The sequence below is a fragment of the Rutidosis leptorrhynchoides genome, chromosome 1 (genome assembly GCF_046630445.1).
Source record: "Rutidosis leptorrhynchoides isolate AG116_Rl617_1_P2 chromosome 1, CSIRO_AGI_Rlap_v1, whole genome shotgun sequence".
Taxonomy (NCBI): domain Eukaryota; kingdom Viridiplantae; phylum Streptophyta; class Magnoliopsida; order Asterales; family Asteraceae; genus Rutidosis; species Rutidosis leptorrhynchoides.
In genome coordinates, this window is record NC_092333.1 from 658,622,204 (window position 1) to 658,694,292 (window position 72,089).

The window sequence follows — 72,089 nt, forward strand, 5'->3', positions numbered from 1 at the left end:
CGTGCATACTTGTGGAAAAACAGAAACAGACCTGCACAGATGGTGGCGCGGCGCGCCCCATCCCCGCGCGGCGCGCAGATGTGCCTGGTCAGATTCTGACCTCCTCGTCCCATTTCACGTGAAATGTTTGATGACCTACGGACCTCCGATTCACATGAAACTTGTTTTAATACACTTGTATATGAATAATTAGCATAGAAAAATAGTCCGGGACCTGACCCGAACATGTTGACTTTTTCGTTGACTTTGACCCGACCAAGTTTGACTTTTTGTCAAACTTAACCAATTAATTATGCAATCTTCCTAACATGATTCTATACTTGTATCTTGCATGAAACTTGACAATTTGCCTCACATGCTACATAATCGAGTCGTGTCGAGCCATAGGACTAATTGAACAACTTTGACCCTTCGTGACTATCGTTATTGATACAACCTACTTGTTTAGGTCGAGATTAGCTTTGTCTTTGCACGCGTTTACTCGTTGAAGTACTTTATTAACTCTTGCGCTCAAGGTGAGATCATAGTCCCACCTTTTCAACAACTTTTATACTTTTAAATCGTGGGCTGAGAAAACATATACTTTGTTACATCTTGTACTACTTACTTTTATGTTTTGAACACAAGTGTGAAAACAAACATTCCACGTGCGAGTTAGAACAAAAATGCCTCAATTCGATTATCATTAGTTACACTTGCAGGGTGTAAGCGAGAACTTATATTGTGTGGCCATACGGGTTTAACAAACCCTCATTCGGACGGTTCGCTACCGTTATGCGGATGAAATATATTTTTGTGTTTTAGTGTGGGTTCTAGCACTGTGTGATGGGGTAACGTTGGTTAAGTTTTGATAATTGAGTGCTCGCGTATAACAACACTTTTGGAATGCAAATGATTTGGATAATCTACGTTATGGAAATACAAAATCTTGTGGTTCAAAAACAACGTTTAATACTTACTAAACCTATGATTTCACCAACGTTTTCGTTGACAGATTCTTCTATGTTTTCTCAGGTTTTGAATGCTTAGTGATACATGCTTCCGCACTCTTTTGATACTTGCTTGGATGTCGAGTATACATGCATTTTGGAGCATCTTTTGAACTTATTTAAACTGTGTCGCATAGTTTTCATTTGTACTTATAACGTTGTAACTTAACTTGTGGTCAATTATCTTTGTAAACTTTGAAACAATCTTTACACTTGAATGGATGCGACATATTTTGGGTCAAACGTCTGTTTTAAAGACTTATGACCAGGTAATGGGACATACGTAGTCGACGCCGTCACTTGACGATTTGTCGGGGTCGCTACATTATAGCATTCCCTTTTTACTTTAACTATTTTGGGAACTGAGAATACATGCGGATTTTATGTTTTACATACTAGGCACGAGTACTTAAACTTATATATGTGTGGGTTATACAACGGCATAAACATTCTCTTTAGCTCGGTAACGTTTAATCATTGGTTTTTGAACCGTGAACGCGAATCTTAGATATGGATCCATAGGGTTTGACATCCCCACTCGGGCTAGTCGCGCTAGCATTTAATGAGTGTTTAATACTTCGTAAATATACGCACTTGCCAAGTGTACTTTCAGGGGGTATAAACGTTAAGTTAGTTACCAAGTGCCCACGGTTAACATGTACTTTATCATACTGTTTTGAAACGCTCTTTGTAGCACTAAAATCTCGTAGCCTACCTTACATACTGTTATACTTAAACTATAGCTCACCAACCTTTGTGTTGACGTTTTAAGCATGTTTTTCTCAGGTGCTTAAGGTTAGCTGCTTCCGCTGTGTACTAGTCTTGCCGTAGACACCCGCTGCTCTAGTGTTATCACCGCATGAACTGTTTATCTTGCATTCAAACTTTAATACATTTGAAACTATGTTTTGTAACGACCTAAGGGTCACATACATTTATTCATGCTTGCTATTCGTAGAAGCATACTGTTGGTGTAAAACATTTGATGTCGATTATGACGTCACCTTTTTATCGTGAATGCAACTTCTTTTATTACAGCATATAGTACTTAACCTTGTAATGATCCTGTTGTTGATGATTCGTACACGATGGTTTTGTACGGGGCATCACAGGTATCAAGTGTAAAATCAATATTTTAATAAAAAATCTTAATTAAATTTCACCCATATTTTCAACGGGACACACCTTTTCGCTCGACTCGCGTTAAATTTTTTCGAACCCACCGTTCAACTCAAAAAAATCTAACGAACACAACGGGACTAACTATACGCGAAACGGACACTTCTAAAAAAACGCTAAATACCTCGGACTATATTCAATACTCAACGGGACATATCTTCCCACTCGGCTCGCGTTAATTTTTTTCGAACCGACCGTTCAACTCAAAAAAATCTAATGAACACAACGAGACTAGCTATACGCGACATGGACACTTCTAAAAAAAAAATGCTAATTACGTGTATTTAGATCTGTGTTCCATAACCTATAATAAACTCCCCAAACTAACTACATCATATTGATAATTCTTTTTCCCTTTTTTTTTTACACGATCTTCATGCCGTTAAAAAGCCATTAGGTACATTAGATACTAACTACATGTATTTAAAAATACCCGTAGCAAAACATTTTTACTTCTGTAAATACATAACGCTCCATTAACTATGAATATACAACCCGAAAGGTCCCGCGGCATCGCGCGGGCCCATTTTACTAGTTATTATTTTTTTTATTATTAAATTAAATATTAGTTATTATTACTATTATTATAATTAATTATTAATTATTATTATTATTATTATTATTATTATTATTATTATTATTATTGGATTGGAGTATAACGAATTTTTTAAACATAAGATTTTTAGAATTAAATTAATAATTACGAAATGTATTTTTGAGTGTTAACGACAACCATAAGCATTAGATTCAACAGATGATTTCAACCAGGAAAATTGATAATAAATTAACTATACTTATTGTACAATTAGTAATAGTAATGTTTATCAAATCCATTTTAATTTATTTAAAGGAATTGCTCATCTTTATAAATGGTTTTCATGAGATCATATTGTGGAAAATTCGATTTGAATTTGTTATAAAAAGAAAAATGGTGATTTTTTTATTAACTCGAATATTCAACTCGCTCGAATATTCAACTCACTCGAGTTATTCAACTCGCTTTGTAAGACTAACCATTTTACGAATAGTCCGAAGTCATCGAAAATGACGAGAAAGATTAGATAGTTGTTTAGACATTTTGATTAATGTGACAGTGTGACACTTCAGTTAAATCTTAAGATGTTGTCCATTTTAGCATTAGATGCGGTTTTGGGGTTGCTTCTGGGTTTTCAATCCAGCAACTGAAAATGTATGATATATATGTATGTATATATATATATATATATATATATATATATATATATATATAGTTATAATAATAATGAGAAAGATTTAAAGTGGTAAATGAGTGATAGCGGATAACAGTTAAGAGCGAAAAACAATAGAAAAGTGTGGTGGCGTTGATATGTCAAAAGTCATTGAAAGTGGTGGTGTTCGTGTATAGTATATTCTTACAAATTTTTGGTGGTAAGAGACCCTCACCCGTTACAAACCGAGTTAACGTATCATTCGCGCATTTCTTTACATATGCATTGCGTTTAGGCCACCATTGGATAGAATGAGTGATAGGATTTAAAGTTACTCGTCTCTCTAATATATTTTCACATGTACAAAGTTATTCAGAGTCACCGCGAGCATAAAAAACCTTGTGATTAAGCTAGTCATTGGGGGTTCTAAATGGGTACTAATACATAATAAATGCATTGAGTTAGACCACTACCTATGGTAGTGTCATTTGGAGCGTCAATTTTCAATCCAAAAAGACGTCGTAGGGAGGAGCATGTCATTTACGGTCGTTCTAGTGAAGTTTTTGATTTTGTCATTTTGAAGCAGTCCAAGGACGCTTCCAAGTGGGCCTAAGTGGTTTGATAATTAATTTATTTGTACCAAAAGGCACCGAACATATAATTTTATATTATTTATTTGATTAATATTGTTGTTAAATAATTGGTACTCCAATATAATTTAAGTGGGTCCGGTCTATTTTAAGAAGTATGTCATGGTTGGTAGCATTTAGTCTTTTTCAGTATTTTTGAGAAAGTGTTGAGGTGGCGCTAATGTGACAGTCAGTCTTTTTAAAGAAGCATGTCATGGTTGGGAGTGGTCTTAACAATATGATGCATTCTGTATCACATGTAAAGAATGACATTTAACAAAAAATTTATGGTATCTAACCCTAAAGGTAGCTTGGTGGCTGGGATTTATGAATCTCTTCAATCCTCGTAGTATACAACTTTAGAGGCTTTTGTCGTTTAAATAATAAAAATTAAAATTTTATGGTATCTACTTCAAAGATTGACAATTTCTAATTTAACATTTATCTATAGAATGATAGAATGATTATAAATCCGTACTATTGTTTCAAAGGCAATGTCCCAAAGTGTAGTGAGTGGGGTTTGAATTTGAGTCTCTGTTGAAGATTCCCAAGTATGTCTGGCAAATCAAACCCATAGTCTAAAAAATGAGTCAATTGGCTCTTAATATTAGGGTCCAATAGGGTCTCAATTTATAAAGGATAAGATATTTTGTGGTTCCAAAATTGAACTACTTATATCACAAGGAAAAAGTAACGGGTCCAACGGGTCCTATGTTCGGGTCTAATGGGTCCTACGTTTTTTTATGCCCGTTTTCATCACAAGATTTCGGCGCGCGTTTTCATTGCTCGTTTTTGGCGCTAGTTTTTCGTAGCACGTTTTTCGAAGGAGGTTTTCAGCGCGCGTTTTCGGCGCAGTTTTTGCAGGGCGTTTTCGGCGCGAGTTTTTCGCATTGCGTTTTTGGCAGGCGTTTTTCGGCGCGCGTTTTTAGCGCGGTTTTTGCATGGCGTTTTCGTCGAATGTTTTCAACGCGCGTTTTCTAAAAAAAATATTCATTTGAATCCATAAATTAAGTTGAGATCCAAGGAATCAATGAAAGCGCGACATGTGGCGTGAAAATCACATGTGATTGGAAAAAAAAAATTCAAAATTTTTTTTTTCGAAATTTTTTTAAAATTTTTTTTTTTCGCATTGCGAATCCGAAAACTTCAATTGGGAACGCGAGTCTGAAAATGAAAACGGAAATCGGAAACATAAAAAAAAAAATTCAAAATTTTTTTTTCGAAAAAAAGTTTCAAAATTTTTTTTTCGAAAAAAGTTCAAAATTTTTTTTTTCGAAAAAAATTGACATAACTACAAATTTAGTCACTGTGGTTTGTTCAAACTTGCAGATTTGGTCACTGTGATTTTTTTTTTGCATATTTGGTCACTGTGGTTTGAAAATGTTACACTTTTCGTCACTATGGCTGACAGACGTTAGTTTGTGCCGTTTAACAGGGTCATGTGCTTAGCACGTGATGGGTATTATTGTCTTTTCATTTACAACTCATTTTATTTATTCCATTAATACTAATAATACGCACTTATACTACATGCAATACAACTTGTACAGTCATTAAAAAACTAAAATATCACCATTTCCTCCATTACATCAATATCTTCAAGATTTCTGCCACCAACAAATTTTAATAAGGTTGATATCTTATTCTCAAAACCTCACAACCATCTGCAAACACTAACAATACACAAAAACAAGATCCAAATTAAAAAAATTTCATAATTAACAAAACCAAAATTTAAAGGGTTGATTTTGATTTTGATTTTGATTTCTTTCAATATCTTGAATGCTTGGGTTTATGAAATGGAAAAACCACCGTTACCAGCGGCATTGATAGTGGCGTAGGCATGTGTGACCGTCGACGGAGTCACTATGTCTCTCTGCCGGAGTCATTACCGTGGAAATCAAACTAATAATCGAACGATGGTGGTGGCTTACCGTAAACCCACTTTAGTAACAATCGATTACTTACCGAAACGGATTTGCTTCGTCAAGTCTCAGATCTAGAAAAGCGCGCCCGACGAGGATGGTGAGTTTCAGATGCAGAAGACAGTGAGTTCGATATTGAGTGCATCGATCTGGGTTTTCATTTCGATCGATGTAGCTGATAATGATAATCATATATGTTTTAACAAGATTGAAGGTGAGAACATGTATAAAGGTTCAAAATATATTTTATTTAGATTTCAGTTTTAATTTCATAATCTTGGTAAAATTTATTGTAAACATATTGTTAGGTGGTAAAAGAGAGTTTAATTTAGATCTGGTGATATAGATTGAAAGAAAGAAGCGATAGAGTTTAATTTGGATTTGGTTCATTGTTAAAAGTCTGATTTTAATTTGTTACAGGTGATTAGAAGAAGAAAAAGTTCCCAGATCTGGGTTTTGTAAAAGAAGAAGAAAAGGGAAACGAGAGAGGAAGAGAATGTTAAAAGGACCAAAATACCCATCACGTGACCTGCACATGTTGTGCTCTAACGAGTCAATTTAACACCATTTAGCTCCAGTGACTAAATTTGAAAGATTTTGAAACCACAGTGACTAAATATGCAAAAAAAAAACCACAGTGATCAAATCTGCAAGTTTGGACAAACCACAGTGACTAAATTTATTTTTTGAAATTCTTTTTTTTCGAAATTTATTTATTTTTTTAATTTTTTTTAAGAAAAAGGGTCTTGACCCGACCCAACCCGGGGGGAAATGGGTCTCGACCCAACCCGACCCGTTGGACCCGTTCAAAATTTCTGACCCGTTTAGACCAGGACTCGTTCAAACCCAAACCCGTTTCGACCCGACCCGACCCAAACCCAACCCGACCCGACCCGATTGCCAGGTGTATTCCCAAGCATCCAACCACTACACCATCCCTTCGAGGTTAGATAGATTATTACTCCGTATTACTATTAAATACACTAGAACAGCCATACAAAGTGCCAAGGTACTGTTTTGATCATTGCACAAGCATGCTTGAGCTTGATGTTGTGCATGCTACATTGCTTTCATTGACTGATAACCCCATTCACTTCATGGCCATAGCCTATGATCTTTCACGGTTCCCTCACAGGCTCGCACTTATCCCGGTAGCAATTAGCATTCCAGAACTCGAACAACACAAATATAGAACTTGCATCCAGTGTTTGTGCATATCTCCTGTTGGCTAAACTGATAAGAAGAGTATCATCAGATTATGAACCTGGTGAATGTTAACAAAATAATAAGGTTAACACAATATATACCTGTGTGACCCATGCGTTTGACCGTGCTCGTATCCTTTTAAATAAATTCCTCTTATATTATCAGAATATAAATAAAATCAAGAGCAACGTACGAGACGTGCAGCAAAGGCACCATCAAGAGAATGTTTCACAGGGCTAGAGAAATAGTAACCCTCTTCTGTCAAAAATTCACCCGATGTGTATCTCTTTGCAGATTCTACGCTGTATTCCTTCAGAATCAATGGGTGATCGATTCGCCAATCACATACATTTGAGAAAAACCACATTAAATTTGACATAAGAACACAATAATTTATTATATAGTATAGGTTTTGCTTCTACGTATAAGGTTTATTAATTTCATATGATTGAACGAATTATGCAATCAGTTATAAAGGTTAGTAGTACCTGATGCCTAAGAAGAAATGCAGCCACCCTGTCTTCATTTTCTTCAGGATCAATTGAACAAGTGCTGTATACTAGCACCCCACCAGGCCTTACCAACCTACAAGGTGATGAAATTAATAGAAAATTCAAGGACGGCGTGTCGAAAATGGGTCAAAACGGGTTGAGTTGACCTAACAAGTTTTTTGTTCATTTCATTTATTACAAGAGCATAACTTCGTATTGTATTTGTATTATATAACATTACAAAAGCTATTTACTAAAATATAATGATTAGTATTATTTTGAATAACAATTTAGTATATTGAAATAACTTGAATATACTATTTTCTGAATTTTAAACCTTCTATTAACTAACTTTCAAGATTTACCCATTTGACCAGTTATCCCTAAAAGATTAAAGTTTTTTTCTAATTTTGAAATAAAGTTTGCCTCACTTGGAAGCTGCATCGAGAAGCTCATCTTGCAAGCTTTTAAGTTCTTCCATATCTTCTGACTTTCTATTCCACCGTAAGTCGGCTCTCTACACGATACACAAATTTATATAACATTACAAATTATGTACACGAACAAATCAATCAGAATAACTTAAAAACCGTTTATCTAGATATAGATACCTTGGAAAGAACACCAAGTCCAGAACAAGGAGCATCCAGCAACACTTTATCATAGGCCACGTGATTATTTTCCTGCTATAAAAGAAAAAAAAAAATTGTCACATTTGAAAAGGATAAGGTAGAAAGATTAAAACTTTATAACAGATATGCTGAAAACCGTCTACATGAAATTCACGAACATCGGCGTGAACGGTAGTGATGACATTATGAAGTTTTTGCAGTTTGGCCGTCTCTTTAAGGATCCTCAGGCGACCTTTATTTATGTCAATTGCAGTTACCATGCCTAGACACCATTAATAAAGTACATGCAACATTATTTGAAGGGCAAATAATTTGGTTAATTTGGTCCAAATGGCATAAACCACATTAGTATACATTTGTCTGTTGATAGTTTGGTTACCTTGGCCGTTCAAGCAGGCCGCCATGAAGAGCGTTTTTCCTCCAGGAGCAGCACAACAGTCAATTATGGTATCCCCGGGTTGTGGGTCAACAATGGAGACCACCAAACCTAACCAACAAGTTTGTAGACATCAGCAATGTACAGGTTAACCCGAGTGAACGAACACAACATGGTCAAGAATTATTGATTATTATTGATTTAAATAAAAGGCTGGATGAAATAATGAATGAAAACCATAACCTGCACTTTCATCTTGGACAGAACATAAGCCTTCTTTTAGTATTCCATCTTGTATAACACTCTGTTATAATTATCACAAAGAGTTAGATAAATTATAGAGTAATATCTCATGAATGACCATTATTATCACCAAATGACCTTTTCATGAAAAACAAAGAATGGGGATTGTAAATCAATCCACGTGGTTTTTCTTTAAAGAAAATAAATTTCATAACTAAATATAAAAAAATCCATAATAGCCTTCATTGAACAAAAAATTTGACAAATGAAATACCTGCAGTCCCGTGCTAATACGAACAAAATCATCCAGATGAGGAGAGAGCTCATAGGGTACCTGAAATTAGACATAACGAACGTACAATTTAGTTATAGCTTGAAGTTGGCTCTAACATTATGTTTTGGCATCTACAGCTGATGTAATTTTTTTTAGCAAGCATTTGGGGTTGAAACAAGAAGTTGCAAAATAGGCAAGTTGTTAGGTACAGGATCAGGACTCAAAGCAGGCAACTTTTTGGGTGGGTCAAAACAGGTTACTGGGTGTGGGTCAAAATGGGTCAGACAGATAAGGTTCGGCTGACAAACTTTATTTCTAAATTTATATAAAAACAAGATAACTAGTGTGTGAGTTTGATAACAAAATTTTATTTGAATAATGATATCTTTATTTAAAGACATGGATTTAGAAGGTGTTATGCATAAAAAGTACACATTTTGGCCAGCATTTGACCTGAATGTCCCATTTCCTTACAAGGTTTGGTTTTTTATAACTCATTTGAGATAAAACATAACCTGATACAACTCATTAATGAGTAAATGTGTTGAAACTGTCATCTCTATTTACTATAAATGAAGGAAGATAAGAAAAATAACCTCACACCTTTAATGTTTCAAGTCGTAACACAAGCTCTGATCGAGTAAAACCTTTTCCTTTATTAGCCCTGAAATAAACTAACCATAACTTGTAACAAACGATAAAATGGTCATTTGATAGCTATCTATAAATATAAATAAATGAGTTTCATACAGAACCTCAGACTAAATCTGGGATCAGTGTTATTCCACATCATCAGCTTAACAGCTTCTTCTTGTCCGAGGTGTTTTATCCAACGCCTAACCATCCACTACAGACAATAAAAAGTTTTATAACAACGACGTACACAATTTATAAAATTGCTTTGAAAAGTCGACTAAATTATATGTCAATCCACTTACAACGGGATGAGAATAAATAGTAGCAAGTGCTCGTGCTTGTGCACGATCATCACCTTCCAGTTTAGGTGAAGGAAGAGAGTTACTTTCCTATCAATTTGAATAAATGCTCGTATTATCGCATAATATACTTTAAAAAGAAAATAATAAAATACAAAATATGATTGATATATAAAATGGGTTAGACCTTAAGCATAACCAGCTTCCTCAAAATCCCGTTGACCATGTTACCGGCACCTGGCCTAAGGGCTATTTTTGCTAGCTGCACATTCTGCATTTACTCAAACTCAAACTCAAACATTAAGCATATTGCAATAAACAATAACACACTTCCAATATGCTTTTTAATTTTTCACCATTTACCAGCCGTAAAATTTTCTTACCTTAACCACCTAAATCTCACAAGGCCTTATAACAAGCACCTAACGTCTAAAACGGTTGTGAAAATATGACTTTCCAAAACCATTTTAGAAAGCACTCGGTCGTTCAGTTTTTTGCACTTACTTGATCAACATTATCCAAAAAAAAAAAGTATAAACACAATATAAATGTCAATATGTCATATAGTTAGATACCTCATCTACAACAGCATAGGAAGGGACCTCGAGCTTGACAATCTCATAGAATCCTATTCGAAGAATCTATAAACACAAATTTTGGAATAAGAACTTGTGCCTTGTAAAGTGGTTCTCAAGTAATGATATATATAAGAGCTATCTACATTATTTTTAGTACTAGAAATAATGAAGGAAGCCCATTAATGAGAAAGAAACAATGCACCGCCATGTACCTGTAACAATAGAGGTTCCATACGACTAAACACGTTTGGATCATGGCATAAAGACAAAATCAAATAGTCAAGATATTTTCTCCAACGAATTGTACCTCCAACAATGTCGGTTACCTGTATCCCAAATAGAATTAATGAATAAAAGTAAAAAATACACAGTATAAGGAGGAATAGTTTAGAGAAAAATTACATGCAATCATAATGATATCATCAGTATCTCATAATGCTTAATATTACATTACTTGTGAGTGTTAACATAGATATCTCCAAGGAGAAGATGAGGTTTTTGGGTATTAATCATCCAGGATTGAAGTTGAAGTCCCTTGTGGCATGAAGCGAAATGGAAAAATGGGCAAGTCGTCCAGGTCTGTTGATGGGTCATAATGAGTAACGTTGTCTAGATGTCAGATTGGGTTGGATTGCGCTGACCCAAAACACTTATTGTGAAAAATCATAACAATACTAATCTGTATGTATTATGACAACCTACGCAGTCAAATTTACATGTTATATCACTTTCTACCCGTTTGACCCATTTCACCCATATCCTGTCAAGCTAATATTTTTCAAGTTCATCCGTTTGGCTCCATAGAGACAAAATATAGCCGAACCATATGTATGTGGGTTGAAATTTCCACCGCATATATATAGTAAAGAAATATAAGAATTTGAATAAGAAAAGCACCAATCTGAGATCTCTATCATCCAAATCTCGAGTGCAAAACCCAAGAGTTCTTTCAACATATCCCATCTCGTTATCACCTGACCCCTTCCCTTTCTCATTTAACAGGTCGGCAAAGGCACCACCGAACTCTATCCGCATTAATCTCACAGCTGACACTGCATAATTTTAAAGAATTGTGTGAGAATTTAGGAACCTTTTACCTGAATTAAACAACCGAGTCAAAGCAGTATGATTCATGTATGCCAAACAAAATCAAGTTTTACTCAAAATCAAGAAAAGTCTCCCAATCCAAAATCCAAGAAGTAACTAGAGTTAGAGCTTATATATGTATATTGCAAAGTAGCTGGAATTAGAATATGTAAATGATGCAAAATAAATATGCTAAAAAAGCAATATAACGGGTAAGTGATATTTAAAAGTTAATATGATTAATCTTATATATCAAAAGCTCAATCTACAATTTTCGTTAACCAAACGGATGGAGTTTACCAAAACACAAGTTTGATCTCTCATAAGCACTTATATGTTGGGTGCAAAACATATAACCAAATTGACTCATTTAAAACATGTCAAATTCACCACGTTGGTTTATTCATAATACACATATTCTATTGGCTATTTCAGATTAAGAAATTGCCCCTTAATTTACTAGAACAGCCAGTGTAAATGAGTAACTAAGTAAGCGGAAATACTAATATTTAAAATCTAAAATATAAAATGATAATAATAATAACAACAACTATTACACTTTACCTGCTCTATGAGGTGAAATTTCAAGATTCACCTTCTGAGGTTTGCGTTCTTGATGTAAAGAACCTATTAAAATAAAGGTTGAATGTTTAAGTAACTTATAAAAACCAAAATAAGTAGAAATAATGATGGGTTCCGTTAAAGAAGGAAAATTTTGCATAAAAATTCAATCTTGATGAATTTGTTCAATAAAAGTATTCAAGTTTACCTTTTTTGTAAGTTGTTGTTCTTGAATTTGATTCCCCAAACTTCAATGAAGAATGTGTATACTTCTTGGGTGTCAAATAACAGACTTGGATGGAAGGCAAGTGAAGTATTGACATTACTTTCTGTACGGATGGATAGTGTAAACGGAAGAAGGGATGACTGAAGAAATAAGATGTGGTCTTTTTCTGATTCTTGAAATTGATAAGAAAGCTACATAACTATAAAGAGCTCCTTTGACTTAGAGTTAATTATAGAACTAACCCCTGTATCATTCAAAGACATTTTTTTTTTTTTTAAAAAGCAAGGGATTTTATCTCTTCTCTCTTCTCTCTTCTCTATAATAAGAAAACAATTATGATGTCATAATATTTGAAAAAAACTATCGTGGCTAAATCCTACACATTAAATCATTGCGTTTTTCGTTCACTGTTTGAAATTGTTATCTGATGCAATGATTTATTTGACATTGACTAATATCCAACTCTGAGACTTAACCTTTAACAGCTTAGCTTATTACACTAATTGTTAGCTTATTCTATATTTTCTACATCATTTGTAATGTAGCCTACATTTTTAATAACTTAATTTGTAACTTGTAAATTTATAAGATTCTCGATAACTCAAATATGCTATTTTTTTTTGTAGATTCCCGCATACAAATCCATTGATGGTACTGATTGGACTAACTCTTCAATCTCAGTGAAGAGGAAAAGTGAATCAGCAATAGATCCCGATGAACCAGGAACTTCTGGCTCCTCAAAAGCAATGAAGGGCATCCAATCCTTGAAGATACCAGGGATGGATGATTTAAACGGGAGTGCTGAAGATAATGAGATTGTCGAGTAATTTAATGATGAGGATATTTTTCTATTAATCTTTTTTTTTGTTTTTTGTTTTTTTTTTAAGCTCTTCTTGGATTTAGGATTATGTGTTTGCGTTATTTCATTTGGTTTGGAAGTTACAACATGTTTGAAATTTGATTTTTTTATGATTTACTTTGATTTAGAATAATGACGATGCATATTTTTTTTTGTGATACCTTTATACTTCTACACTTAGAATACTGCTAAGATCACTTGGATGACTACTAACGTCAACCACTCTTTCTATGTACTTTATATTACTCATTCACTTGACAGAGTGCTAAGTTCGACACCTTCACAACTATATAGGCATCAAATTTGTTAAATGTTTGACATTGAAAAGTTCATTTTAATTATTTAAGGTTGCTGTATAAATTGTTCTGGGTTAACTCGAAGGCAAATACTTGGCTGATTTGGTGGATTATTTTCCATATTGTTCTGGGTCAACTTGAAGGCATATATTGGGTTGATTTGGTGGATAATTCCGGGTAGCGAACTTCGCTATCTATCACATATAGTTTGATCTGGGTCAATTATGCCGATCCTTAATAGTCACCGATGTCTATTTATGGTGTAAACAAGTTTACAACTTCCTAACAACGTTTGTTCAAACTATGTAAGTTGCCATTTTGCTACTCGGTATGAAAATCCATAACACTATGTAAACAAGTTTACAACATCCTAACAACGTTTATTCAAACTATGTAAGTGCCATTATGCATACCTGTTGCAAATCTTTTGTTTTTATCTTGATGGTGCAAATCTTTTGTTTTTATCTTGATGGTTATAGTTATCGTACTTATTTTCCTTATGTTTATAAATTTTAATGTTTTTACTATTTGTTGCTTTATTTATCACATATGCTTCACAACTATTACCTATATCATTACCATAACAAGTTTTTATGAATAAAATTTTTGAAAAATTTTGTATGATAAAATACCCGCGAATGCGCGGGTTATAAACTAGTTAATACTTAAAAGATACACACGAAAATATGCCGAAGCATATGAAATACAAGTACAATAAGAATATACACAAAAGTTGCGGAGATCGCAACAAACAAGCCTCACATATTAGGATTTGTGATCCAAGATAACCAATCGATTTTTTGAAATTTGTTCCGTCTCGAGATCCAATCAAAGGATAAAGTTTGAATAACACTGAAGAGATTCGAAGATGTTCCAATCTTGTTCTTGAAAACTGTGACGATCGCTCCAAATCCATATGGACGAACACGTCATTCATCGATTTCATTGCGAGGTATTTGACCTCTATATGATACATTTTGTAAATATTGCATTCTTTTGAAAAGGCACACCATAAATGAATATTTAAATCAAAGGTTTTCGACATCTGATGATTTCTACATATAGACAATCACCGTAATATAATAGTTTACAATAGTACTTCCGTTGACAATGTAGTCAAAATAAGATACATGGTGATAATTTGGTGAATGCAACGTTTCCTTGAAAAATATGCCATATAAGACTCCATGCACATAGCTTGTCTAACATATAAGCAAACAGCGGAAGACTTATAGGGAACCTGAGAATAAACATGCTAACAAGTGTCAACACAAAGGTTGGTGAGTTCATAGTTCTAGTGTTTCGCATAATCTGTATATAAAGGTGGATCACAAGATTTCAGTTGTTTCATCCAGAAACGTTTATCAAAATATTCTACAAGATTGAGCACCCTGGTAGCTAAACTTTAACGTATATATAATTTGTACCCTTTGTATAATCATCTTAATAATACACGCAAACCAACGTGTACGCTTCTCAAATAGCATACATCCGTTAAAAGGCTAGTGCTCTAGCTCGGAAGGGGATATCAAGCCCTATGGATCCATATACAACTACTCGCGCCCACCAGTTCTTATAACCGGCAGTTACTAGTTACCAAAGCTAAGAGATTTTCGGTTCAAACTCAGTATAGAATTTAGTATGTACTTGTGTCCATTGCTTTTAAAATAAAGTGCATGTATTCTCAGCCCAAAAAATGTAAAGAGTAAAAGGGGAGCAAATGAAACTCACCTTAGCAGCACGTAAAGTTGTTCATCGTAATGTGACCGAAACTCGAAATATCAAATAATCGTAGATCTCAACCTAGAGAACATATGTTGGTCAATAAATGTCTATCAAGCTAGGTCAGGTCATAGTGTATCACAATTCTAATGCTCGATATCGACATACAAAAGTTATCCAATGTTGTTTCAAAAAGTCAATTTTGACAATAGTTCAACAAACGAGACGTACCTTATATAAGGATTCATTTACTCGGTTGGTAATATTTAAAAGTTCACTTTATCAATCTCGTAAACAAGTTGTTTAAATCTTAATTGCAGATTCAAAAGCAATTTTAATTAACGTCAATCATAATTCAGTTGATCATATCTTTTAATCTGTTCATCGAAACTATTCGATATCTAAATGAAAAGTTATTGATTTTTCGCCAGCTTTCCAAAAACATGTATATCATATATCTTTTACCAGTAATATATGTATTTAATTCGTGATTCATTATAAACTGTTTAACGACGAAATTTAGCATACAAGCATATATAAATATATATACTCGAGCACTAGACATGGATACACAATTAATATATAAAAGATAAAATATGTGTGCTTACGTATCAATATTGAGATTCAATATTGTAGGAAAGTACGTAGACACAACGGAGATGATAAACACTAGGTTTGATTCACAAATATCCCCCGAACATTACCCATAACCTCCTTGGCAATAACCCATAATTTCCTTAGCTCTATCCCGCTTGAAAACCATTTTGAAAGTGACACGCACATAACCTCGTCGTAGTATTTTATGTACTACTACTAATAATAATAGGATTAATAATAATATTAATCTTAATAATAATAATAATAATAATAATAATAATAATAATAATAATAATAATAATTTAAATTATACGAGTAAGAATGAATGAGGAAAGATGGAACAAGATCGAGCTATTTATAGTATGTGGCCTGCTACAGTACCCCATGCGCTCGCATGAGTTTTCAGTGTTTTTGCCATGCGATCGCATGACCACCTTATCCGTTTTTGTTTGCTAGTTCGTCGACATCAAATAGTGTTTACTGCAGCAAATAGCGTTTTACTGTAGCAAAGGCGTTTTCATTGTAGCACTGTAGCAAAGTACGGTTTCACTGTAGCAAATAGTATTTTACTGTAGCAAAGTCATTTTCACTGTAGCAAATAGTGTTTTACTGTAGCAAAGTGATTTTTACTGTAGCAAATAGTGTTTACTTGTACGTCTTTGATATATATATATATATATATATATATATATATATATATATATATATATATATATATATATATATATATATATATATATATATATAATTGTTCGTGAATCGTTGAGAACAATCGAAGGGTAATTGAATAGCTCAAAATTTTGAGATTCAACTTTATAGACTTTGTTATCGTGTCGGAAACGTTAAAGATTAAGTTTAAATTTGGTCAGAAATTTCCGGGTCATCACAAAAACCCGAAGATTTCTATTCTTCCAAAGCAAATAACAAACGATCCAACAAATGGCTTGACCACATAATCTCTTGTTGTCGAAAAAAAGATTAGTGGCCTCAAGAATATTATTGAAAGACAAAGAAGCAAAGTTAATTCCCCACCAATTTGTAACTTTTTTCCACACCTCTAAAGCAAAACCGCAATGAAACAAAATATGATCTACCGTTTCGAGACCCGCATCACAAACCGGATACCTTGTGCTATGTAAATTTATACCCCATTTGTCAAGCTCAATTCTTACCGGAATTCTTTCCAACCTCGCTCGCCAAATGAAGATTTCAACCTTTTTTGGTACTAAAGTATTTCTCAAAGTTTCTGCACCACGCAAGTTCGCACTAATCAATTTGTTGTCGATCAAATAGCTAAGTTTTTTTTACTGTGAACTTGTCATATGAGTCTAGTGACCAAATCCAATGATCCGGCCCGTCAGAAAAAGAGCATCCCGCTATAATCAGCCCACAAATATCCTCCAGTTCTGCACATGTTCTGCCGACTGGGTCTATGGCCCAGGCCAACGAGAAACAGTATTCTTCCCCTTGCTGTTGCACCCTGTCACGCACCCTTGCCTCACCCTTGCCTCTGTATTCTGTTCCAGACGCAACAGCCTGCAATATTTCTCTTTAGTTTACAACCCGCAATCCACACATCATCCCAAAAGCTCGTGTCTTCTCCATTACCTATCCGTTTTTTAAAGAAGTTTGAAAAAGGAATTCCCAACTTATCAACTTCAAAACCTACATTACAAATATTAGCCCATAGATATTAACTCTACAGAGGGAGGGACGACCTTATCTAGGCGCGGGTTCTATACTCGCGGGTGGAGTAGCGACTTCCTTCTAATCTAGGGTACGAGGAATGATTGTCTACACCCACCTCTCCCATACCCCACTTTTGTGGGATTGGGTATTGTTGTTGTTGTTGTTGTAGATATTAACTCTACACTCGATTCCAATCTACCCCGAATGTCATAGATATTTTGGATAATTTTAACCCACAAAGTGTTGGATTCGGTTTTAAACCTCCACCACCACTTACATAATAAAGCCAATTTTTTGCAATTTAAAGACATGATATTTAACCATCCTTCTTCGTGAGAATGAAGGAGTTTTTCCCATTTAACCCTAGACAATTTTTTATTATTTCCTGACCCGCCCCAAAAGAACTCACGATGAACACACTCTAATTTTTTTAACACACAAGGCGGGGCACGAAAGAGCAAGAAATAGTAGAGAGGCAAACTCGAGAGAATCGATTTGACAAGAGTTAATCGACCACCAAAATAATCCGTTCTTGCTCTCCAATCCGCTAAACGCTTGTTACATTTTTCACTCACCGGGGACCAATCATTTAATTTCTTAATTTTAGATCCAACCGGTAACCCCAAATAAGTAAACAGAAACACACCCGGTTGACATCCACAACAATCGGCCAAGCTACTAACATCACTAGCATCAACACCAACACTAAGCAAATTACTTTTATTGTAATACACTTTTAACCCGGAAGTTCTTTCAAAACATTCAAGGAGAAGCATTAGATTTCTCGCATTTTTTTCTACTCCATTCACCGAAAAAATTGTATCATCCGCATATTGTAAATGAGATACCACTACCTTATCCACACCCACCTTAACTCCATTATACATGCCTTTTTCAACCGCAACTTTTGTTAAAATATTAAGCCCTTCTGTCGCAATTATAAAGAGAAAAGGAGAAAGAGGATCACCTTTTCGAACGCCCCTACTTAGATTAAATTCTTTGGAAGGAACCGTTTACAAGTATAGAAATTGATGCCGTTTTTAAACACGAAAAAATCCAACGCCTCCACTTTTGCCCAAAACCCATGCATTTCATCACTTCCATGAGAAAGTCCCAATTTAATGAGTCAAATGCCTTCTTAAAATTCACTTTAAAAATAGGACCATGTTTTTTATTTTTCTCAAGATCATCTAAAGTCTCAATAACAATCAATACACCATATAAAGACATTCCACCATACTTCACTTTTTAGTGGAATTGAATATTGTTGTTGTTATTGAGTATAAAGAGTTTATTATGGTTAAAATTACCAAAATCCAATAAATATTACTACAAGCAAGAACCGAGAAAGCTGTAACTTACTAGCAAGTCAAGAGTAGATTGACTAGGCTCGAAAAATAGAGGAAGGAAAGTGTCTAAAGCGGAGGTAAAGATATGCGATTATCTTGTTTGATTCTTTTGTTGTTTGCTTACTTCGTTTTGTAATGGTGTTTAGTATTGTTGGGCTGTTTAGTGTTCGTATGGGTGTTTGTTAATCGTTTGGTTGTAGGATTTTCGAGTTGTTTATATTGTCGTTTTGTTTATGTGGTGGTCCGTATTGGTTCTTGGTTTGCTTGTGTCGAGGTTGCTTTTGGTGGTTGTTTAAGTTCGTGCATTTTTTTTGCTCGAGGTGCTTTTTCTGAGCCGGTATTGTATTTTTTCTTGAAGTGTCCTTTCATTATTGATGAAAGGTCCCCGATTCTATATAAGCTTTTTGTTTTTTATAAAAAAATAAATATTACTTTTTTTGCGACGGTTTGGTGACTAGCCCGTCCTGTCTCGAAAAAAATCGTTCAATATAACAGTCAACGGTCAAAATTCCGGTCAAAGTTGAAAAAAACCAGGTCAAAGTCTCTCAAAATTCGGAAAAGTCAGAAAGTCGGTAAAATCGGTCAAATTTGTCTTATTTTAGTTTAAATTTTCTGTATTATATTAACGGTGATAGCGATTATAGGTACAAATTAGTCAATTAAGTTTTTGACTTTAAAATATGTACATATATATACATTTATATACATATATATTTAAAAGTCAACTTTGGTCAACATCCATCTCAACTCCCGTCTCGACCTCGTCTCGAATGTCTCGACCTTTTTAGGACCCGACTGTCTCGACCCCGTCTCACGTCTTTTGCAACCTTGAGTTAGGTTATAAAAGAAAATAAAGGTACTAGAAACAATTAAATGTAAATCTGTAAGGACTAAAGTGAAAGTTTCTAATGAGAATAAAGCCACAGATTAAACCCCTCATTTGTTGGGTCTTCTACTGTTCTTCAATGGCTACTGCTGCTTCGAGTGGCGTGGAATGAAGTTGATGATGACAGTTTAGGAACTCCGTTGCGATCTCTTTAACTGATTGAGTTCAACAGTAAGCCCGTTTTCTTAAAGTCTTAATCATTATGCAACCATTCATTTTTATTTAATTAAAATTAAAATTGAAAACTAATTTTGAACCCCGGTAGCGTATTCCCTCATAAACCCTAAAACCGACCCATATCAATCCAATCTTCGATTCTTTTTTGAAATATTTATTATTTTTTATGTTTCGCCCACAAATTTGGATTTTACGAATCACATGTTATGTGCAACAGCAAAAAAGGGATTGTATTATGCGAAAATCATCGTTCTTATGCGAAATTTTGATTTTTATGTATTTTAAGCCAAATTTTATGTAATACAAATGTTTGTGTGATTTTAGGGGTGTTAATCTAGTCTAGCAGAGTATGAAACTAATAGTTAGGTAAATGTTACTTAATCTGTGAATACCATGGCAGTAGAAACTTAATTTTGTAGCTTCTTTTATAAATTAAAATCCTGCTAACAGATTTTTATTGTTGTATTAATCAGCTATTATTTACTCTTATTGGGGGCATTGAATGGCTACTACTTCGAGTGGCATCGAAGTTCCGGTGTTCGTTGACACAAGTATAGGAACCCATGTTGGTATCTCTGTCTCTCCTCATCTTACAGTCTCTGAATTTAAAAGTAAGCCCTTTTTCTTAATCACTCTTTGAACATTGTATGCTTAGTTTATTTACAATGAAAATTGAATTAAAAACTTTAACTTTTTTTAATAATTTTATATTTATTTGCTGGGGAGGTTCATGTTTTTTTTTCTCTCGATATATGTTAATTCTTTATATAAGATAAGAATTTGAATACATATAGTTGTTTGCTTCTTTTTGTAAAACAGAAATTGGAAATGACATTTTCAGGACAAGAACACAATTGAACATTTTTTGCGTTTTTGAGACGAAAGGGTTTGTCCAATAATAACTTAATCTCCATTTTATAGCTATTTGGGTATCGATTAGTTTGTAACATAGAAAGTTAAAATGACATTTTTAGTTCATGAGTTCATTTTGTACTCGTACACATCTACATTTTGGTCAAGCCTTAACCTTATTTTGTTTTGTAGTAATAATTACTACTCATAATTTAATCTATCTCTAGGTGCACAAGGCATGTTAAGGGTATGAACATAGAAAGTTCATTACTATTTTTGTCGACGATACTTGATTCCTTGTCTCGTTTTACTATTTCAACTTTACAAAAGATCGCATTATCTTCAACTTGAATGAATCATGGAGATCTTCTCTTTATGCAGGGATATTCGAGAATACGCATTTAGATTGTTACCCTGAACTAGGAAATATCAAAGTCGACAGATTAATGGTACATTTATATTTTTTTCAGTATAATTCAACCTTTTCTTTCACTTCATGGCATGAACACACCTACATCTATGACAGGGTATGCACATGTATAACCAGATAAAAAAAAAAAAAAATTACTTTTTAGTGTAAAAAAAGAACTTGTTTTTGTAGCTCATCTCCCGAAAAATTGTTATATTAGTGCATACGCTCATCTAAAATGTTGGTCTTTTCATTGCCTCATGATCTACGTTTTTTTTTTTTTTTTTAATTTGAATATTTGTTTTGTTACCGAGCAGGTTAAGAGGAAATCTTACCTTTATCGCTTGTCAGAATCAATGCGCATGAAACATGTTTTCCAAGGGTACAAAGGAACATGGTTTTTGTTCATTGACGCGTACGTTTCGGGCAAGAAAATTTCATCAACACCCCAAACTCAAGTAGTTCATGGTAATTCATCCGAAATTAGTTTGCAAGTGAAGTTCAGAGAATCAAGAAATAAAACAATGAGAAAAGAGCTTAACGGTTCATATGTGGGTCCAACACGCGAAAGAATGTCGGAATCTATATTAGTATCTGGTATCATCAAGAAGTACTTTCCTATTCATGATGATGAGGTCACTTCAAAACGTCAAGTTCCAAATTATGAACCGAAGACCCTCCAACCATGACAGATATCAGAACCTTGAAAGATGGGAAAAGATCGAATGGAGTCGGAGAACGAGTAGTAGCTGCTAATAATGTTGGGATATTAACTAGTGACAAGAAACCATTGATTTCTCTTTGCAAATACAAATGTAATGATTATTCAGGGCTAAAATCATCTCCCATTGTAAGACATCCTGTTTTTGAGCTTGGTGATGATTGAATGTAAAAGTAAAAATTCTTATTAGTGATATCATTGCTAGAGATTGTTTGTTTAGCATAATACCAGAATAACTGATTTCTATTTTTTAATGATAAAGACTTTGAGCTTTTGATAAGCGGGCTTCCAGAAATCGATTGTGAGTTATCTAACGATTACCTAACTACCCAAGATAGAGCACGCGAGATTGCATCAATTCGTGACTGGTACATCAAAGGTAAGTCAATGGTCCATGTAATTCCATTTATTCTGTTGGTGCATCTTAAAAAAATTGATGATTGGTGTAACTTACAAATTCATATGCAACGTCTAAAAACCTGGATAAAAATTGTATGTTTGTGGGTTAGGTTCCATTTGAAGGATTCAAGGCTTTGCAAAGGTATTACAGGCCCACAGATTTTGGTACAAAATCTTCAAACTATCTGGGATGTGCTGGTGCTATTTTCTTGTAATAAATTCCGGTTATGCATTATGTGCATTATGCCTTGCCTTATGCAAATTGGACAAAAAAGGCAGAAGCCATTATAGATGTATTACATGGTGATGATACTATATGATCTGTATCTTTAATTTGATGAAACAAGCAAATCTTTTAGTACATCTTAAATTGGGGTTTTAATTAAAAAGGAAAAGCAAATCAATTATTTGATGGTACTATTCGGCTCCACATCTGTCTTGTGTTTTGATATTATTCTATGATTCTATCTATTGTTGTATTATTGTAGCTATCATTTATAATATCATATATTGATAAATTGATAATTTCAGTTTCTTTTTTATAATTTCTAAATCTAAATAAGAGTAATAAATTCTCATTGGAGAGCTAGCCTTGTTTCCATCAGTGAGTTTTTTTTTAACGGCGATATCGGCATTACCCAGATGTGATTTAACCACTTTCGCGATTGTTAGTACGATTTTTCGTATAGCGGCTGTAAGGTACTAGTACAGAGAATAACTGCTTAGCGTGTGGCGTATAATGTTGATTGTTGTTTGCCCTCGAGAAATATCTCTGCGGACCCGGAACACGGATAGATGATCCGTGGGGTGGCCTCAATCAATCTGAGGATCAATCTGAAGTTGATCCGTATAGCGCGTTACTGCTAAGCGGCTAATATATGTTTAGAGTGAGAAAGAACTGTGTGAGAGAGAAAGTGTACTTCTCTCTGACTGAAGTTCAGAATTATGATGATGAAATGTGGTGACCCAGGGGGTCTATTTATAGGTGTAGAATGTCCGAATTTCACGGGATACACGTGTCAATCACTGAATGGCTCTGTTACGTGAAGTATCCGGAATGTCGGTGGCGTGTGCTGACGTGGCTGCGTGCCGTTCACGCGCTGAGTTAAAGGGCTTATGCATAGAGGCTGCCTGCAGGGCTTACGCTATGCGCTGGACGGCAAACACTGAATGCTGCTAGATTTTGTTATCTTTTGTGCTCTATGACTGATTTTTCTGTATGAAATGATGTTTTTATGCGTGTATCTCATAGGATACACCATTAAGTCCTACCAGTTTAATGTCTTTATTTTTGTAAAAAATAAAGTCATTAAACTAAAAAAAAATAAAAGATGCCTTTTTCCTCGAAGACACAAAACTGCTGTAGCCGTCTGATTTTCTGCTCTGACGTCACATATCTAATTATGAATTTGCCCCCAAAATCTTTTTGATTTATTTTCAAAATTCAAATTGTTCTGTTCGATTAATCTGATCCATACACGCGTCGTAATCTCGTCCCCTTTTCCTTTCATTAGTCTACTTATACATAAACTGTTCCCTTTTTTCTTTTTACTCTTTCGAAAACCGATCATTTGTGCTGAAGACAACTGCAAATATTTGTTTTAGCAAAGCTGTGAATTGCAAGGTTAGTGTAATTATTCGTCACTTGTCTACCTCTTTTCCCTTTTTTACTTTTCATACTACCATGGCCGAATCCTGCAGCACTTCATCTCAAAGAGATAATCGAGATGCGAGCACTATTCCGTCCAGTATCACTGAAGCTGAAATCGACAAACTATGTATAGATCATAGAAACCTTAGATTATTGAACCTCATGGTTCCTTCTCCTGATGCTAGGGCAAATAATCCCCCTAAGAAGATGATTACACTGTATAAGCTTCAACTTACTATTGGAAACCTTCGTATTCCCCCCACCATTTTCCTGCAGACACTGTTATCTCACTATGGAATTGGCCTTAGTCAGATTCACCCACTAGGTTTACAAAAAATTGTGCTTTTTGAACTATACTGCAATGCTGTTAGCAAGACTCCAAGTATAAATATTTTTCACGTGTTGTTTAGGACTCGATTGGTTGGTAAATGCTGGTATACTTTTGATTGTAAAGCTAATAAAGCCTTTACTGGAACAAAAGAAACTTCTCTGAAAGGATGGAAAGAACCCTTTTTCTTTGTTAATGAAAGAGTTATTCAGGATAATTGGGCAAACATTCGAAAATGGAGGAAAACCAAAATAGGGGTAAGTAAGTCAATTGTTTTGTCTGATGATGAAAGAATTACTGTTGAAAAATGGAAATCACTGGAACTACCACAGCGTTCATATGCTGATAATGAAGCCATCTTAGCACGGTGTGGAATGAGTGATAATTGGCGTGATTGATTTGTGCCAGTGTTGCATTGGAAAGGCTGTGGTAGGCAACTTATATGTGTTTTACTTACATTATGTTACTGTAAAATGTATTCGTATGTGCCTTGCATTCAATGCGTTTATTATTCTTTGCAGAAAATGAAATGCAGGTTTTTAAAATATTCAAGAACGCCAATCTGGATGCTCTTACTGTTTCTGAACGGCCAAAAACTGCTGCTGAACTTGAGGCTGACAAGGCCAGAGATACTGCGTTTGAAGAACAATTGAAAAGCCCTGAACGGCCTACGGAAGGCGATAATGATGATACTGTGCAACCTTCCTCATCGGATGTGGAAATTATTGAGTCTGATCCAAAACCGCCTATCACTAAGAAAACTGGAAAACGCACAAAGCGTGTGTGGAATCGTGCATCTAGCAAAGCTTCTCAACAAACAAAGAAAAGAAGTATGTCTTCATCATTTTCTTCTGTACTATACAATGTTTGTTAATGTTTATCTGTAAGATTGATTATCTATGATGCAGAACCGAATTTATCAATAGATGGTGACAAGGCCACTGCTAGTGGTGATAAGAGTGATAAAGTTGTTGATGCTGAGAATGATAATGATGAAGAAGCAGATGAAGATAATACTGTTAAAACTCCTCCTTATACTAATCCATTAACTTCATCAAGGGTTGATACAACACAATCTTCTTCCGCATCGCAGCCGCCTTCCGTTGTTCCCCTGGCCGGCTTAAGAGGGTTTTTAGAAAATCCTGTCAATAAATCTGACAGCTTTTCCAATTTTCTGAAGGTGCATATTACCAGCTAATTCGTGGAAATCTATCTGTATTGTTCATTTTGACTGTAATTTATTGATCGTATGTTTATGTTGCAGGAAAATACAATTGCTGATCTTTCTTCCTCTCTATCTGCAATGACCCTTAAACAAAGTTGCCAATCAACAGCTGCATCACTACTGCTTCTGAATCACCATGTTCTTCATGGTCTGAAAATGCAAGAGGCCCAAGCAACTCTTGTGGATAATGCTATCCATACTGCCAACAAGCTGAAAAGGATGGAGATTGAAATGTCCCGTTCTTATTGATTAAAAACGTTCCATATTAATTGATTTCGTTGCGAGGTTTTGACCTCTATATGAGACGTTTTTCAAAGACTGCATTCATTTTTAAAACAAACCATAACCTTTATTTCATAAATAAAGGTTTAAAAAGCTTTACGTAGATTATCAAATAATGATAATCTAAAATATCCTGTTTACACACGACCATTACATAATGGTTTACAATACAAATATGTTACATCGAAATCAGTTTCTTGAATGCAGTTTTTACACAATATCATACAAACATGGACTCCAAATCTTGTCCTTATTTTAGTATGCAACAGCGGAAGCTCTTAATATTCACCTGAGAATAAACATGCTTTAAACGTCAACAAAAATGTTGGTGAGTTATAGGTTTAACCTATATATATCAAATCGTAACAATAGACCACAAGATTTCATATTTCAATACACATCCCATACATAGAGATAAAAAAATCATTCATATGGTGAACACCTGGTAACCGACAATAACAAGTTGCATATATAAGAATATCCCCATCATTCCGGGACACCCTTCGGATATGATATAAATTTCGAAGTACTAAAGCATCCGGTACTTTGGATGGGGTTTGTTAGGCCCAATAGATCTATCTTTAGGATTCGCGTCAATTAGGGTGTCTGTTCCCTAATTCTTAGATTACCAGACTTAATAAAAAGGGGCATATTCGATTTCGATAATTCAACCATAGAATGTAGTTTCACGTACTTGTGTCTATTTTGTAAATCATTTATAAAACCTGCATGTATTCTCATCCCAAAAATATTAGATTTTAAAAGTGGGACTATAACTCACTTTCACAGATTTTTACTTCGTCGGGAAGTAAGACTTGGCCACTGTTGATTCACGAACCTATAACAATATATACATATATATTAAAGTATGTTCAAAATATATTTACAACACTTTTAATATATTTTGATGTTTTAAGTTTATTAAGTCAGCTGTCCTCGTTAGTAACCTATAACTAGTTGTCCACAGTTAGATGTACAGAAATAAATCGATAAATATTATCTTGAATCAATCCACGACCCAGTGTATACGTATCTCAGTATTGATCACAACTCAAACTATATATATTTTGGAATCAACCTCAACCCTGTATAGCTAACTCCAACATTCACATATAGAGTGTCTATGGTTGTTCCGAAATATATATAGATGTGTCGACATGATAGGTCGAAACATTGTATACGTGTCTATGGTATCTCAAGATTACATAATATACAATACAAGTTGATTAAGTTATGGTTGGAATAGATTTGTCACCAATTTTCACGTAGCTAAAATGAGAAAAATTATCCAATCTTGTTTTACCCATAACTTCTTCATTTTAAATCCGTTTTGAGTGAATCAAATTGCTATGGTTTCATATTGAACTCTATTTTATGAATCTAAACAGAAAAAGTATAGGTTTATAGTCGGAAAAATAAGTTACAAGTCGTTTTTGTAAAGGTAGTCATTTCAGTCGAAAGAACGACGTCTAGATGACCATTTTAGAAAACATACTTCCACTTTGAGTTTAACCATAATTTTTGGATATAGTTTCATGTTCATAATAAAAATCATTTTCTCAGAATAACAACTTTTAAATCAAAGTTTATCATAGTTTTTAATTAACTAACCCAAAACAGCCCGCGGTGTTACTACGACGGCGTAAATCCGGTTTTACGGTGTTTTTCGTGTTTCCAGGTTTTAAATCATTAAGTTAGCATATCATATAGATATAGAACATGTGTTTAGTTGATTTTAAAAGTCAAGTTAGAAGGATTAACTTTTGTTTGCGAACAAGTTTAGAATTAACTAAACTATGTTCTAGTGATTACAAGTTTAAACCTTCGAATAAGATAGCTTTATATGTATGAATCGAATGATGTTATGAACATCATTACTACCTTAATTTCCTTGGATAAATCTACTGGAAAAGAGAAAAATGGATCTAGCTTCAATGGATCCTTGGATGGCTCGAAGTTCTTGAAGCAGAATCATGACACGAAAACAAGTTCAAGTAAGATCATCACTTGAAATAAGATTGTTATAGTTATAGAAATTGAACCAAAGTTTGAATATGATTATTACCTTGTATTAGAATGATAACCTACTGTAAGAAACAAAGATTTCTTGAGGTTGGATGATCACCTTACAAGATTGGAAGTGAGCTAGCAAACTTGAAAGTATTCTTGATTTTATGAAACTAGAACTTTTGGAATTTATGAAGAACACTTAGAACTTGAAGATAGAACTTGAGAGAGATCAATTAGATGAAGAAAATTGAAGAATGAAAGTGTTTGTAGGTGTTTTTGGTCGTTGGTGTATTGATTAGATATAAAGGATATGTAATTTTGTTTTCATGTAAATAAGTCATGAATGATTACTCATATTTTTGTAATTTTATGAGATATTTCATGCTAGTTGCCAAATTATGGTTCCCACATGTGTTAGGTGACTCACATGGGCTGCTAAGAGCTGATCATTGGAGTGTATATACCAATAGTACATACATCTAAAAGCTGTGTATTGTACGAGTACGAATACGGGTGCATACGAGTAGAATTGTTGATGAAACTGAACGAGGATGTAATTGTAAGCATTTTTGTTAAGTAGAAGTATTTTGATAAGTGTATTGAAGTCTTTCAAAAGTGTATAAATACATATTAAAACACTACATGTATATACATTTTAACTGAGTCGTTAAGTCATCGTTAGTCGTTACATGTAAGTGTTGTTTTGAAACCTTTAGGTTAACGATCTTGTTAAATGTTGTTAACCCAATGTTTATAATATCAAATGAGATTTTAAATTATTATATTATCATGATATTATCATGTATGAATATCTCTTAATATGATATATATACATTAAATGTCTTTACAACGATAATCGTTACATATATGTCTCGTTTAAAAATCATTAAGTTAGTAGTCTTGTTTTTACATATGTAGTTCATTGTTAATATACTTTATGATATGTTTTCTTATCATAGTATCATGTTAACTATATATATATATCCATATATATGTCATCATATAGTTTTTACAAGTTTTAACGTTCGTGAATCACCGATCAACTTGGGTGGTCAATTGTCTATATGAAACATATTTCAATTAATCAAGTCTTAACAAGTTTGATTGCTTAACATGTTGGAAACATTTAATCATGTAAATATCAATCTCAATTAATATATATAAACATGGAAAAGTTCGGGTCACTACAGTACCTACTCGTTAAATAAATTTCGTCCCGAAATTTTAAGCTGTTGAAGGTGTTGACGAATCTTCTGGAAATAGATGCGGGTATTTCTTCTTCATCTGATCTTCATGCTCCCAGGTGAACTCGGGTCCTCTACGAGCATTCCATCGAACCTTAACAATTGGTATCTTGTTTTGCTTAAGTCTTTTAACCTCACGATCCATTATTTCGACGGGTTCTTCGATGAATTGAAGTTTTTCGTTGATTTGGATTTCATCTAACGGAATAGTGAGATCTTCTTTAGCAAAACATTTCTTTAAATTCTAGACGTGGAAAGTGTTATGTACAGTCGCGAGTTGTTGAGGTAACTCTAGTCGGTAAGCTACTGGTCCGACACGATCAATAATCTTGAATGGTCCAATATACCTTGGATTTAATTTCCCTCGTTTACCAAATCGAACAACGCCTTTCCAAGTTGCAACTTTAAGCATGACCATCTCTCCAATTTCAAATTCTATATCTTTTCTTTTAATGTCAGCGTAGCTCTTTTGTCGACTTTGGGCGGTTTTCAACCGTTGTTGAATTTGGATGATCTTCTCGGTAGTTTCTTGTATAATCTCCGGACCCGTAATCTGTCTATCCCCCACTTCACTCCAACAAATCGGAGACCTGCACTTTCTACCATAAAGTGCTTCAAACGGTGCCATCTCAATGCTTGAATGGTAGCTGTTGTTGTAGGAAAATTCTGCTAACGGTAGATGTCGATCCCAACTGTTTCCGAAATCAATAACACATGCTCGTAGCATGTCTTCAAGCGTTTGTATCGTCCTTTTGCTCTGCCCATCAGTGTGTGGATGATAGGCAGTACTCATGTCTAGACGAGTTCCTAATGCTTGCTGTAATGTCTGCCAGAATCTTGAAATAAATCTGCCATCCCTATCAGAGATAATAGAGATTGGTATTCCATGTCTGGAGATGACTTCCTTCAAATACAGTCGTGCTAACTTCTCCATCTTGTCATCTTCTCTTATTGGTAGAAAGTGTGCTGATTTGGTGAGACGATCAACTATTACCCAAATAGTATCAAAACCACTTGCAGTCCTTGGCAATTTAGTGATGAAATCCATGGTAATGTTTTCCCATTTCCATTCCGGGATTTCGGGTTGTTGAAGTAGACCTGATGGTTTCTGATGCTCAGCTTTGACCTTAGAACACGTCAAACATTCTCCTACGTATTTAGCAACATCGGTTTTCATACCCGGCCACCAAAAATGTTTCTTGAGATCCTTGTACATCTTCCCCGTTCCAGGATGTATTGAGTATCTGGTTTTATGAGCTTCTCTAAGTACCATTTCTCTCATATCTCCAAATTTTGGTACCCAAATCCTTTCAGCCCTATACCGGGTTCCGTCTTCCCGAATATTAAGATGCTTCTCCGATCCTTTGGGTATTTCATCCTTTAAATTTCCCTCTTTTAAAACTCCTTGTTGCGCCTCCTTTATTTGAGTAGTAATGTTATTATGAATCATTATATTCATAGATTTTACTCGAATGGGTTCTCTGTCCTTCCTGCTCAAGGCATCGGCTACCACATTTGCCTTCCCCGGGTGGTAACGAATCTCAAAGTCGTAATCATTCAATAATTCAATTCACCTACGCTGCCTCATATTCAGTTGTTTCTGATTAAATATGTGTTGAAGACTTTTGTGGTCGGTATATATAATACTTTTGACCCCATATAAGTAGTGCCTCCAAGTCTTTAATGCAAAAACAACCGCGCCTAATTCCAAATCATGCGTCGTATAATTTTGTTCGTGAATCTTCAATTGTCTAGACGCATAAGCAATCACCTTCGTTCGTTGCATTAATACACAACCGAGACCTTGCTTTGATGCATCACAATAAATCACAAAATCATCATTCCCTTCAGGCAATGACAATATAGGTGCCGTAGTTAGCTTTTTCTTCAATAACTGAAACGCTTTCTCTTGTTCATCATTCCATTCAAATTTCTTCCCTTTATGCGTTAATGCAGTCAAGGGTTTTGCTATTCTGGAAAAGTCTTGGATGAACCTTCTGTAGTAACCAGCTAGTCCTAAAAACTGGCGTATGTGTTTCGGAGTTTTCGGGGTTTCCCACTTTTCAACAGTTTCTATCTTTGTCGGATCCACCTTAATACCTTCTTTGTTCACTATGTGACCGAGGAATTGAACTTCTTCCAACCAAAATGCACACTTTGAAAACTTAGCGTACAATTCTTCCTTCCTCAATACTTCTAACACCTTTCTCAAATGTTCACCGTGTTCTTGGTCATTCTTTGAGTAAATAAGTATGTCATCAATGAAAACAATGACAAACTTGTCAAGGTATGGTCCACACACTCGGTTCATAAGGTCCATGAACACAGCTGGTGCATTAGTTAAACCAAACGGCATGACCATAAACTCGTAATGACCGTAACGTGTTCTGAAAGCAGTCTTTGGAATATCATCTTCTTTCACCCGCATTTGATGATACCCGGAACGTAAGTCAATCTTTGAATAAACAGACGAGCCTTGTAGTTGATCAAATAAGTCGTCGATTCTCGGTAGTGGGTAGCGGTTCTTGATGGTAAGTTTGTTCAACTCTCGGTAGTCGATACACAACCTGAATGTACCATCTTTCTTCTTGACAAACAAAACAGGAGCTCCCCACGGTGATGTGCTTGGTCGAATGAAACCACGCTCTAAAAGTTCTTGTAATTGGCTTTGCAGTTCTTTCATCTCGCTGGGTGCGAGTCTGTAAGGAGCACGAGCTATTGGTGCAGCTCCTGGTACAAGATCTATTTGAAATTCAACGGATCGATGTGGGGGTAATCCCGGTAATTCTTTCGGAAATACATCGGGAAATTCTTTTGCAATGGGAACATCATTGATGCTCTTTTCTTCAGTTTGTACTTTCTCGACGTGTGCTAGAACAGCATAGCAACCTTTTCTTATTAGTTTTTGTGCCTTCAAATTACTAATAAGATGTAGCTTCGTGTTGCCCTTTTCTCCGTACACCATTAAGGGTTTTCCTTTTTCTCGTATAATGCGAATTGCATTTTTGTAACAAACGATCTCCGCTTTCACTTCTTTCAACCAGTCCATACCGATTATCACATCAAAACTCCCTAACTCTACTGGTATCAAATCAATCTTAAATGTTTCGCTAACCAGTTTAATTTCTCGATTCCGACATATATTATCTGCTGAAATTAATTTACCATTTGCTAATTCGAGTAAAAATTTACTATCCAAAGGCGTCAATGGACAACTTAATTTAGCACAAAAATCTCTACTCATATAGCTTCTATCCGCACCCGAATCAAATAAAACGTAAGCAGATTTATTGTCAATAAGAAACGTACCCGTAACAAGCTCCGGGTCTTCCTGTGCCTCTACCGCATTAATATTGAAAACTCTTCCACGGCCTTGTCCATTCGTGTTCTCCTGGTTCGGGCAATTTCTAATAATGTGGCCTGGTTTTCCACATTTATAACAAACTACATTGGCATAACTTGCTCCGACACTACTTGCTCCGCCATTACTCGTTCCGACACCATTTGTTCCTTTCGTTCTATTAACCCCTGGTCCGTAGACCTCACACTTCGCCGCGCTATGACCATTTCTTTTACACTTGTTGCAAAATTTGGTGCAGAACCCTGAGTGATTCTTTTCACACCTTTGGCATAGCTGCTTCTGATTGTTGTTGTTGTTGCGGTTATTATTATTGTTGGGATGATTGTTGTAGTTGTTGTTGTTGTTGTTGTTGTTGTTGGGCCGTTTGTTGTAGTTGCGATTGATGTTGCGATTGTTGGGATAATTGTTGCGATTATTGTTGTAATTGCTGTTGTTGTTGTATTGGTGATTCTTATCACCGTTTTCCTCCCACTTTCTTTTGACTTGCTTCACATTGGCCTCTTCAGCAGTCTGTTCTTTAATTCTTTCTTCAATCTGGTTCACTAGTTTGTGAGCCATTCTACATGCCTGTTGTATGGAGGCGGGCTCGTGTGAACTTATATCTTCTTGGATTCTTTCCGGTAATCCTTTCACAAACGCGTCGATCTTCTCTTCCTCATCTTCGAATGCTCCCGGACACAATAGGCACAATTCTGTGAATCGTCTTTCGTACGTGGTAATATCAAATCCTTGGGTTCGTAACCCTCTAAGTTCTGTCTTGAGCTTATTGACCTCGGTTCTGGGACGGTACTTCTCGTTCATCAAGTGCTTGAATGCTGACCACGGTAGTGCGTACGCATCATCTTGTCCCACTTGCTCTAGATAGGTATTCCACCATGTTAACGCAGAACCTGTGAAGGTATGCGTAGCGTACTTCACTTTGTCCTCTTCAGTACACTTACTTATGGCAAACACCGATTCAACCTTCTCGGTCCACCGTTTCAATCCGATCGGTCCTTCGGTTCCATCAAATTCCAAAGGTTTGCAGGCAGTGAATTCTTTGTAGGTGCATCCTACACGATTTCCTGTACTGCTAGATCCAAGGTTATTGTTGGTATGTAGCGCAGCCTGTACTGCGGCTATGTTTGAAGCTAGAAAAGTACGGAATTCCTCTTCATTCATATTCACGGTGTGTCGAGTAGTCGGTGCCATTTCCTTCAAAATAGTTAAATGGAACAAGTTAATCATACAGAATATTAAGAGTAGTTAATAGTATTTCGTAGCATAATATGAACTCATTTATAAAAGCTTTTTCTTCATATTAGCGTTTTATAAGTTTAAATTCGGGTAGTACCTACCCGTTAAGTTCATACTTAGTAGCTAATATACAATTCAACTACTACAATTCTATATGAAAAACTGATTATAATAATATTTCGCGTTCAAACTTTTATACAATATTTTACAAACTTACAATACCGCTTATTTTACATAAAGCATGAAATATAGCACACAATAACTTTGATACAAGATAGTTGTGAAGACAATTCTTGCTAGTACACAAGTCGTTCAGCAAAGGCAATAAAGACACGTAATTCATACGTCCAGAAACAAGTCATGCATTCTGGTTTTACTAGGACTACTTCCCATCCTTGGTCTTGTGCAACATAACCGTTATGGCCGTTGATAAGACAGCGTGTTGTAACGTCATCAAAGGGACGAGGGTTACGTAATGTCCAACAGTCCCGTAATAATCTAAAAACCTCATTTCTTACCCCAATTACCGACTCCGTCACTTGTGGAAACATTTTGTTTAATAGTTGTAGCCCGATGTTCTTGTTCTCACTTTGGTGAGAAGCGAACATTACTAATTCGTAAGCATAACATGCTTCTTTATGTTGCATGTTAGCCGCTTTTTCTAAATCACGAAGTCCAATATTCGGATATATTGAGTCAAAATAATTTCTTAACCCGTTGCGTAAAATAGCATTTGGGTTCCCCGCAATATATGCGTCAAAGTAAACACATCGTAACTTATGGGTTTCCCAATGTGATATCCCCCATCTTTCAAACGAAAGTCTCTTATAAACCAAGACATTCTTGGAACGTTCTTCGAATGTCTTACAAACTGATCTCGCCTTAAATAGTTGTGCCGAAGAATTCTGGCCGACTCTAGACAAGATTTCATCAATCATGTCTCCGGGTAGGTCTCTTAAAATGTTGGGTTGTCTATCCATTTTGTGTTTTTAAACTGTAAAATAGACAAGAGTTAGATTCATAAAAAAATACTTATTAATACAAGCAATTTTTACATATATCATAAAGCATAAGAACACTATATTACATATATTACACCACACGAATACAACTATCTTATTCCGACTCGCTCGTTTCTTCTTCTTCGGTTTTGGTTCGTTTTGACAAGTTTCTAGGGATATATGATGTTCCCCTAATACGAGCCGTCGTTGTCCACATTGGTTTAGAAAAACCTGGTGGTTTAGAGGTTCCCGGGTCATTGTTACAACTTAAGGACTTCGGGGGTTGACGATACATATAAAGTTCATCGGGGTTGGAATTAGATTTCTCTATTTTTATGCCCTTTCCCTTATTATTTTCTTTTGCCTTTTTAAATTCAGTTGGGGTAATTTCTATAACATCATCGGAATTCTTGTCGGAATCCGATTCATCGGAGAATTGGTAATCCTCCCAATATTTTGCTTCCTTGGCGGAAACACCATTGACCATAATTAACTTTGGTCGGTTGGTTGAGGATTTTCTTTTACTTAACCGTTTTATTATTTCCCCCACCGGTTCTATTTCTTCATCCGGTTCCGATTCTTCTTCCGGTTCCGATTCTTCTTCCGGTTCCGACTCTTCTTCCGGTTCCTCTTCGGGAACTTGTGAATCAGTCCACAAATCATTCCAATTTACATTTGACTCTTCATTATTATTAGGTGAGTCAATGGGACTTGTTCTAGAGGTAGACATCTATCACATAATATCAAACACGTTAAGAGATTAATATATCACATAATATTCATATGTTAAAAATATATAGTTTCCAACAAAAATGTTAAGCAATCATTTTTAAAGAAAACACGGTCGAAGTCCAGACTCACTAATGCATCCTAACAAACTCGATAAGACACACTAATGCAAATTTTCTGGTTCTCTAAGACCAACGCTCGGATACCAACTGAAATGTCCCGTTCTTATTGATTAAAAACGTTCCATATTAATTGATTTCGTTGCGAGGTTTTGACCTCTATATGAGACGTTTTTCAAAGACTGCATTCATTTTTAAAACAAACCATAACCTTTATTTCATAAATAAAGGTTTAAAAAGCTTTACGTAGATTATCAAATAATGATAATCTAAAATATCCTGTTTACACACGACCATTACATAATGGTTTACAATACAAATATGTTACATCGAAATCAGTTTCTTGAATGCAGTTTTTACACAATATCATACAAACATGGACTCCAAATCTTGTCCTTATTTTAGTATGCAACAGCGGAAGCTCTTAATATTCACCTGAGAATAAACATGCTTTAAACGTCAACAAAAATGTTGGTGAGTTATAGGTTTAACCTATATATATCAAATCGTAACAATAGACCACAAGATTTCATATTTCAATACACATCCCATACATAGAGATAAAAAAATCATTCATATGGTGAACACCTGGTAACCGACAATAACAAGTTGCATATATAAGAATATCCCCATCATTCCGGGACACCCTTCGGATATGATATAAATTTCGAAGTACTAAAGCATCCGGTACTTTGGATGGGGTTTGTTAGGCCCAATAGATCTATCTTTAGGATTCGCGTCAATTAGGGTGTCTGTTCCCTAATTCTTAGATTACCAGACTTAATAAAAAGGGGCATATTCGATTTCGATAATTCAACCATAGAATGTAGTTTCACGTACTTGTGTCTATTTTGTAAATCATTTATAAAACCTGCATGTATTCTCATCCCAAAAATATTAGATTTTAAAAGTGGGACTATAACTCACTTTCACAGATTTTTACTTCGTCGGGAAGTAAGACTTGGCCACTGTTGATTCACGAACCTATAACAATATATACATATATATTAAAGTATGTTCAAAATATATTTACAACACTTTTAATATATTTTGATGTTTTAAGTTTATTAAGTCAGCTGTCCTCGTTAGTAACCTATAACTAGTTGTCCACAGTTAGATGTACAGAAATAAATCGATAAATATTATCTTGAATCAATCCACGACCCAGTGTATACGTATCTCAGTATTGATCACAACTCAAACTATATATATTTTGGAATCAACCTCAACCCTGTATAGCTAACTCCAACATTCACATATAGAGTGTCTATGGTTGTTCCGAAATATATATAGATGTGTCGACATGATAGGTCGAAACATTGTATACGTGTCTATGGTATCTCAAGATTACATAATATACAATACAAGTTGATTAAGTTATGGTTGGAATAGATTTGTCACCAATTTTCACGTAGCTAAAATGAGAAAAATTATCCAATCTTGTTTTACCCATAACTTCTTCATTTTAAATCCGTTTTGAGTGAATCAAATTGCTATGGTTTCATATTGAACTCTATTTTATGAATCTAAACAGAAAAAGTATAGGTTTATAGTCGGAAAAATAAGTTACAAGTCGTTTTTGTAAAGGTAGTCATTTCAGTCGAAAGAACGACGTCTAGATGACCATTTTAGAAAACATACTTCCACTTTGAGTTTAACCATAATTTTTGGATATAGTTTCATGTTCATAATAAAAATCATTTTCTCAGAATAACAACTTTTAAATCAAAGTTTATCATAGTTTTTAATTAACTAACCCAAAACAGCCCGCGGTGTTACTACGACGGCGTAAATCCGGTTTTACGGTGTTTTTCGTGTTTCCAGGTTTTAAATCATTAAGTTAGCATATCATATAGATATAGAACATGTGTTTAGTTGATTTTAAAAGTCAAGTTAGAAGGATTAACTTTTGTTTGCGAACAAGTTTAGAATTAACTAAACTATGTTCTAGTGATTACAAGTTTAAACCTTCGAATAAGATAGCTTTATATGTATGAATCGAATGATGTTATGAACATCATTACTACCTTAATTTCCTTGGATAAACCTACTGAAAAAGAGAAAAATGGATCTAGCTTCAATGGATCCTTGGATGGCTCGAAGTTCTTGAAGCAGAATCATGACACGAAAACAAGTTCAAGTAAGATCATCACTTGAAATAAGATTGTTATAGTTATAGAAATTGAACCAAAGTTTGAATATGATTATTACCTTGTATTAGAATGATAACCTACTGTAAGAAACAAAGATTTCTTGAGGTTGGATGATCACCTTACAAGATTGGAAGTGAGCTAGCAAACTTGAAAGTATTCTTGATTTTATGAAACTAGAACTTTTGGAATTTATGAAGAACACTTAGAACTTGAAGATAGAACTTGAGAGAGATCAATTAGATGAAAAAAATTGAAGAATGAAAATGTTTGTAGGTGTTTTTGGTCGTTGGTGTATTGATTAGATATAAAGGATATGTAATTTTGTTTTCATGTAAATAAGTCATGAATGATTACTCATATTTTTGTAATTTTATGAGATATTTCATGCTAGTTGCCAAATTATGGTTCCCACATGTGTTAGGTGACTCACATGGGCTGCTAAGAGCTGATCATTGGAGTGTATATACCAATAGTACATACATCTAAAAGTTGTGTATTGTACGAGTACGAATACGGGTGCATACGAGTAGAATTGTTGATGAAACTGAACGAGGATGTAATTGTAAGCATTTTTGTTAAGTAGAAGTATTTTGATAAGTGTATTGAAGTCTTTCAAAAGTTTATAAATACATATTAAAACACTACATGTATATACATTTTAACTGAGTCGTTAAGTCATCGTTAGTCGTTACATGTAAGTGTTGTTTTGAAACCTTTAGGTTAACGATCTTGTTAAATGTTGTTAACCCAATGTTTATAATATCAAATGAGATTTTAAATTATTATATTATCATGATATTATCATGTATGAATATCTCTTAATATGATATATATACATTAAATGTCTTTACAACGATAATCGTTACATATATGTCTCGTTTAAAAATCATTAAGTTAGTAGTCTTGTTTTTACATATGTAGTTCATTGTTAATATACTTTATGATATGTTTTCTTATCATAGTATCATGTTAACTATATATATATATCCATATATATGTCATCATATAGTTTTTACAAGTTTTAACGTTCGTGAATCACCGATCAACTTGGGTGGTCAATTGTCTATATGAAACATATTTCAATTAATCAAGTCTTAACAAGTTTGATTGCTTAACATGTTGGAAACATTTAATCATGTAAATATCAATCTCAATTAATATATATAAACATGGAAAAGTTCGGGTCACTACAGAGATTGACTTAAAAGATGTTGATCTTAAGTGGAAAACGGCAGTTGACATGGCAAAAAAGAAGGAGGAGGCATTGCAGCTAATTGAGAAAAAATGTGTTGCAGAGAGGACTGAGAAAGAGAAGGTTATAGAAGAGAAAGAAAAACTGTTGAAAGAAGTAAAAGAATTGAAAAGAATGGTTGAATGAGAAAAAGGTCATGCTGATGAAAAAGCCATTACTGCTGCTGCTTCAGAGAAAAAATTTGTGGAATTGAAGAATGGGATTCCTGCACTAATGCAGAGGGTGTTGAGTTGTGATGACCCGGAAATTTCTGACCAAATTTAAACTTAATCTTTGTATGATTAACATTTCCGACACGATAAGCAAAGTCTGTAAAACTGAATCTCAAAATTTTTGAACTACTTTTATATATTTAAATACCCTTCGGTTGTTTTCAACGATTCGAGAACAACTATATGTAAATATATACATATATACTATAACTTGAAAAGGTAACAATGTATTTATTGTTTGATACCGTACATTAAACTTATTGGTTTAAATATCTATTTGAATATATATGATAAGTTGAAATATTTATTATTAAATTTTATGTGTATTTAAAAACTGATTTATGTATATTAAAAAGATATATACATATATATAATTTCAAGTTATTTAGTAAACGATAGTAACATTCGTTTATTGATTCGATTGATATTTAGATAAGTTAACTAAAGCGTTTAAGATGAACCAGTAAAACACTAATTTGCTACAGTATTTTCAAATTGCTACAGTACCCAAAATGCTACAGTGTTTTCGAAAATCACTATTTGCTACAGTGAAATTGACTTTGCTACAGTGAATTGCTACAGTAAAACACTATTTCAAAATGAAAATGTATGTATTATATATATATATATATATATATATATATATATATATATATATATATATATATATATATATTAACAAATAGCGAGACGCTGATTTATAGAAGTAAATGACCAAAACACTCAAATGTATAAGTTATACCTCGAGTGGTATGGTTTAGGGATAATTTAAGACTATATTTTAACAAAGGTACGAGTCACGAAACGTAAAAAGCGAGTTTTCTAAGTGTACGAAAATGCGTTCGAGAAACCGGAACCGGGACATAAGTCGAGTAACAACGTACGACTTATCGGAACAAAAATTACAAGTCAACTATGCATGTGAATTTAATATAATATATAATTAATTATATAAATTAAATATATTATATATATTATATAATATTATGTCGACAAGCTAAATGTTAAAAGATCGTGAGCTGGAAATCTTGCCCATGCGATCGCATGGGAGAAAGGCTTGGAAGCCATGCGATCGCATGGCACCATATTGCTGGCCAAGTCTATATAAAAGCTCGACTTCGGTTCTGTTTTCTCACACACATATACGATACATCTTATATTATTATTATTATTATTATTATTATTATTATTATTATTATTATTATTATTATTATTATTATTATTAAGATTAATGTTATTATTAATCTAATTATTATTAGTAATATTATTAGTATTATACATAAAATACTACGACGAGGTCATGAGCGTGTCACTTTCAAAATAGTTTTATGAGCGGGATAAAGCTAAGGAAATTATGGGTTATTGCCAAGGAGGTTATGGGTAATGTTCGGGGGTATAATTATGAATCAAATCTAGTGTTTATCATCTCTGTTGCGTCTACGTACTTTTCTGAAATATGGAATCACAATATTGATACGTTGAGATCTACGGTTATTTGGTAATCCGAGTTTCGGTCATATTTTGGTGAACGACTATATATGCTGCTAAGGTGAGTTTCATTTGCTCCCTTTTTAAATGCTTTTGCAATATATATTTTTGGACTGAGAATACATGCACTTTATTTTAAGCGCAAAGGATACAAGTACATACTAAATTCTACATTGAGTTTGAACCGAAAATCCCTTAGCTTTGGTAACTTGTAACTGCCGGTTATAAGAACTGGTGGGCGTGAGTAGTTATATATGGATCCATAGCGCTTGATATCCCCGTCCGAGCTAGAGCACTAGCCTTTTAACGGACGTATGCTATTTGAGAAGCGTACACGTTGGTTTGCGTGTATTATTAAGATGATTATACAAAGGGTACAAATTATATATACGTTAAGTTTAGTTACCAGGGTGCTCAATCTTGTAGAATATTTTGATAAACGTTTCTGGATGAAACAACTGAAATCTTGTGATCCACCTTTATATACAGATTATACGAAACATTAAAACTATGAACTCACCAACCTTTGTGTTGACACTTGTTAGCATGTTTATTCTCAGGTTTCCTAGAAGTCTTCCGCTATTTGCTTAGATGTTAGACAAGCAATGTGCATGGAGTCTTACATGACATATTTTTCAAGGAAACGTTGCATTCACCAAATCATCACCATGTATCTTATTTTGACTGCATTGTCAACGGAAGTACTGTTGTAAACTATTATTTATGGTGATTGTCTATATGTAGAAATCATCAGATGTCGAAAACCTTTGATTTAAATATTCATTTATGGTGTGCCTTTTCAAAAGAATGCAATGTTTACAAAACGTATCATATAGAGGTCAAATACCTCGCAATGAAATCAATGAATGATGTGTTCGTCCATATGGATTTGGAGCGATCGTCACATGAGTTCTCCCCTTGTTGGGCAAACTTTTCATAGATATCTTGAGGCATCCACAGAAAGTGATCTTTCAGATGCTACTTTGGAAATTTTGAATGCTCTTCCCGAAAAGCCTGACCCTCTACCAGCTGTTATTGCAAAATTTATCAAACCAGGTGCTGATGCTAGACTGAAAGTGGCCATGGATGAAGTAACTTCGTTGAAGATTAACTCTGTGGAGGAGGTGTGTGCTAGGGAAGATGTGTCAGTTAAGGACATTTTAGATGTGCCTATTTAAGGAAATATTTTCTCTGTAATGACAATATACAATAACTTGATGTTGATAATTTGTTTGTATATACTGTCATTATGCTTAATGTCAGCATATTTTGTTTTTTATTATATTGCTGCTATATATTTGTATTTCATATATCATGTCATATGAAATGATGTTTGTCTTAAACTGATTTTTGATTATGTATTTAACTGTTATCCGTCGCCCGTTGTCCATAATACACCATCACAGCATTCCCCTTTATGAATCTAAAGTATACTGCTACTTAAATGTCATTGTGTTTTCAGTTTAAAAATTGTATATCTGATTTGTTTTGAGCAAAACAAGTATAATTCTATGATTGCTGCATAAACAATTTATCCATTCTCCGTTCTGCATTAGCTGAATTATGTTATGAAGAAATATCGAGAAGTCTTTTGATAACTTCTGAAATAGGATGTGAATGAATTATAATGATGGTATTCTGTCTATATGTTATAAAAATTGATAAATGTGTTAGAGAAAATTCTGTTTATGGAACTAGCAATGTTCCGTCTAGCGTGTTGTGCTTAGATTTTGTGCGGCTTTATAAAATACACTTGTATTTAATTTTTTCCTGTTCACAAGTTATAAATGGATTTATGCCGTTGTGATAAACCATTCTGTATGTCATGACATTATGAGATCTTTAGTTTTGCCTCGGTGTCCTCTAGCGAAGTAAATACTTTACGCTAGCCGATCCCTTGTGTCTATAATGTTGACACAAGAGCTTCTACCATCGGGGGCATAAAAATGCCTTGCCTTATGTGGGTAGGAATGAATGTCATGCTTTACATTCGAACGCGTAATGCTGTGCGTAAGAAAAATTTAAAATTTTATTGATAATACTGTCACACATACAACATTTTTGTGTAATATCTTCGCATGGGGTGATCAAGTCCCAATTAGAAAATTATAAAAAGTGTATTGTGTTGTTGCCTGAACTGATGAAAATTAAAAATGTGATAAAAACTGTTCTGCGAGATTCATGCTGTTATACTGTCTTCCGTGCACCGTGTTGCGTCCTGCTTTCAATGTTGCCACATTTTAGGTGGTTTGAAGTACCCGTTCACATCATTTCTACTGAACAACTACCTTGATGATTCCCCCCTGACAAAATTCCCTGGAGCTTCATGAACAACTGATCTCTCCCTTGGTGGTCCAACATATTCAGAGTGTATTACTGTTACACCGTTTGGTGTTGGGAACTGCAATTCTGCATGCGGTGTAGAGGTAATTGCTCCGAATTTGCGAAGGGTCCGTCTACCGAACAACGCACTGAACCGTGATCTGTCATCAAGAACTGTAAAGTCTACAATTTCTGTACGGACTAAAGGGTGTGTTCACAGTGTGACATCCAGTTTCACTTTACCAACTGCTCTTATTGATTCACCCGTGATACCAGCAATCTTTAAGTTCGTGTAGCGTAGCCGATCCTTCACGCTGAACGGATATTCCTTAAAACAATGCAAATACAAAATATCTGCTTCACTACCTGTGTCAGTATAAATGCGATTGATGTTTCTGTTTGCTATGACAGCTGAAATGACCACAGGCTCTTCTGACAAGCGCCAATTTGGAATGGTATGAAATATGATTGGAGCATACATCCAGCTCTCCGTGATGCGTTCTCCTTCTGCTTCATTTTCCTGCTCCTCATTCCATATGACCTTGATGTGCATTTCTGGAGTTGGATCCCTTTCATCATTCCATTCTTCCCTTCTGTTCCAGTCACGTCGTCCACCGTGACGCACTATTTCCTGCCAAGCAAAACGTTTGTTTGGATCATTTCGTCGATACTTTTTTCCTGGCAAAAGATGATTCAGCTCGCCAGCCTTGATCTTTGCAATGATCTCTCTCATTAATGACTTGCAATTATCTGTTTCATGTCCATATGCCTCATGGAAGTCACACCACTTGTCACTCTGTGGTCCCTGACGCTCTTCCATCGGCGGTGGAGGGTGAAATGATTCCTTAATTGGCTCTGTGAACAAGATTTCTTTTGGAGTTTTTGTTAATGCCATAATAAGTTGATGCCTGTCTAATGGCTTTCGATGGTGATAATTGTCATTTGGATGATTATTTCCTCTCCAACCGCTCTGCCGTTGCTGGTAATTATTGTCATAGCCCCGTTGCCTCTGATAATTGTCATTCCTGTTCCGCTCTCCGCCTTGCTGCCTGAAATTTCTCTGATAATTATCCACTATTGGATATCCCATTTCACCTGCTCGTAAATTCTTCTGAGCAATACCCAACGCTTGATGCAATGTCTTTGGAATATCATAACGCAAAGCATGAATTAGTCGTCCAAAACGTCGCTGATCGAGACAAAATATAAATCCTGAAACAAGCTGAGACTCTGGTATGTCTGGTATTTTCTGACATTCAATGGTATAACGCTTCATGAAATCACTCAATGATTCATTCTGACGCATTGTTATCTCATGTGCATCAAGATGTGACAACGTGCAGCTTCTCAAACTCTGATACTGCATCACGAACTTTGCCCTCAAATCAAGAAAACTGGTAATACTCCTTGGTGGCAAACTAGCAAACCACTCGCGTGCCATTTTCTGCAGTACCATTGGAAACATGTGACACGCAGTTTCATCTTCCCAATGCTATAACCTCATAACACCTTCAAACATAGTCAAAAAATTCTCTGGATCTGTTGTACCATCATAAACACCGATTGATGGAATTCCTAAATTTCTTGGTAATGGATAATCTGCAATTCGAGGAATAAAACACTGTGTTGATTCTGCCATTGCTGGTGGTTTGATAGCTTCATCACCAGTAATCAAAGCAAACAAATTATCCACAGCTGTTGCACGGATGGTTGGTTGTGCTAACTTTTGCTTAAATCGTGATGGCGCTGTTTTAGTTAAAATTTCATCCAATAACTTGCTTGCCATTTCTTCAGTCATAAAGAACTGTTCACCTTCTTCTTCAAAATTCCAATCATTGTCCAAAAAACCTTCATCACTGTGTTGATTGTCCGTATCATCAACTAAGGCATTTAGCTGATTGAATAGCTTGAACAATTGTGATTTGGAAATTGACTTTCCTTTGCTGTTATGCCTAGCGTTTACATCAGAAGTCTTCTTGAAAGAGACATTATGTGTTCCTCGCCTAGCCTTTCACATTCCTGTGTTGGAACCTCCCATTAATGGTTTTCTCAATCGTGGTATGGTTTCATGAACTTGACCATCTGCTGTGTCAGTGTTCAAATGATCTTCTTCTTCAACAGAAGTCTCTTCAAGAGTTAACTGATCAACTGGTATGTTTTCAATGAGGTTTTCATTGACTGGCTAAAGTGTTGTTTTCGATGAGGTTGTTTCAGTTGCCTTCGTGCTCTTGGTGGTTTTGGTGGTCTTTGAGACGGGTGGCGCCATCTGTTAGTACGATTTTCCGTATAGCGGCTGTAAGGTACTAGTACAGAGAATAACTGCTTAGCGTGTGGCGTATAATGTTGATTGTTGTTTGCCCTCGAAAAATTATCTCTGCGGACCCGGAACACGGATAGATGATCCGTGGGGTGGCCTCAATCAATCTGAGGATCAATCTGAAGTTGATCCGTATAGCGCGTTACTGCTAAGCGGCTAATATATGTTTAGAGTGAGAAAGAACTGTATGAGAGAGAAAGTGTACTTCTCTCTGACTAAAGTTCAGAATTATGATGATGAAATGTGGTGACCCAGGGGGTCTATTTATAGATGTAGAATGTCCGAATTTCACGGGATACACGTGTCAATCACTGAATGGCTCTGTTACGTGAAGTATCCGGAATGTCGGTGGCGTGTGCTGACTTGGCTGCGTGCCGTTCACGCGCTGAGTTAAAGGGCTTATGCATAGAGGCTGCCTGCAGGGCTTACGCTTGACGCTGGACGGCCTGCTATGCGCTGGACGGCAAACACTGAATGCCGCTAGATTTTGTTATCTTTTGTGCTCTATGACTGATTTTTCTGTATGAAATGATGTTTTTATGCGTGTATCTCCTAGGATACACCATTAGCGATCATATGCAGCTTACACACACGTTTGGAGGAAACTCAAATCGCAACAACCCTGGCAGTACGGTTGAAGGTTGGGAAAACCCTCTTCAAGAAGCTAATTGCTGGCAACACCAAAAAGATCCCGGCCTTTTGAATTGAACCTGCACCTACTCGTTGAGAATAAACAGGTCGCTCCCTCGTATACAACTCAGGCAATACCTCAATGGTTAACCGTCAGGTTAAACGACTCAGATTGTTCATGTTCAAATTATTTAGAGAAGACCAATTTATTTACTTAAATATATATATTAAGATTTAATTGAATTATAATAACTGTTTCAGATCCTTTTAACGGAATATGATCCACTTACTCCATGATTTCTTTGTAGGTTCTCCCATGTGTGTGTCCACACCGCTTTCACCGTCCATTTCTCTTTTAATATTATATCATGTGTTTGGTTAGTACTGTAGCATTCTTTTAACATGTTCTGTGAAATTTATAATTACAAAACTATCTTAAAAACCAATCTAAATATAGGATGTCTGCTAAGTTGACTTATTTTTATCCGAAATTAACAGTATACTTTAAAATTAATATAATGGTTTTTAAAAATATCTATAAATTCAATGTACTGATCATTTTTTTTTTTTAAATGCAAACATACACTCTTTTTGTTCACGACGCGACTTGAACTCACAACTTCAAAGTTGATAAGTTTTCTTGATACCGCTAGCCCATAAGCCTTTGTTATGGATTGATCACCATATATTCTACTCGTACAATCTAAGCTTTATTAGCTGAAAATAATTTACGAAGTATAAGGTCAATAAACCTGGTAGTGTGATACTGTGATGGTTTTGTATTAACACAGCCCCCTTTTTAAATCAAATGAGTCGTGTATAATCAGAGGGCCTTTGTCCTACGGTATCGAGTAACTCATCAACATTGAGGTTGATGTTCGAGTCCTATGGTGAACTATTCATGGTACGAGGTATCTGTGTTTGCCGTTCTAAAAAAATTAATTGTGTATACCGGAAATAAAGGAACCTTTTCTATAGCACCAAACTTACAATCTAATACAAATACGCATATTATATATAATTGTCATGAATACTAATAACTTATTGTTTCAAGTGACACATGAACCCGTAACTAACATGTTGACTCTAAATTAAAGGATTTAATAGTAGTAAAATACAAAAAAGGACCTGCAGAGTTAAGAGGATATCTATATATATATAGTGGCAACACATGTACAGCATATTTCAAACACTAAACAAATTCCACTAGTAACAACCCCTGAAGAAGAAGAAAAGCACCATCTAAGTCATCAACAAGAAATGGCGGTACGAATCAAATCTCAAATTAACCATTTTTTACTCTTTTCTTTTGTTACAGTTTGTTTTTCCATTCATAACTAGTATTTGAGGAATTGAAAATGTTATAATCAGTTATATTCTGCTGATGATAATGGTAATTAGGGTGTGGAGAAAGGTGGGCCATTGCCAAAGTTTGGAGATTGGGATGTAAATGATCCAAGTTCAGGAGATGGTTTTACAGTTATATTTAACAAAGCTAGAGATGAGAAGAAAACAGGTGGCAACATAACTGACTCACCATCAACCAATCCGGATCCGACACCTGTTTCTGATGGTTTTAAAAATACTACTACTGCTTCACTTAAGCACCCTCAATCTCCAGTAAGTACTTTTTAATACTCCGTACAAAATATTTAGTATTATGGAATAAACTTTGTGTTACATGTATAATATGATCATGGATCTCCACAATAATTTGTAGAATGATAACGACAACCCTTAAGACTGTAGTTAAGGTTCAAAAATAATACATCAATACTTGTACCCGTGTCATACAAACCTTAATTCCTGTTTAACCCATGACTCTTGATTTAACTACGAAGAATTATGCAAGTACAAATTTACAGCTAACGATGTGATTAACAAAAGGCAGTTAACATGTATACTGATGATTGAAGTTGTATGGTATTGCAGATGAACTGGTTTTGCTGCATGCACACACCTCAAGCAGATGCCTAACACCATTTTCTAGAAATTTCAATTGCTACTAATGAATCTTGAAGAAAAGTCAAACTGCAAAAAGGACCAATTTCAAAATTTTATAAACTTGATTGCCTCCTTTTGTACATAGGAAGTTAATTTATTGTTTGTTGTTTCTTTCTCAATGTATTTGTTCAAGTCAATAGACGACAATTATTCTCATTTACGTAGCGGTATCGAGGTGCCTCTTTGACCCTGAGATCATGAGTTCAAGTCCTTGTGGACATTACACATATATTCGTGTAAAAATCATGTTGTGCATTTGCCTTCTAAAAAAGTACTTGAGTTAAAATCTTTAAAGCATCTTCAACAAGATCTTTTGGACAGAAGAATTTGTTAAAGCTTCTATTTGTTAAAAGAAAATCTTTTCTCTAGCAAAAGCTTAGAGATTTCTCAAAGATATTCTGCAAGTGTTTTTTGTTATAAAATCTGCATTTCACCTTCCTCGTTTTGCACAATAATAACTATGAGATGCATTTTCTACATTGAAAAAAAAAGCCCTTCTTTTTATATGTAGATGGCATGTAATTGGTAAAGTTTAGAGTATATTATGAAGTTATAGTTTATAGTGCAAATGACCCGAAACATAAACTTAAGATATCCAATTTAACAATAAAGATAACCCTTAATTTGTTTAAGCCTGAAAAGGAATTAGATTTTTAATTTGACACAGAAAATGACTACGAATTCAAAAATTTTAAAATCGGAGGTAATATCGTTAAATTCATTAACGATTGTTAGTCAAATTCCGCTAAATGCTCACAAACAACCACTTACACAAGTATTTGCACTCTATGGGTTAAAAATGTAAGAAATCACATTATCATCTTCTTCCCCACAAAAACCCTCCAATTAAATAATACATATGAAAACCCTAAAATTGACATTCAACGATGAAGAATAGCCAGAAGTGTTACGCAGGCAACGATTCTGTTATGACCCCACATTGCCTAAGTATGAGATTTGGTGATGGCTTATAAGTTTGGATGTCCCCTCCTCCTTCAAACTAGCTTTTGGGAGCGAGTTCTACACTTATGCTTATGGCTACGTCGGGCTATCCCCTCGATTCTTAAAGAATTCAGGATTAGTCTCGGGTCTCCTCGATTCAAGTTATCAATTCAGAAAGATCATAACAGATTCCACGGCAACGAAATTTGAAATTGAAAACATGCTACTCGGTTGTACAAGATCCATATTGTAAAACGATGTTATTGCCGGAATCGATTAAGATCCAGATCAGAAAACAACGTCGATGTCGGATACCGTTCTAATCAGTTACACAAATATATTAGGAATCTAGATTATTAAAATTAAGTGCTTGGCATGAAGAATGTGTATCTCTGGTTCTTAAACTTCTGAATTTGTCTTTTTATAACGGGAAGGACATCTGCTCGTCACTACAGAAAATCGATGCAGGTGATATTGTTATTGGAACGAGTTTGACTTCTGTGCATTTATGATACACTTCACTCACAAAACGAGCTCTTAGCAACAAAAGAAAAGTTGAAAAGGGCGTTTTAATTCATTACTACCTTTTTATTTTGATTATTGTTAATTTATGATGAACAAGTTAGGGTTTCTTTTTTAGGCATAAAGGATGAATGTGATTGATGATAATGGAGTTGATAATGAAGATGATAAAGAGGACGTTTGGTGTCATTTTTTAACAAACTTCAAGGACTAACTGTGTATTTTTAACTAACGATCGTTAATGAATTTGACAATTTGACGATGTTATCCTTTCGGGCAAATTAAAAAATCGTAATCATTTTCAAACTTGAGCAAATTGAAGATTACTTTTATTGTCAAACTAGATAACTTAGTTTAACTCTTCATGCCATTTGCCCTAGTTTATAAAACAAAAGTGGAACTCGTGTTTGTATTTAAGTAACATCACAAAAAATAGTGCAACACAAAGTCATTTTTTGGTGAGAACATTTTTGTTAAAAAATTTACAAGGTCAAACACAAAGTCAAACTAATCTATTTGTCTGATCTTGTATATGCATTATCGTTGTCTTAGGAAAGAGTCTTAATAACCAAACAATAAAGTAGTGGATGATAAATTTTTTTAAGCATAGTAGTATTATCACAGTTATCTTAATTTTAAATTTCAATTAGTTTATCGCTTAAAAAACTCATTGTAGTCATAAAATTTGAGTTTTACTGTGGTTGTAAAGTCCTACCATTGTAACGAAAGTATCTACTTAAAAACATACATAAACTAAAGAATGATAATTATAACTACATTAGTACATTGTTATCTAATAATCGAATACTCCGTATCATTTTCATATTTGATTTTTATAATTGATTAATTGGTTGAAACTTAATATTGAAAACGAGAACACTCAATTTGAAGTGCTAATCTCCACTGTCCAGTGCGCCAATCTCGAAAATATGCCCCTCGACCCCGTCAGAAAATTTAATAACACGACACAAAAATTATAAGGTTTCAAACCTAGTCAAGCTAGACGGTTTGTACCCACGCCGATTTTTATTGAACAAATACAATTCAATTATACATGTTACAACATACTGATCACCTAAAATGATGTCTGCATACATTTGTTGATGCAAAAACTTCAATCATTTATCATAATCTACATTAGATAGAAATCTACTTTCAATAATTTGCTAATCCGTTTAACCGTCCTTGATTCATTGTACTTCGTAAATAAAACTTTTATAACTTCAGTTTTAAAATACCTCCGTTCTGGTGATGCTACAGTGACTGGTACATTTTACAAAATTGTATGCAGTTAAAACATTTGAAAAGATATTTGGAAAGATATTCATCTTCTTTGTAAACTCCATAACCTCAAGTGATGTCCACGGTCTTTCTCCCTCGTATGCTACTTTCGGAAACATACTGCAAAGATTAGATCTCCATAAACAAGTCTTTTCCATCAATATCTGAATCTTTATATATGTCAAAGCAATTTCAAGATTCAAAGAACTCGTTTTCAAGAGGTCATCATCTATATAATATAACTTTGATGCATCAAACATGAAACTAAAAATGGATCCAAACTAATTCATTTGTTCAAATCTAGCCTTTAATTATTAAAGAGCCATATCAACTCAAACAAGAAAGTAATCAGTTATAGAATTTCATTAGCAGATTGTTGTTCTCTTTCGGTATTTGGAATCTCATCAAAATTGTTTTTTTACAAGAAACACGTCTAACAGGAATTTCAGGTTCAACATCAACGGTCTCTGCAATTTTTTAGCTTCAATAATAGCTTTATGAAAACAAGTTTTCTATAATTATATAAAAAAAAAGTAACTAATACATCCAAATTTTTAATTGCAACATCAAGATACATATTTTTCGATTGTAATTTTGTACTAACTAAATTTATTTTAAATATAATCTCATACTAAAAACCAAATTTATAACTAATTCAAAGCTTGAAAATTCATCATCCATCAATCATTTCACATCTTTACACACTTTTCCATATTCACATACTTCAGATAATTGTATTAAAGTTTCTTTTATTTGTGAAATTTGAGTTATTATAGCTTTTACACTTTCTGCATGACTTTCCCGACGAGTAGCAGACAATGATGTTAAAGTCAAATCATCAATATATTTAAGTTAAACACTCTTCCGTTTTGTAGAATTAGAAAAGGCATTATATATTGTTTGAAAAGTTCCAAAAAATAAAACCTTTTGTTTTATGACAAAAATTTGCCATATCACATACAACTAAATTTAGCCAATGACAAAGACATGACATATTAAAAGTATTGAATTATATAAAATAATCTAAACATTTGTTCTTTATTTTGTTATTTTGTATTTATTTCTGGATTAAGGATGTGCAGGAGCTAAAGTTGTCATTTCTGGAACTGAAGTTGTGTGGCTGAACTGTAAAAAACAAAAGATGGATGTACTAGGTTTAATGATCCGTCCTAATCCATCTGGACGAATACATTACATTTAGTTACATCGCGAGGTACTTGACCTCTATATGATACATTTTACAAACATTGCATTCATTTTTAAAAGACAAACTTTCTTTACATCGAAGGTTGACGGCATGCATACCATTTCATAATACATCCAACTATAAATTGACTTAAAAATAATCTTGATAAACTCAAAGACTCGAATGCAACATCCTCGCCCTAAATGGAATCCCTTAGTTAGTTGACGGCAGAGAAAGACTGGGCTCTTTTTCATTCCAAGGCATTGTTGATAGAAGGAATTAGCCTATTCGCAACTTCCTTTGGCGGGTACAATAACCTTCCTTGATCCCTTTGGAAATTAGCGGCATAGGAGCCGACTCGGCATCAGCGGCTTCGTGCCGTACTGGAGTGATCCAATATGTGGTTCCGCACGTTCCACCACTTCTCCGTTTTCGAAATATGCCATGAATGACTCCAAGTAATATCCTTAAAATGAGCTAATGCACAGCGAAAGATTTCTTTAATACCTGAGAATAAACATGCTTTGAAGTGTCAACCAAAAGGTTGGTGAGTTCATTAGTTTATCGTAAATAATCATTTCCAATAATATAATAGACCACAAGATACTCATATTTAGAAAACCATCTGTGCAGGTCTACTCCTGCTATAAAATCATTCATATTAAGAACACCGGAACCTTTCAAACAACTCACCAACGGTAGCTAATGCGTGCGTGCAATGCAAAATCATCTCACCGTGGAAGTTAATACACTATAATTTTTACAACGGGAGCTAATGCGTGTGTGCAATGCAAAATCATCTCTCCGAGGGTAGCTAAAACGGGAGCTAATGCGTGCGTGCAATGACAAAATCATCTCTCCGTTACTAACTACAAAGTCGAATACAATACAATACAATACATCGGGAGCTAATGCGTGCGTGCAATGCAAAATCATCTCGCCGATGGTAGCTAAAACGGGAGCTAATGCGTACGTACAATGACAAAATCATCTCACCGTTACTAACTACTAAATCGAACCATTTCGGGAGCTAATGCGTGCGTGCAATTACAAAATCATCTCGCCGATGGTCGATAATACAATCTTTATAGAAATCGAACCTCTGAATCCAAATAATTCTATCATAGAATGTAGTTTTGAATATTTGTGTCTATTTCGTCAAACGTTTATAAAAGCAGTTCATGTATTCTCAGTTCAAAAATATATCTCAAAGCATTTAGTAAAACAGTTATAAAAACAGTGCATGTATTCTCAGTCCTAAAAATGTAAAGAGTAAAAGGGAATCAAATGAACTCACAAACTGTATTTCGTAGCAATAATGCATATGACGGCACTGAACAAGTGCAAGGTTGGCCTCGGATTCACGAACCTATATCTTTTATTATTTAATTAAATGTATTCATTTTAAATGAAAATATTAATATAGTCAAGTTAAATATGCTTTTATATGATTATCATTTGTTTGCTGGAAATAGTAATTATAATTATACTAAGATAATATTTGTAATGGTAAAAATGATAATGTTGATAATACTTAATATTACTGATAAAATATTAATATTAATAATTCCAATAGTGATAATAATAATGATAGAATTACTAATTATGATATTACTAATAATTATGACATTACTAATATTAGAAATGTTAATGATACTATATAATAATGATAAAAGTTATAATAAGGTTAATAAAAAATAATAATAATTTTGATAATGATTTTAATACTATGTTGTATTATAATAACAATGATATCAATAATTATAATAATTCTAAAAATTTCTTTAAATCATAATCTAATTAAAATTTTAACTTAATCAGTTCCATAGTAATATTTATATTCAAGATTTCCATAATTATAATCTTAACAATATCGTTAAAATTTTATATTAATAATAATAATCATAATCTTCGCGTTTAATTTCTAAACTAGTGACTAAGGTTTCTATAACATCAATTTGTAATTTTAATCATAATAATATTAGTAATACTTATATTAATAGTAATCTTAATAAATTTATAATAACGATAATAATAATAATATTTATTGATAACACTAATAATGATAATGATTGTAATTATTAGTAATAATAACAATAATTAATAAAAATAATGTTGATCATGATAATAATATTATCTATAATATTTAATAATAATAATAATAATAATAATAATAATACTAACAATGATAACAATAACAATAATAGTAATAATAATTAGTAATATTAATAACAACAACAACAACAACAATAATAATAATAATAATAATAATAATAATAATAATAATAATAATAATAATAATAATAATAATTATAATAATAATAATAATAATAATAATAATAATAATAATAAAAGATCACAACCTTTGTAGAAACAGCTTAAAAAAATATAGCCGCTGCCCGGGCTCGAACCCATGACCTCTCGTATACCCGAAAACACCCTAAACCCTTCGACCACCTCAGTTTATCTGAATTATAACCCAAACGAATTTTAATTAACCCATTTCTTTAACTGTTCTAACTTTTTCTTCATGAACTAAGTCGATCAGAGGTATTTACCACATTAATTAAACATTGTATATGATTTTTGGATTCACAACCTAAACAAAAACGATTCAATGGGTTTTAATCTGCATTAACAGAAATAAAAATAAGCAAAAGAGCTGTAACAGTAAAAAAATAACGAAGAACAAATTGGAAATTGATTTTGAAATATAGATCGTTTTAGATGATTGTTACAACATGAATTTGGTTGTAAATCGTTCCTAGAAACTTTGTGAACTCTCAATTTCAACATAAACGTCAAAACAAAAACGAATTTTGTGATGAACACAAAGTTTGACTTTTTGAAAATTACGTTTGACTCGAAAATTGGAACTCGATATTAGAAATTAGGTTTTGAAACTTTGCATATAGTTTTCATATGGGATTCCTAACAGAACTGCATTAATACTTTTTGAAAAATCATTCGAAATCGATCTTTTGGTTATTTCAGTTTAAAACAGAGGTCGACCTCATTTTTCTGTTTTCCTTTCATATTTGCAGTAGCGATTGACATTATATATAAGTTATAATCAAATAATTGAAACTGTTAAGTATGATACGATTGATTTGTTATGTAATGGAATTGATTTGGACAGTTAACAAATTTGAGACAAGAATAATTCGATAAGGAGAAATAACAAATAAGATATAAAAGTCGATGGTGATCTTTAACAACTGGTACGATTAATTTGTACTAAAGAATCAATTTAACACAGGACGATAATAACGTTTAACAACTTCTGATCTTTCCAATCCTATATATACGGTTTTTATATAAATAATATAAATATATATTGAATTAATAATTATAATCATATAATAAATAAAATACTAATAATAATCATAAAAATAATAATAATGATAATAATATCAATAATACTAATAGTACTAGTTATTATATTAATAATGATGATACAAATATTAAAAATAAATAACGATAATAATAATATTATTAATGAAAATAATAATTTCTTTTAATGATAAAGGTGATAATTATATCTGATAATTATACAAATAATAATTAAGATATAATAAGTTATATGCATCAAATTTCATATCTATATATTATATACTGAAAATAATAATATAACTAATACTGATTTTAATATTAATATTCATATTAATAAGATCAATGAAAGTAATAATAATTTTAGTATAACACTTATATTTCTAATTTGTAATTATACTTAACATATTAATATTACAATTTACTAATTATGTAATATTTAACAATTATATAATATGTATATAATAACATATATTTAATATTTAATTACAATATATATATATATACTAGTAATAATAATAACAATCTATTTAATAATATTATTAATAATATTATTAATAATATTACTTAATAAAATATTGTTAATGATAATAATATTAATATAACATTTATATTCAAACTTATAATTAAATTTAGTAAATTACCATCCATTATATAATATCTATTAATTATATAATTTATTAAATCTTTAATATTTATTAATTATATATATATATATATATATATATATATATATATATATATATATATATATATATATATATATTAAAATTCATATATATTTACATATATATTTACACACCGATGTTCGTAAATCGTCGGGAATAGTCAAAGGTCATATGCATCCATGTAAACAAATTCCAAAAATTTTGAGACTCAACATTACAGACTTTGCTTATCGTGTCGAAATCATATTAAATTAAGTTTAAATTTGGTCGGAAATTTCTGGGTCGTCACACTAGGAATGAGGACTTGAAGGGCTTTTCTGCAATTTAATTTATCTATATATAATTTATTTTCTTTTATAATTTATTCATTCAGTTTCATATTTCTGTAATTTTGGGCGATTTCTCTCTCAAATTAGGGTTTACTGTTTGATTCAATTTGTGAGTTATAACAAGATCAAACTGTATTGATCTTGTTAAAGAGTGAATCATTGTGTAATTATGTAAACTGAATCATTCATTTTCTTTGATTGGTTTGAATAACCTCTTGTGATTAGAGGTTTTATCCTTCTGTGATTGAAGGATTATATCTTGTGATTCTTCTATTGTTTGTTCATGGTATCAGAGCGACAAGGTTGATTTCGTTCGATCTATTGATTAATTGATAACTAATTTTCAGATCTGGAAATTAGGGTTTCTGTTCTTCGATTGATTCTTTCAAGATTGGTTGAAAGTGTGACTATTATTGCTGTATTTGGGTTCGACAACAGCTTGTGGATTCTTTTATTGGGTTGATTTTGTTAATCTGAAGCTGTTTGGTTCAAAACCCTAATTTTAAAAAATTAGGGTTTGTTCGTCTTTGTTCTTCCGCTGCTTTCTTGTCTTCAAAGGGGAGTCTCGTGTTTATTCGTGCATTTTCTACCCTAACTAGATCTCTACGCCCAACTCTTGATCTAGATCCTTTGAGATCTATGAAAACCTGATCAAGGTAGATTGATCTTGACTAGGGATGGCAAAATGACCCTTACCGGATGGGGAAACCCGAAGCCCGTTATAATTGGGCCGGGTCTGACCCGAGTCCATTGGGTCATGGGCCGGGTATGGGGATGGTTACAAAAAAATATCCGGGTTTGGGTTCGGGTATGGTTTTGGATACAAACTCGTTTACCCGACCCGTATACCCGACCCGCATACCCATATACCCGGCCCGAGGAATTTTAATAATAATTTTTATGTAAAATTTTAGTATTAGTATTATATTGTTAATGTAGAAAGATTTCTCTTATTTGTTTTGAAAACGAGTATAATTTTATTCAATATAATTATATACAACAAGTTTTCGAGATGTGATATTTTATATACTTTGTGTATTTGAGTATTTTAGAAACTTTTCAATCTAGTTTTTGTATGTGATATTTTATAATACTTTAAACGTAAAGTTTTTAAGTTATTTTTCGATATTTTGATTTGGTAACTTATTGAAAAATAGATACAAAATGACTAATCGGGTATACCCGTTTACCTGTAGGGAAATCCGAAACCCGATAGTATGTAAGTAAATGGGGACCCGACGGGTTTCGGGTCGGGTTTGGGGCGGGATTTCTTAATCGGGTTCGGGTCTGGGATTACCTAAACCCGACCCAAACCCGACCTGATGCCATCCCTAATCTTGACCATTTATTCTGTAAATCATCTCTACAGGTTGCCTGGTTAGTAACCAGTCGATTGTGGTTTGTTTTCTTTCCTTACAGGTGTCTGAACCGTGGATTTGTTGCGGTTATTATGTGCTATTTGTTTAACTTTCTTGCTATATTGTTTTGTTTGAGTTTATTGAATCTTGATTCATTATTTGTTATCTGTTTGTGCTATCTTGATCTTATTTGTTATCTTCTTGTTACTGCAATCATGTCTAATGATAGTTCTGTTAGTTCTGGTAGTATTACTAAGATTAGTAAGCTTGAATTTAATGATCCTCTGTATTTACATCCTAGTGATACATCTGGTGCTTCTTTAATTACACAAAAGTTAAAAGGAACTGAAAATTATAATGTTTGGTCTTGTGCTATGAAACTTGCTTTACAAACAAAAAATAAACTTAGTTTTATTGATGGTACATGTGTCAGGTATGAATATGAGGATGATGAAGTGTTATTAGGTCAATGGGATAGATGTAACTCTGTTGTTCTTACATGGATTCTACCCTAACTAGATGTTTACAATGGTCAAATTTTTTCAAAAATAGCTGAATCTATTTGGAATGAGTTAAAAGAAACTTATGATAAGAGAGATGCATCTGTTACCTTTAATCTATATCAGAAAATTAATTCATGTAGTCAATCTGGTCAATCATTATCTGACTATTATCATAAGTTGAATGCTATGTGGAGACAATTTGATGATATGGTTAAAATTGATGATATTGTGTCTGCTAATAAATCTTTCCAAAAACATTGTTAAATTCTGAAACTTATGCAGTTTTTAATGGGTCTTGATGATGTTTATGTGCCTATTAGAAGTCAAATTCTTACTTCTGATCCTATTCCATCTGTTAAAAACTGCTTTTTCAATTATTTCTAGGGGTGAGTCTCATAGATTGCATTCTGCTTCTAGTTCTAATGTCAATAAGATGCACTCATCTGCTTTTAATTCTAAAACAACTAATTTTGTTAATGGTAATAATAATTTTACTAATAACAAGAAAAAAAATACAAAAATCTACCTTTGAAATGCACAAACTGCAACATGCTTGGTCATACTATTGAAAGATGTTATGAACTAATTGGATATCCACCTGGTTATATTAAAAAACCTTTCAATCAAGGTGCTCCTAGGTTTAATAGTAGTAATTGTGTTACTGAAAAACATGATTCTTGTGCTACTAATGTTCAATTGACTAGTGATCAGATTATGAAGATTCTTAATCTTGTTAATGAGAAACCTGTTTACAATCAAGTGGAGTCAAACATGTCAGGTAGTATTCAAAACAATAATGTGTTTTTTAATTCACAGTTTGATAAATTTTTCTGTTCAAATATTTTTCAAAATGATTCAAAAGGTTGGATTATTGACTCTGGTGCAAACCAACATATGGTTTCAAATTCTCAAAATTTAAACAAAGTTATTGATGTTTCAGATTTAAATTTAACTGTCAATCATCCTAATGGTACTGTTGCTAAAATTTTACAAATGGAAAATTTAAGACTGTATGATAATATTGAACTGTATGATGTTTTAGTCATTCCTCAATACTGTGTTAGTTTCCTGTCTGTGAATAAAATGATTAAAGATAGCAATCTTGTTGTTAGTTTCGATGCAAATAAAGGTTATATTCAGGATTTAATTCAAAAAAGACTGATGGAGACTGGTAGTGAATTTGATGGTCTTTACTTCTTTGATGATAATTTCAATGGTAAGATATTTAAGTCTAACATGATTTATTCAAATTTGTCTAAAAGTAAACTGTGGCATGAAAGACTTGGACATCGTGCATATCAAGCTTTGAATGAATTAAGTGATAAACTTGGTTTTAATAAAATTAATAACAATGTTGAACCTTGTGAAACTTGTCATAAAGCTAAACAAACAAGAGATCCTTTTCCATTAAGTGATCATAAAACAAAAAGTTTAGGTGACTTAATACATCTTGACACATGGGATCCTTATAAAGTTAAAAGTAAAGAGGGATTTAGATATTTTCTAACTGTTGTTGATGATTTTTCTAGGGCTGTCTGGACTTATTTGTTAAAAACCAAAGAAGAAGTATTTAGCTGTTTTGAAATGTTTTACAATTTAATTTTAAATCAATTTGGTAAAACTGTCAAAGTTATAAGAAGTGATAATGGAACAGAATTTTTAAACAATAAAATGAGTAGTTTTGTTAAAGATAAAGGTATTATACATCAAACTACATGTACTTATACCCCACAACAGAATGGCATAGCTGAAAGGAAACATAGGCATCTTCTTAATGTGGCTAGGTCCCTTATGTTTCAGGGGGGATTACCTATGTATTTGTGGTCTGAATGCATTCTAACTGCTACTTATTTGATTAACAGGCTTCCTTCTTCTATTTCTGTTTTGTATGGCAAGTGTCCCTATGAATTGATTTATGAAAAATGTCCTAATCTCTCTCATTTAAGAATTTTTGGTTGTCTTTGTTTTGCTACTATTTTAATTAATCATGACAAGTTTTCCAGTAGAGCTTTAAAATGTGTTTTCATTGGGTATTCTAATTTTCAAAAAGGTTACAAGTTATTCTGTTTAGATGACAAAACTTTTATTTTTTCAAGGAATGTAAAATTTTATGAAAACATTTTTCCTTTCAAACTAGATTCTGTTTTTAAAACTGATTTTGCAAAAGAAAATGTTAATTATCAAAATTTCTTTGATTGTTTTGAAGATTCTTCTTTTAATCTAAACCAAAAAACAAAATTAAGTGTTATTGAGTCAACTGAGTCTGAAAGTCCCAATGATGAAGGGAGAGGCAGTACTAAGGATGATGGCAATCATGCCTTACTTTATGGCTCAATTGAGTCACAAAGTGATGGTGTACCTGCAACATCTAATGATGAAAGTATTGAGATACAAACTGTCCCTGAGGGCAATTTAACTGATAATGTTTTAACTGTACACATCAGTTAAGAAGGTCAAGTAGAGAAACAAAAATTCCTGTTAAATTTAAAGATTATGTGCTTAACAATAATGTTAAGTACAGTATCAATGATTACTTGAACTATTCTAAACTAGGGTCTAAAAATTACTGTTTTGTAACAAGTTTAACTAAAGGACATGAACCAAAGTCATTCAAATAGGCTTGTATAGATCAAAACTGGGTTAATGCCATGAATGATGAAATGGAGGCTTTAAATAGAAATAATACTTGGATATTAACTAAGTTACCTAAAGATAGAAAGCCTATTGGTTCTAAATGGGTATATAGAATCAAGTACAAGTCAACTGGTGAAATAGATAGATAAAAAGCTAGGTTAGTAGCTAAAGGTTTTAATCAAAGAGAAGAAATTGACTTTGATGAAACTTTTTCTCCTGTTGTTAAGATGGTTACTGTTAGACTTATCTTATCTATTGCTTGTAAAAATAACTGGTCATTATATCAAATTGACATTAATAATGCTTTTCTTTATGGTGATTTGACTGAAGATGTTTATATGACTTTGCCTGAAGGTTTTTTTTTTGATAAAAATGATACTAGAGTGTGCAAACTTGTTAAATCTTTGTATGGTCTTAAACAAGCTCTTAGAAAATGGAATGAAAAATTTTGTGATGTTATGTTTGAATATGGATTTAAACAAAGTGTAAATGACTATTCCTTATTTGTTAAGACTGATGGTATTAACTGTGTGTATTTGCTTGTTTATGTTGATGATATTATCATTACTGGAAGTTCTGAAGCTATTGCTGAGGAATGTAAAGTTTTTCTTAAATCTAAGTTTAAAATTAAAGATTTAGGTAAACTTAAATATTTTCTTGGTTTAGAACTTGTTGAAAATGATGATTTTTTTTGTTCTTTGTCAAAGAAAATACTGTTTAGAGGTTTTAGCTGAATTTGGTGTACTTGCTAGTAAACCTGCTGTGACTCCTTTAGAATCCGGTGTTGTTTTTTCTAATAAAGATGATTTTTCTGGCTCAGATTTCTTACTTGAAAATATAAGTGAATATCAGAAGTTAGTTGGTAAATTGATCTATATAACTTTAACTAGACCTGATATAGCTTATTATGTGCATTGTTTGAGTCAATATATGCATGCTCCTTTGAATTCTCACACGAAGGCTGCTTTAAGAGTTTTAAGATATTTGAAAGGATCACCATACTATTAAGAAGTTTAGTGATTTAACATTATCTGGATTTGTTGACTCAGATTATGCAAAAAGTAATATGTTAAGAAAATCTGTTATTGGTTTTTGCATCTACTTTGGTGGTAATTTAGTATCTTGGAAAAGTAAAAAGCAGTCAACTGTTTCAAGGTCTTCAGCAGAGGCTGAATACAGAGCACTTGCTTCTATTTCATGTGAAATAATTTAGATTTTAAAAGTTTTAAAAGATTTAGAAGTTAAAGTTGATTTACGTGTTAAAATTCTTTGTGATAGTAAGTCAGCTTTACAAATTGCTAAAAATCCTGTGTTTAATGAAAGAACTAAACATTTTGAAGTTGATTTGCATTTTGTTAAAGAAAAAATTAGTTCAGGAATTTTGGAAACTCACTTGATTTCTTCTTCGGAGAATGTATCTGATATATTTACTAAAGGGTTGAATGGGACGCAACATAATATGTTGTGTGATCAACTTGCACTTCTCAATATATTTTGAAATGTTTAGATTAAGGGGGGATATTGAATTATATAAAGTAATCTAAACATTTGTTCTTTATTTTGTTATTTTGTATTTATTTCTGGGTTAAGAATGTGCAGAGGCTAAAGTTGTCATTTCTGGAACTGAAGTTGTGTGGCTGAACTGTAAAAAACAAAAGATGGATGTACTAGGAATGAAGACTTGAAGGGCTTTTCTGCAAATTAATTTATCTATATATAATTTATTTTTTTTATAATTTATTCATTCAGTTACGTATTTCTGTAATTTTGGGCGATTTCTCTCTCAAATTAGGGTTTGCTGTTTGATTCAATTTGTGAGTTATAATAAGATCAAACTGTATTGATCTTGTTAAAGAGTGAATCATTGTGTAATTATGTAAACCGAATCATTCAATTTCTTTGATTGGTTTAAATAACCTCTTGTGATTAGAGGTTTTATCCTTCTGTGATTGAAGGATTATATCTTGTGATTCTTCTATTGTTTGTTCAAAAAGATCTAGGGTTTATATCAAGTAATATTTTCTGTACACTTGAATGTTTTCTTTTCATGTTTGACCCACTATCGTATCCTTGTCCTCTTACATATTTAATCACTGACTCAACTTATTTCAAAACCTCTTGCAGTACATTGAAAATACTTAAACCCGGTGTATCTTCTATGACTAATAAATCTGTGATGACACATCCTAATCCATCTGGACGAAGTCATCAACATCTGGTCCCATGGCGAGGTACTGACCTAAATATGCCTTGAACGACTCCAAGTAATCTCTCTAAAGTGAGCAAATGCACAGCGGAAGATTTCTTTCATACCTGAGAATAAACATGCTTTAAAGTGTCAACCAAAAGGTTGGTGAGTTCATAAGTTTATCATTAAACAATAAAATTCATCATTTTGATAGACCACAAGATTTAAATTCTGCATGGTACAAATGGGCCCGAATCCTATACCCACCTGTAATGTACATGCGATGTCTTTTAAATACAGTACACCTTTCTCGTGTACGAAATACATTTTCATAAATCTTAGTAACCATACACATATCTCGTGTACAAAAATATCATACACATAACCTGTGTATAAAATCGTTCTCTCGATACATAACATTCACTTCAATTGGTGGCAATTATCATGTTCACATAATTCAATGGTGGCAATTACCATGTCCACATAATTCAATGGTGGCAATTATCATGTCCACATAATTCAATAATAATCCACAGAACTTCTGTCTGCATAATAATTCATTCGAGGAATGTTTTGCTTGTGTCTATCTCGTCAAACATTTATAAAAGCATTTCATGTATTCACAGTTCAAAATATATTTCAAATGCATTTAATAAAGCAGTTATAAAAAACAGCTCATGTATTCTCAGTCCCAAAAATGTAAAGAGTAAAAGGGAATCAAATGAACTCACCTAATGTATTTTGTAGTAAAAATACATAGGACGACATTGAACAAGTATAGGGTTGGCCTCGGATTCACAAACCTATATCATTTGTATATATATTAATACATATACTCGTAATCGAATAAATCTATTTATTGTTAGTAATGTATTTGTTATATTAATACTTTGTAAGTTTTATTATTTATTTATGTATTTTCATTTTATATATATAAAGAGATTTTTTTAATATAGTTAAGTTATGTAATTTAAGTATATTTATGTATATAAAATCTTTATTTTTATACTTATAACTTTAATAACGTCATTAATACCTTTATCTTCATAATAATAATTATATTACTGGTAATAATATTAATATCTAATAATAACAATAATAATAATATTTAGTATTAATAATCTTAATAATACCAATAATAATAAACATAATACTTATATTAATAGTAAAAATGATAATAATATTAATGGTAATGATAATAATATTTCCTATAATAATAACAATACTTATATAATAATAATAATGATGATGATAATAATAAATATAAATACTACCTTAAAGGAAAAGCTTCAAAAATAAACTATCGCTGCCCGGGCTCGAACCCGCAACCTCCCACTAACCTAAAACCACATCAATCCACTCCTATGTTTCTGTTTTTTGCTGATCAAAATAGCTTCTACTTAAATATAAATCATGTCATCTGGATCATCTTAACCCAACTACAAAAACGGCCCAACAAGTGATTTGATCTCGGCCCAACTGAATAAACTACCATGGCCCAACGAAATATAATTACAGTAGCATAAGGAAAATTATTACGGCCCAATCAACACTTGAATTTGTATTCTGGTAATTCATGAAGCAGACAGGAGTCGAAGAAAGAAGGGAAAAAAAAATAACATAGGAGGGATTCGGTTTTAAATTCCTTATCATTCCTACATCATCGTCTTAATCATCAATATCATTTCAGATCGTTATCATCAACGAACTTCGTTTATCATAGTGATTTACTCGTACATCATCACCTCATCTTCTTCATTATCATAATCGTTTTTTTTTTTTTTTTACAGAACCCTCATCATCTTTGTGATTCTTGTTCGAAGATAGAAGCAAGAAAACAGATTGATCGAGTCTCCATATCATACATATCATCATGATCACGTCACCATCACCATGATCGATTGTATCATTTTCATCCTCATGAAATCTTGTTTTTCCATTATTATCATCGTACAGAAACATGATGCAATGAGTAGTAGCCATAATAATAACATTGCCAACGAATTACACGGATCGTTTAAGATCTACATAAAACGCGTAATTTTTGGTATTCTTTATCGTTACACTGTAACATCCTCTTCATATCATCTCGTTATATTATGTATCATCTTAATCGATTCTTTCAACCTTCATCGTCATTCGTTTATCATCAACATTGTGCATTTGATAAACACAACAGTGAATCACGAACCTTTTCTTCATCGTTTGTCTTCAACAAGAAATAGAAAAGAAATAGAAATGTGCGGTAACAGTGACAACCGTAACTACAAATGGGTTTTCGAAAACTATTACAATTACCATAAAGTGATCGAAAGTGGTGAAAGATAGGGGTTGTACATCACGGTATTGGAGATGGAGATCGTGGTGGTGATGATTGTGGTGTTTTAAACAGAACAAAAGTGGCGAGTGGGTTGGACTTACGATGATGGAGTGGAAATGGTGGTTTGGGTGATGATCGTTGAGTGTTGGTGGATGAAGGTGATCGAAGGGTGGTCGTGGGTTCCCTAAAACGATTATCATGAAAGTTGATGGTAGTTATCAAGGTGTCAGTTATGGTGGCTCGTTGGTGGTGACCGGTGATGTGTATGGTGTAGGGTGGCGGAGCTCAATGGTGATGGTTCAACGAATTGGTAAATAAAATGGTGGTGGTTTTGCCAAAAAGAAACAAGGAGATATATATGTGTGTATATCTAATAGGCATGTATGAATTTTATATTGAAGGAGTGAATGATTAAAACAATGAGCGGTGCCACTTTCACTTCAATAATTAAAATCACTGGCATAATTACCAATAGTATGCCGACACAATTGTAAATATTATATTGTACCCGGTTGTTAAATCAGTGGCGGATAAAAAGGTCTCAGAAAAATCCCAAACTTCTAAATTAAATGTCTTTATTTATTTAGATCATTATGGTATAAAATTTAGTCATTTATTTAATAAATAAAAAGTACATCAATTATCCCTCTTATTTATGAGTAAAATATAAAAAGTGTTAAAATTAAATAATTAGATCCTAAATATACTTTTAATAAGCCTATAACTTATATAACTCATTTTTGGATCACCGTTTATTTTAAAATGATATAAGTTTGATTTTAATTTACTTATTATTGATCAAATGACAATTGAGCGTTATTGTTGCTTACAAAATAAATTCAAAACTATATATATATATTCATTATACATTATTTACATATATAGCTATATTCTAAATAATAGTTATTATATATTATTTTATTTTACATTATTAATTCTAACAATTACGTCATATAATATTTTAATTTATATTTCAAATTCATATATTTTTAAATATATGTATCTATTTACAAATAGTGGTTCGTGAATCGTCGAGAGCAGTCGAAGGGTAAATGTATACATGAAACAGTTCAAACTTTTTGAGACTCAACCTTACAGACTTTGCTTATCGTGTCAAAATCATATAAAGATTAAGTTTAAATTTAGTCGGAAATTCCCGGGTCATCACAATACCTATCCGTTAAAGAAATTTCGTCCCGAAATTTGAGTGAGGTGGTCATGGCTTACAATAAGAATGTTTTCATGACCAATATGAGTTGATAATTAGAGATTTATCATCATTGAATAATAATGATAAAATAATTCGATTATTCTAAGAATACGAGTGAAGCTATCGCAAAAGAGTGAATTGAAGAAAATAAGATTTTCCTTAGCTTTTGACGTAAACAGGGTTGAATTCCGGAATTCAAGGGATTTATAGAAAATCTTCGAAATCGAAAACATTTGATTCTTCTACTTCGCTCTTGGGGTTATAGTACTTATAATTCTCTCGTATCTTTATGTTGCGATAAACATTGATATACATGGTTTGTAATTCCTGTGTTTATGATCGACTTTATATTTTCCTTTATTTTTTGGAGCTCCATGCTCTTGTTTTTTTCTCTTCCCGGCTCCAAGTCAAGCGAATAATGGTCCAGAATTCGTAAGTATAGAGTTTTGAATGATTAAATATATTAAATAGAAAGGAAAGGTAATAGCACGATTTGATTTGTCAAATTACCAGAATTTCTGAGGATAGAACTATCAAGAATATATTTTCTTGATATGTTTAGAAGTTAAGCAGAATGAAAGAGTTATGTAACATGATACATGATGCTGGTATGATCTACTGTGAACCATCATCACGTTTCATTAGAAACTCAGCATGACTTACTGTAATATAATCACGTTGGCCAAGCGCCATTATATTATACTAACTCATGCTTCAATTCCCAACACTTCTCCACAATTCATTCATAATTTATACTTAGATTTTACTGAAGTTTCCAATATAATGGAATACTGAAAGCACGAAGAGGTATATAATCTCGGACGAGAATATTTAAGAAAATATCCTCAGAAATATTGAAGATATTTATGATGATATTTTGGAATTTCTAAGTTCGAAGGTTGATGAAGAAAAATTTTCCGCAAGATTTTAACATGACTTCGGAGCAAGATATTCTCTAAAGATTTCAACGGATCCAGGATTACCTGGATTCTTTGAATATAGGGTATGGTCCTTGTATTAGTCCTTGGTCTCCTTCGTGGTTAGCTCAATCCTTTTTCCAGTTCCAACTTTTCTGAGCTTTTCCAACATACTATTCTTTATCATCAACCTCTTGCCATTTAGGCCATCTACAATTTTACTGCTTCGTCTGCATTTAATGCAGCCATATCTGAATCGTCGGTTATCAATTCGAGGTGGTGTCAGGAGAATTGTGTTTTTAGATGATTAAACGCTGGTGGTAAAATGGTGGAATATGAAAGGTTCCCTGGTAACAATAAAGAGCACGCATATATATCAAAGTTATAATAAGATTGTTTCGAATGAAAAGTCGATGTTGATTTGCTGGAGCTGTGAAAAAATGAGCTACTTTGGAAAGTGATTGCAAAGTTATTTTCGGTAATAACAATGCCAAAGGAGCTAGCACAGATACATGTTAAACATTTACTCAGGTTCCGAGTGTTTTCAGGTGCATAACTCTATACATCAATCTTTTCTCCTGTAGATGAAGTGCGGTTGGTTCATCCTCTAGATTGAGGTGTTTTCAAGATTCATGAAAGGTTTGAACGCAGTTTGTAATCGTCAAGATACAAATGAGGTTTAAGATGAAATCAAGTGGCAAACTTGAAGAATTGTTTAGTTTCATATGTTATAATCAATATTTTAATTCATTTTAATTGTCCAATGTTGGCAATCCATAGTCGATAGTCCACAGTTAACAGTCCAATAATTCATATATAGTTTTATATATAATATTCGAATTAATTAATACGTATCGTGACCCGTGTACATGTCTCAGACTCGATCACAACTCAAACTATATATATTATTGTAGAATCAACCTCAACCCTGTATAGAAAACTCGATCATTACTGCATATAGAGTGTCTATGGTTATTCCAAATAATATATATAGATGCGTCGATATGATATGTCAAAACCTTGTACACGTGTCCCGATATTTAAAGTGCGTAAAATAAATAACAGAAATTAAATGACGATAAATAAAATTGCGAGAATTAAAATTGCGATAAATAAAATGCGATAAATAAATTGCGATAAATAAAATGTAATACGGATTTAACAGTTAGCTAGGAACAGTTAGCTAGGATCTTGTTAGCGTGGTTTCTTAACAAAATTTCATATTGTTAATTAGTCTGTTTCTAATCAATTTTTATTGTGTCAATTATTTCTTCATTATGCCACTTGTTGGATTATGAGAAGTCAAAATCCAAATAAGAAATTGAATAAAAATGGTTATTCTGTGGTGAACGGATACGTATATCTGTGAATGTAAGTAGGATATTAAATGACTGTCGAATCAGATTCGAAGAATGTACAGTGTAACTTATTAATGTGAAATCTAAATATTCCTCGGGTATTACATACCCGTTAAAATATTTTTACCTAACAGTTTCTACAAAAGAATTTTTAATTACAATCTTTATGAAAACATATATACATATATATTTTCTTCAGATGTAATCATGGATTTAATGAGTCAATATAATATTAAAATCATTTGATTTATCGTTAGAACAAGAATATATAATCTCTAAGGCATTAGAGATTACATAATCGCCATGTCGATCGAAATTAAATGATGTAGAACGTCATGTAGAATGAAAATAATCGATGTAGGACATCATGTAATATGATGATTATGCTGGAGGTATAGACTGTGAGTGTGAGGCGTGTAGTGTTGAGGCTTGTGCTGCGGATGTTGTTGTTGGTGGTACTGGTGTTGAAGCTGGTAAGTTTTGCACCATATTCTCCAAATTGATTACTCGAGCCGAAGTTCGTTGACTTATTACTCCGGAATGATTGTCGGTAAGAACGGGTGAATGAATAAGGTTTAGAATCTGAGATATTATATGATCATGACGAGATACTCTGGAAATGAGGGTGAAAATGGTGTTTCGGATTGATTCACCGGTAAGTGCTTCGGGATATTCGTCAAGAGGTAAATTCGGTTGGTGAAAAGAATCGCCTTTTTCGCGTCTCCATTGATTAAGTCGACTACGAATGCATCAGATGAATTGGAGATGGATGATTGGTTGATTAATTCTGGTGACACTGCTTTCGGAGCTTAGGTGAATATCCATGTCGGAATAGCTGCCGGAATAATTATCGGAATAGCTATCGAAATCTGAGGGACTCGAACTGGTTGAGGGATTCATCTCGTACGATTAGATGAAGGATTTTCGATAAGAAGTAGATTATAGGATGTAGATTAGTACCCTGCAATACATAATTTACATATGCATATATAATACTAAAATTCCATAAGTTACGGATGAATCTACGGAAGCTGTCAGGCAAAGGTAACAATAACAGATATGTAGTGACCTGAACTTTTCCATGTTTATATATATTAATTGAGATTGATATTTACATGATTAAATGTTTCCAACATGTTAAGCAATCAAACTTGTTAAGACTTGATTAATTGAAATATGTTTCATATAGACAATTGACCACCCAAGTTGACCGGCGATTCACGAACGTTAAAACTTGTAAAAATGACATGAAGATATATATATGGATATACATATGGTTAACATGAGATTATGATAAGTAAGTATCTCCATAAGTATATTAACAATGAGTTATATACATATAAACAAGACTACTAACTTAAGGATTTCGAAACGAGACATATATGTAACGATTATCGTTGTAACGACATTTAAATGTATATATATCATATTAAGATATATTAATATATCATAATATCATGATAATATAATAATTTAACATCTCATTAGATATAATAAACAATGGGTTAACAACATTAATTGAGATCGTTAACTTAAAGGTTTCAAAACAACACTTACATGTAACGACTAACGATGACTTAACGACTCAGTTAAAATGTATATACATGTAGTGTATTTAGATGTATTAAAATACTTTTAGAAGACTTCAAGACATATATCAAAACACTCATACTTAACGAAAATGGTTACAGTTACTTTCCCATTCTTTTCTTTCATCAAGAATTCTAGTCGTATTCTTACCCGTATTATACACAGCTTCAAAACGTACTTACTATGGGTATATACCAATAGGAACTAGCATGGGATTCCACTCTTGATTATGTCATGTATGACTAATCAATTTTAACTTCTACCATGAGCTAGTCAACTAACTAGAACTCCTTTTAACCCCACTCACCACTCACCAATTACCACTCATCATTCACTCCATTTCACTTCCAATTCTCTTTCTAATTCTCTCTCAACACACACACACACACACTATTATGAATGTATTTTTCCAGTATTTAATCATCATCTTCATCAAAAATCACTTCAATAATCAAGCTATAATCATCATAGGAAGAACACTTCAAGAACACTTCAAAAATCCCTTCAAGTTTACTAATTTACTTCCAAGCTTTCTAATCCATTCCAAGTAATCATCTAAGATCAAGAAACCTTTGTTATATACAGTAGGTTATCTTTCTTATTCAATGTAATATTCATATTCAAACTTTGATTCAATTTCTATAACTATAAACTATCTTAATTCGAGTAAAAATCTTACTTGAACTTGTTTTTGTGTCATGATCCTACTTCAAGAACTTTCAAGCCATCCAAGATCCTTTGAAGCTAGATCATTTCTTGTCACTTCCAGTAGGTTTACCTACTAAACTTGAGGTAGTAATGATGTTCATAACATCATTCGATTCATATATGTAAAACTATCTTATTCGAAGGTTTAAACTCGTAATCACTAGAACATAGTTTAGTTAATTCTAAACTTGTTCGCAAACAAAAGTTAATCCTTCTAACTTGACTTTTAAAATTAACTAAACACATGTTCTATATCTATATGATATGCTAACTTAATGATTTAAAACCTGGAAACACGAAAAACACCGTAAAACCGGATTTACGCCGTCGTAGTAACACCGCGGGCTGTTTTGGGTTAGTTAATTAAAAACTATAATAAACTTTGATTTAAAAGTTGTTATTCTGAGAAAATGTTTTTTATTATGAACATGAAACTATATCCAAAAATTATGGTTAAACTCAAAGTGGAAGTATGTTTTCTAAAATGGTCATCTAGACGTCGTTCTTTCGACTGAAATGACTACCTTTACAAAAACGACTTGTAACTTATTTTTCTGACTATAAACCTATACTTTTTCTGTTTAGATTCATAAAATAGAGTTCAATATAAAACCATAGCAATTTGATTCACTCAAAACGGATTTAAAATGAAGAAGTTATGGGTAAAACAAGATTGGATAATTTTTCTCATTTTAGCTACGTGAAAATTGGTAACAAATCTATTCCAACCATAACTTAATCAACTTGTATTGTATATTATGTAATCTTGAGATACCATAGACACGTATACAATGTTTCGACCTATCATGTCGACACATCTATATATATTTCGGAACAACCATAGACACTCTATATGTGAATGTTGGAGTTAGCTATACAGGGTTGAGGTTGATTCCAAAATATGTATAGTTTGAGTTGTGATCAATACTGAGATACGTATACACTGGGTCGTGGATTGATTCAAGATAATATTTATTGATTTATTTCTGTATATCTAACTGTGGACAA

At 33.2% G+C, this 72,089-nt stretch overlaps 3 protein-coding genes across 9 annotated transcripts; 1 reads left to right on the forward strand and 2 right to left on the reverse strand.

Moving 5' to 3' along the window:
* Positions 1-7,293: 7,293 nt before the first annotated feature.
* LOC139885848 (uncharacterized) lies at positions 7,294-12,666 on the reverse strand. The gene is made up of 17 exons (XM_071869603.1): positions 12,500-12,666; positions 12,295-12,357; positions 11,542-11,696; positions 10,857-10,970; positions 10,642-10,707; positions 10,254-10,337; positions 10,070-10,156; positions 9,887-9,978; positions 9,735-9,795; positions 9,132-9,191; positions 8,858-8,918; positions 8,618-8,725; positions 8,382-8,500; positions 8,218-8,289; positions 8,038-8,123; positions 7,604-7,700; positions 7,294-7,425 (listed from the first exon to the last, which is right to left on the reverse strand). Exons 1-17 carry the CDS (start codon positions 12,612-12,614, stop codon positions 7,294-7,296), a joined length of 1,572 nt encoding a protein of 523 aa, XP_071725704.1. The 5' UTR covers positions 12,615-12,666.
* A 4,618-nt stretch (positions 12,667-17,284) lies between these two features.
* On the reverse strand, positions 17,285-18,567 carry LOC139850249 (uncharacterized). The gene is made up of 3 exons (XM_071839835.1): positions 17,958-18,567; positions 17,600-17,656; positions 17,285-17,508 (listed from the first exon to the last, which is right to left on the reverse strand). The coding sequence occupies exons 1-3, from the start codon at positions 18,565-18,567 to the stop codon at positions 17,285-17,287; spliced, it is 891 nt and encodes a 296-aa protein (XP_071695936.1).
* A 1,412-nt stretch (positions 18,568-19,979) lies between these two features.
* Positions 19,980-48,256, forward strand: LOC139885849 (protein NOI4). 7 transcript variants are annotated; one of them, XR_011772131.1, is made up of 10 exons: positions 19,980-20,086; positions 20,566-20,703; positions 21,326-21,393; positions 21,671-22,203; positions 22,337-22,453; positions 45,986-46,190; positions 46,342-46,410; positions 47,131-47,299; positions 47,435-47,653; positions 47,966-48,252. XR_011772131.1 is itself a non-coding variant. In XM_071869605.1 (8 exons), the coding sequence occupies exons 6-8, from the start codon at positions 47,294-47,296 to the stop codon at positions 48,008-48,010; spliced, it is 270 nt and encodes an 89-aa protein (XP_071725706.1). In that variant the 5' UTR covers positions 19,980-20,086; positions 20,566-20,703; positions 21,326-21,393; positions 21,671-22,203; positions 22,337-22,453; positions 45,986-47,293; the 3' UTR covers positions 48,011-48,256. The 7 variants fall into 7 exon arrangements, 2 of the variants coding, with proteins under 2 accessions (XP_071725706.1, XP_071725705.1); XR_011772129.1 differs by having other exon boundaries at positions 46,342-47,299; positions 47,966-48,255; XR_011772130.1 differs by having other exon boundaries at positions 45,986-46,410; positions 47,966-48,253.
* Positions 48,257-72,089: the final 23,833 nt, after the last annotated feature.

Bases quoted from the DNA above. Each gene is read 5' to 3' on its own strand.
- LOC139885848 (XM_071869603.1), bottom strand. From the start codon at position 12,614: ATGTCAATACTTCACTTGCCTTCCATCCAAGTCTGTTATTTGACACCC. The intron at 10,157-10,253 runs GTCTAACCCATT...TCAAATTGATAG, and splicing joins GGAAGCTGGTTATGCTTAAG to GAAAGTAACTCTCTTCCTTC. The intron at 7,701-8,037 runs GTGAGGCAAACT...ATCACCTTGTAG, and splicing joins CTTCTCGATGCAGCTTCCAA to GTTGGTAAGGCCTGGTGGGG.
- LOC139850249 (XM_071839835.1), bottom strand. From the start codon at position 18,567: ATGTATAATGGAGTTAAGGTGGGTGTGGATAAGGTAGTGGTATCTCAT. The intron at 17,657-17,957 runs GTAAGTGGTGGT...TTTGTAATGTAG, and splicing joins CAAAAAATTGGCTTTATTAT to GTTTTGAAGTTGATAAGTTG. The intron at 17,509-17,599 runs GTAATGGAGAAG...CGTCTGGAACAG, and splicing joins CTTCTTTAAAAAACGGATAG to AATACAGAGGCAAGGGTGAG.
- LOC139885849 (XM_071869604.1), top strand. From the start codon at position 20,595: ATGGCTACTACTTCGAGTGGCATCGAAGTTCCGGTGTTCGTTGACACA. The intron at 20,704-21,325 runs GTAAGCCCTTTT...CTCTTTATGCAG, and splicing joins TACAGTCTCTGAATTTAAAA to GGATATTCGAGAATACGCAT. The intron at 21,394-21,670 runs GTACATTTATAT...GTTACCGAGCAG, and splicing joins TCAAAGTCGACAGATTAATG to GTTAAGAGGAAATCTTACCT.